Source organism: Ipomoea triloba, chromosome 9, assembly GCF_003576645.1.
Source record: "Ipomoea triloba cultivar NCNSP0323 chromosome 9, ASM357664v1".
Classification (NCBI taxonomy): domain Eukaryota; kingdom Viridiplantae; phylum Streptophyta; class Magnoliopsida; order Solanales; family Convolvulaceae; genus Ipomoea; species Ipomoea triloba.
The window spans coordinates 28,911,100-28,983,188 of record NC_044924.1 but is presented as its reverse complement, the minus strand read 5'-3'; the positions used below and the strand labels follow the sequence as shown (position 1 = coordinate 28,983,188).

General features: G+C 33.8%; 6 protein-coding genes and 1 pseudogene across 6 annotated transcripts; 5 read left to right on the top strand and 2 right to left on the bottom strand.

Moving 5' to 3' along the window:
* The first annotated feature begins 2,596 nt into the window (after positions 1–2,596).
* LOC116029882 (disease resistance protein RPM1-like) lies at positions 2,597–5,778 on the top strand. The gene is made up of 2 exons (XM_031271927.1): positions 2,597–3,504; positions 3,899–5,778. Exons 1-2 carry the CDS (start codon positions 2,697–2,699, stop codon positions 5,776–5,778), a joined length of 2,688 nt encoding a protein of 895 aa, XP_031127787.1. The 5' UTR covers positions 2,597–2,696.
* A 12,682-nt stretch (positions 5,779–18,460) lies between these two features.
* On the top strand, positions 18,461–32,664 carry LOC116030415 (disease resistance protein RPM1-like). Its single transcript, XM_031272660.1, has 3 exons — positions 18,461–18,584; positions 18,799–18,858; positions 29,625–32,664. Exon 3 carries the CDS (start codon positions 29,721–29,723, stop codon positions 32,421–32,423), a length of 2,703 nt encoding a protein of 900 aa, XP_031128520.1. The 5' UTR covers positions 18,461–18,584; positions 18,799–18,858; positions 29,625–29,720; the 3' UTR covers positions 32,424–32,664.
* Positions 32,665–39,163: 6,499 nt separating this feature from the next.
* LOC116029881 lies at positions 39,164–43,630 on the bottom strand. The gene is made up of 4 exons (XM_031271926.1): positions 43,576–43,630; positions 39,684–42,079; positions 39,465–39,611; positions 39,164–39,373 (listed from the first exon to the last, which is right to left on the bottom strand). Exons 1-4 carry the CDS (start codon positions 43,628–43,630, stop codon positions 39,164–39,166), a joined length of 2,808 nt encoding a protein of 935 aa, XP_031127786.1.
* Positions 43,114–48,181, top strand: LOC116029412 (pre-mRNA-splicing factor SYF1). Its single transcript, XM_031271406.1, has 6 exons — positions 43,114–43,399; positions 43,672–45,187; positions 45,768–45,952; positions 46,058–46,228; positions 46,790–47,242; positions 47,608–48,181. The coding sequence occupies exons 2-6, from the start codon at positions 43,699–43,701 to the stop codon at positions 48,049–48,051; spliced, it is 2,742 nt and encodes a 913-aa protein (XP_031127266.1). The 5' UTR covers positions 43,114–43,399; positions 43,672–43,698; the 3' UTR covers positions 48,052–48,181.
* A 400-nt stretch (positions 48,182–48,581) lies between these two features.
* Positions 48,582–52,018, bottom strand: LOC116028754 (protein arginine methyltransferase NDUFAF7, mitochondrial). The gene is made up of 10 exons (XM_031270569.1): positions 51,723–52,018; positions 51,553–51,614; positions 51,183–51,326; positions 50,951–51,061; positions 50,634–50,838; positions 50,342–50,400; positions 49,831–49,883; positions 49,515–49,737; positions 49,170–49,278; positions 48,582–49,050 (listed from the first exon to the last, which is right to left on the bottom strand). Exons 1-10 carry the CDS (start codon positions 51,925–51,927, stop codon positions 48,788–48,790), a joined length of 1,434 nt encoding a protein of 477 aa, XP_031126429.1. The 5' UTR covers positions 51,928–52,018; the 3' UTR covers positions 48,582–48,787.
* Positions 52,019–53,843: 1,825 nt separating this feature from the next.
* LOC116031020 lies at positions 53,844–54,346 on the top strand (annotated as a pseudogene).
* A 10,034-nt stretch (positions 54,347–64,380) lies between these two features.
* On the top strand, positions 64,381–67,052 carry LOC116029373. Its single transcript, XM_031271351.1, has one exon. It carries the CDS (start codon positions 65,298–65,300, stop codon positions 66,810–66,812), a length of 1,515 nt encoding a protein of 504 aa, XP_031127211.1. The 5' UTR covers positions 64,381–65,297; the 3' UTR covers positions 66,813–67,052.
* Positions 67,053–72,089: the final 5,037 nt, after the last annotated feature.

The window sequence follows — 72,089 nt, the reverse complement described above, 5'->3', positions numbered from 1 at the left end:
CTTCGTATCTCACCATCTTCGCACTCCGCCCTGCATGGCTACTCGGATTCAGACTGGGCGGGTTGTCCGATTGACAGAAAGTCTACCAGTGGATATGCAGTGTTTTTTGGATCAAATTTGATTTCATGGGTCTCTCGGAAGCAACGCACAGTTGCTCGCTCCTCGACAGAGGCCGAATACAAGGGTTTAGCAGATTTAGCAGCTGAAATCACGTGGGTTATATCCTTACTACAGGAGTTACGTTTGCACTCAAGTCACCCGGCTACGTTGTGGTGCGACAACTTGGGGGCCACTTACATGGCTGCTAATCCGGTTTTTCATGCTCGTACTAAACATATTGAGGTGGACTATCATTTTGTACCCGACAAGGTCGCTTCAGGCGAGTTCGCGGTGAGTTTTGTGTCTACTCAAGATCAGATAGCAGATATCTTCACCAAACCACTACCAGCTCAGCGTTTTGCATTTCTGCGCTCCAAGCTCAATGTTGTCATTTCCCAACCTTGTGCTTGAGGGTGCGTATTAACCATGTAACATGTTATAGCTTTTATATTATATGCTTTAGTCAGTAGTGGTTAGTTATAGTCAATAGTCAGTACCTATAGCCTCATATAGGTACTGCATAATTCATGTGATTAAGTTAATCAATCAACAACCTACGTTCATCTTCCCTATCAAGCATGGTTAAAATGGACAATTACATTGTTGAAAAAAAATCCTCTTTCAAACAAGAAAACATCAATCGTCATCTTCAACACGCTATTATTGCCGAAAAAAACTAATTCATTTCTAAAAAGCATGTGATCGCGTTAGCCTGAACTCTAAAATTATTTTGATTTTGGTAAACTAATTAAATTTAAAACTAATTCATTTCTAAAAAGATTAAATTGGCTACATATCTTTTTAGAAATGAATTAGTTTTAACTTTAATTAGTTTACCAAAATCAAAATAATTTTAGAGTCCAAGCTGACGTGGTCACATGCTTTTTAAAAAATGAATTAGTTGTTTTCGGCAATTGATGGCGTGTTGAAGATGACGATTGATGTTTTTTTGCTTGAAAGAGGATTTTTTTTTCAACAATGTAAATGTCCATTTTAACCATGCTTGAAAGGGAAGTTTTTTTTCAACCCCCTTCTAGTCCAATACGCAAACAACCACACCACCTTTCAAGGGGAAGCTCTGGTCCGGCAGTGAAGGATAGGAAGATGGTGCAACTGTTTTCTATTGAAGGATAGGAAGACGGTGCGCCTGTTTTCTATCTCAAGGATTGTTAGGCAATTAACGATAAGAAGATGGTACGGTGCAACTATCTTCTATCTCAAGGATTGTCAAAAACGGAAGAAGCATGGTGCTTCTGTCCAGACTTTGTATTGGTGAAAATACATAGTGAATTTGCTCTTTGAAATAAAAGGAGAACAACAGACGTAGGCTGGGTTCACTGAACCACTTAAAATTCCTCTCTGGCATTTTATTTTACTGCTATTATTATTACTGTGCAACTAACACCATAACTCTTATTCACACGAGCACACAATTTACAAAACGCTACAACTATTTATTTTAAGCAAGCTTGAGACTTCCGCCGCAAGAAAATTTATTTCCTTAACTCTTTTCTAGCTCACTTTGAGTTAGAATCGAAAATTTGTAATAGTCTATTCAACCCCTTCTAGATTTTTTCACTTGATCAGGACCAACACATATCAAAATCATTATGATGATAGAATGGATGTGGTAGAAACAATAGTACTACTCTTGGTGACAATTATTAAAAAAAAAAGGTTACATATATATGTTCATATTGTATTTTAAATATGTTATGTTTGAGAACAGATCAAAGTGCTAGTGCGGAGTATTAATGAAATTTGATATTTAAAAAAATAAAATAAAACGTTATTCCAAATAACATTTTGAGTCCAAAAGTTTGATCTTAAAACTATTTATCCAACAGTAAAATTGGTTCAAATAATCAAAAATTAACCCCAAAGAATTGTTTATCAGATAAGGCCAATTCTTACTAATTTTTTGTTAGTTTTTGTGAATTGTGAACCAGTCAATTACCAGGCCAGTTGGCAAAATGAAAGCGAAAGTTTTCAAGGAAATAATAATTCTGTCGGAAATCAAAGAAAACGCGCATTTACAAAGTGTGTCCCAAGGTTTTCAAAGAAATAATAATTCTTTTGTAAAAAGAAAAAAAGAAATAATAATTCTTTCGGAAATAATAATTAAAGTTGTGTTCATACGTAATTATCATGTACAAAGTCAGAAATGGTAGATAAATTTGTAATGAGTAGGTACACCAACAATGATATTTTTATAGATTTTTTTTTTAATACAACTCACCCTGTTACATTGTATATTTTTATAAATTTATTTGACTTGTATTGAGAAGAGATAAATTTACATGGGACTATGGAAGAAAAAGGAGAGATGAGAGAGATTAAAATGAATTTACAGTAATATAATTCTTCATGCCCCTTATAAATATGTCTACATCAAAATATTAAATGTGAGAGTAAAAGTTGAGAGTATGGAATAAGAGTACATATAGTATCTTAGTAGGTGTAAATAGGTGGGTAATAGTTGAGTTGACTCCTGGAAAAAAAAATCATTCCATTTTGCAGTCTAGCTAAAATCTTGTTTGATCTCCCATAAAACAACACCGCCAACGCTACCAATTCTTTGCCGGTGACGATTAGTAATGGCGGAAGCTGCTGTAGAATTTCTGTTGGACCAACTATCAGCGGTGATCAGTGAAGAGTGGTCACTCTTGGGAGGGATTAGAGAAGACGCACAATACATCATGAATGCCTTGAGTCGTCTAAAGGCAGCTTTGAGAGTTGCTGACGAGAGGGAAGAAATGGATCCTCAAGTTAAAGCTTGGGTGAAGATAGTCCGGGAGCTGGCTTATGACACCCAAGATGTTCTTGAAGAATTCTTGTTCCGCTTTGGAGGTTGCCACACTGGTGGAGGTTTCCACACTAAGATCAACAACATATACACTTCCGTCAAGAACTTGAGAGCTCGACGCAGGCTTGCTCTCGCACTGCGAAATATCAAGGACAAACTCAACCAAAACTCCCAATATCAGCCAATCTTGCCAACAACCACTGTTCACAACCACAACCAACAATTGCACGATGGCCGTGTGGGTGCCCATTTCCAAGAAGACTCGGATCTGGTAGGTTTTGAAAATTCCAAGCACTCTCTTATTAAACTCCTTCTTGGTGTTGTTGATGATGATTTGAGGGTTCACTCTGTGGTGGGCATGGGGGGATTGGGAAAGACCACTTTGGTTAAAAAGGCTTATGATGATGCACAAGTGACAAAGCACTTTCAGCGTCGTGTGTGGGCTACAGTTTCTGAAACTTTCAAGATTGAGGAGTTGCTGAAAGATGTAATTAAGCAACTAGGGAATGCCCCAAATGGGGACTCTGCTGATGAATTGATAAAATCTGTTAGGAACATTCTTTCAAAGCAAAGATACATCATCGTTTTAGATGATGTATGTGTTAGATAAATGTCACTTTCATTAGGAAAGTGGATCCACTAGCAGAAAACATGGATCCACTATCCCCTTAAAATCAGGGATTCATTATCTCATTATTAAGATATTGAATTCCACTATGATTTCTGAAAGGTCATTATAATGAAATGCCATTTTCCTGTTCATAAGTGGTGCAAACAGTTAAACAGTAGGAAATAATTGGAATAGTGCATTGATGGACTGCATCTATAAAAATGCTCTATAATCCTCTCACTGCACAACATTAAGACTCATACACCATCTAAGAGGGTTGTGAAAGTGAGAGACAAAAACTCTTCTGCAGCAGTTCAGGCATCAACAAACAATTAACTATGGCTGGAGGTTAGATCCTATATGCTTCCTATTTATTCTTACAGTATGGAGTTTTGATGTTTGGAGCGTTATCAAATATGCTTTTCCTGGACAAAAGTTTGGTAGCCGAATAGTTATCACAACAAGAAATAGTGAAATAGGCCGGGATGCCTGTCACGAAACCCAAGGTGATGTGTACGAGTTGAAGCTTTTGTCTGAGAAAGATTCATGGGAATTATTTTGCAAAAAAACATTTTTGATTGATTCATGTCCTCCATATTTGGTGAAAATTGCTGAAGATATTGTAAATAGATGTGGTGGTCTGCCTCTGGCGATTGTAGTAATTGCCGGTATATTGGCTACCAAGGGTACGGATATTGCAGAATGGACAAGTTTCCAGAATGGTCTTAAGCTTCAATTGGAAACCAATGACAGGATGAAAAATTTGAAAAATCTATTATCCTTGAGTTACTATGATCTTCCATATTATCTAAAGTATTGTTTCTTGTACTTTAGCATCTATCCTGAAGATGCCATCATTAATAAAAACAGACTCATTCGACTATGGATTGCTGAAGGCTTTGTCAAGGACAAGGGTCAACAAGTGAAAGAAGAAGTTGCTGAAGCTTATCTCAATGAGCTAATTCATCGAAACTTAATCCAAATTGCAAAGAAGTCTCTTGTGGGGAAGATTATTAGCTTAAAAGTTCATGATATTTTACGAGAAATAATCCTTTCAAAAGCACTAGAGCAAAACTTTGCAATCATAGTCACTGGACAGAACAAAGAATGGTCCGACGACAACTGTAGACGCCTAATAATCCATAGATTTGATGATGATGGCATTTTAAAAAGCACTTCCTCCAAAAGTCATATCCGTTCATTACAGTGCTATAATGATCCGGTACTGGTTTCATCTTCATTATTAAAACTGTTGTCCTTTGATTATTATATTCCTCTAAAGGTGTTAGATTTAAGAGGTACTCATCTAAACAAAATTCCAAAGGAAGTTTTCAAGTTGTTTCATTTGAAGTATTTGAGTTTGAGGAGGACACAGTTGAGAAATGTTCCTAAATCCATACAAGCTCTTCAAAACTTAGAGATACTTGACTTGAAGTACACTTGGGTGTCTAATTTGCCAATTGAGATTGGAAATCTTCATAAACTCCGGCATCTCATTGTGGGCTCTATTTGGGGTGGTGGTTTTTATGCTCCTCTTGAGATCGGGAGATTGTTGTGTTTACAAAAGTTGAGTTATGTACAAGCAAAGAAAATTAATGGCGTCAAAGTGGTGTCGGAGATAGGGAATCTAATACAACTGAGAAATCTTAAAGTTAAAGATTTGAGAGAGGAAGATGGAAAAGAATTATGTTCATCCATGGAAAAGTTGACAAACCTTATCTCTTTAAAGCTTGGGACTGTTAGAGAAAATGAGATCCTTGATATCCAACATTCTTTATCTACCGTTCCTCTTTGTCTTCGTACATTAATATTGAGTGGGCGTCTAGAGAGGATCCCTCAATGGTTATCTTCACTTGTAAGCCTAACTAAACTAGAGTTGTTTAGTAGTTGTGTTCTTGAAGATCCACTATTGCTTCTCCAAGATCTGCCCATGTTAGCATGCCTTCGACTTCATAAGTCTTATGAAGGGGATGGGTTGTGTTTTAAGGCTGGAAAGTTCCCAAAGCTCAAGTTTTTGGATATTTCTTGGTTGAGGGCACTGAAATGGATAACGGTGGAGGAAGGTGCAATGCCCCATCTTGAAGAGCTCCAATTGGATAAATGCGAATTGTTAGAACAGGTACCTTTTGGTATTCAACATTTGTCTAAACTCAACTCAATTGAATTCATTGATTTGAACCATAAATTGATGCTTAGTTTAGAATCAAATGGTGAAAACTACACAAAAATATCTCACATCCCTCACATTAAAATTGTTAAATAAATTTGTAAATGGTGAGATAATGCAGTTTCTTAGCTGGATGGCCAGGAAGTGTAATATGTGTAAATGTCCATGTATGCATGTATATATGTACACTTTGTTATTCATAAAGCAATAGTTTTCTAATTAAATTTGATTAAGTATTTAATTGTACTTTATTTTAATTTAAGTGTTTTTGAGTAAGTACTCAAAAAAAAAAACTGTTTTGAAGTAAATAGAAGTCTTGGATATCAGAGCTCTTTCAAATTTGTATATTAATTGATTGTAGATTACATATTTTATAATTTTATTTGATATTATACCACTTCATGGGAATCCATATAAGTAATACTAGTTTTAGGCGCACATTGCGCGAATGAGTTAATGCCCAATGTTTATATTTAAATAAATATTTGAAAGTATATCAATACAAGATTATATAAGAGAAATTTATACATAGGTAATTGAATGTCGAATTTGTTTATTTAAATATGTAACTCAAAGTATATGAATCCAAGATAATATAGGAAATTTATTATAATTGTCACTGAAATAAATGTTTGCAACTTTGTAAAATCGATAGTCTAAATACTTGGTCTAAAAACGATAGTCTAATTCTCAACAAAAAACAAAAAAACAAACAAACGATAGTCTAAATACTTGGTCTAAGTATTCTTAATTCTCTTTTGAGTAACATTATTGTCATTGTTTTCATCTTCACTATTTGTCATCTTCCTTTTTATTGGTAGTGTGTTATTTGCAATTGGGTTACTGTTGGTAGCATAGATGACAACATCATGCAATGATATTATGATGTAGGAAGCTATGAATTTTTTCCTTTAATTTAGGTGTTTTGCTCGAGATTTATTTGGTTTAACCATTATTGTTGAATGAGTTATTGTGGATAAAGAAATCCCTAGTTTAAGAAATAATATTAGATAAAGTAGTAAAAATTTGAACATTTAATTTTAAACATGATGTAATCCAAATTAAAGATATTATGAGATACTTCCCCGCTTCAATTTGTTGGTTATTTTATCTAAAAACAATCTGAACCATCCATTTGATTTAATAATTTGACCATCATTTTTTCTTCCCATTATAGACCTAACTTTTTTTTTTAACTGTTATCAGTATATGGTTTATATTCAGGTGTGAACTTACCTTTTTGTGAGAACTTGAGAATCAGTGCACACCGTTGATTTAACACCATCCTACGGCCTAATAATTGTTTTTTTTTTTTATAATGCTCTGTTATGTTTTAAGTAGTATTGGCGGGGTTGTTTTGGTAAATTATGACAACAGTTTCGGAATAGTCTGAACTTCACTTCTAACGTAAGCCGTCGTTGGTTTTGTGATTTGGGATGAATTCCAAGGTGTTAAAACAGACTCAGAGTACATCGGCAGTTCACCACTCCAGAGACGTCAACGTTCTTCGCCATACCGACGTGGGAACATGAAGGTGCGTAGTTCTTTACCTGTTGCGCTGGTCTTCTTGTTGCGTTTGGGTCGTAGATGGCGCTGCAGGAGTGTGGTGCGTTGGGGGGTTGTCATCAGTTTTGGCATGTTTGGGTTGGTTCTCGTATGGTGGTTAACGGGGGTGGTGTGTTGCAGCTATTTTGGCGTGTTTTGTTTCTTAAGATATAAATTAGGCTATGGTTTTTTCTTCCTTCATCTTATATATATTTTCAGGATATGAAAACACATCTCATCATCAGAACACTGTGTCTCAAAATCTTAATTGGAAAGACATGCAGTATTGATGGGTAATAACCCCAGGGACTACTGTAGAAATATAATGTATAGTCCGTGTATTATTGTATCCCTAAAAGGTCGAGTGTCCCTTAGAAAATAGTAAGGGTCAAGTGCCCTTTGGGGAATATTATATTCCTGAAGGGTCATGTCATATTTCTATATAAAGGACCTGACCCTCCACTGTAATGGCATTCTGAATCCTCTCATCCCAGATTCAACCCGGAATATTCACTCCTCTCTCTCTCTTGTTTTTCTCTCTTCTTCTCCAAGAAGGAAGCCATGGCTTCCCTCCCCCTTTTCCCTGCTTTCATGTATACACACTCCATACACTACATCATACACAATCAAACAACACACGTGGTGTAAATCCGTTCCCCACTCAACCCGGAATATTCACTCCTCTCTCTCTCTTGTTTTTCTCTCAACCCGGAATATTCACTCCTCTCTCTCTCTTGTTTTTCTCTCTTCTTCTCCAAGAAGGAAGCCATGGCTTCCCTCCCCCTTTTCCCTGCTTTCATGTATACACACTCCATACACTACATCATACACAATCAAACAACACACGTGGTGTAAATCCGTTCCCCACTCAACCCGGAATATTCACTCCTCTCTCTCTCTTGTTTTTCTCTCTTCTTCTCCAAGAAGGAAGCCATGGCTTCCCTCCCCCTTTTCCCTGCTTTCATGTATACACACTCCATACACTACATCATACACAATCAAACAACACACGTGGTGTAAATCCGTACCCCCGTCTGTGGGGAACGCGACGAAAAACCGTGTTCTCTTTCAAAAAAAAAAAAAATCAAACCCAAGCTGAAGATCGAACCCCTACCCTTTCAATCAAATCGTGAATTCATTTCCATCAGACTATCATCTAATTTGGTGACTTTCACCATCATAATGTGGTGATTATCATTATACAATCATCATCTCATCAATCATCAGGCCATCATGATACCATCATCCTCAATCATCAACAACAGCAGAATGGACGACAACCAGCTTCGTCGTTGACGCCGTTGGCCTCACCGTTTCCGATCACCGCCGACTTCACCATCGGCTGCAGCAGCAACCACCGCCGGGCGAAAGAAGAAGAAGCAAACATCATCGTTAACTTCACCATCGGCCACCACAGCAATAACCGCCGCAGCAACTACTGCCGACGTCACAGCCGCCGACGACCAACGGCGGCCAGACCCAGCCAATGTCGCCACCGCCAATGGGACCCTCAACCGCTGCTGTGACCTCCACCACGACCTGCCGCTGGCTCGGACGAAAATATGGATAGAAGACCACAGGCCACCGCCATTCGCCGACACCACAGCCACCTCCACGTCGCCGCCCGAGCCGATTAACGAACCACCACCAGATCAGTTCAGATCCGCCTAGTTCGACGGCTCTCCAGCGTCCGTCCGTGACTCCAGCTTCTACGCCTCCCACTGCCGCCGGAGCCGTCACTATCATCGGTCTCTCTCTCAAAAATGGCGAAACCGGTGAGGACGACGAAACAGTGGTAATGGCGTGGGTAAGATGAAGCTAATTTTGGCATATTATTATTGCAATTGTTAAAGATGGCAAGATGCTGATGCTTTCACGTGGTTCCCATTCCATTTACTATTTAATAATATTATTATAATAATTAGAGGTGGCAGAATTTATGGAATGGTTTGGCAGTATGTTAAGCTTGTTAGCTGGAAGGTGGAAAATGTATTGTCTTTAGCTTTTAGCTTTAGCAAAATGGGATTAACTATTTAGTCATGTATTTTTAATGCAAAGATGGTGGAGCCATGGTCCCATTTTAATGTAAAAGGAGTGCCGGATTCCTCATGTCCCTAAATGAGGGTGATAAACGCAGCTGGCCATGGTAAATAATGACACGACTGCCTCTCATCAACTCCACGGATGAATACTTGGCAATTGGCATGAAAAACAGATGAAAAAGGAAGTTCATCTTCTACACTATCACTTCGCCCCCATAACAGCAACGTCGACACCGGAGACGTCTGGTCGTCACCGTTGCTCATCATGCTATGGCCAACCATTGCCGGATCTCCATGATGCCGCCGCTCCGTCACCACGGCCCCCACCGCAGCCGCGACGTCTCTCTCCCTGGGAACCACCGTGACCTCCACCGCAACTGCCGTCGTCATAAAAGTACTCCACCGTGCCGCCGTGCCACTAGCTCCGACTCCAAGTTGTCCTATGAATACCGATCGCGAACACCACAGCGATCACCAACCAACCACCGCCGAAAACTCGCTGCGTTGGTGATCATCAAAACTGGAGAAAGAGAAAGGTCATTGCCGTTTCCAACCTCTCCGTCGTCCACCGCGTCACACACCTTCGCCAGCCGCCGTCTCCTCCCTCCTCCGGCGATCTCTTTCCCTCGCAGAGTCACGAACCAGAATGGAGAAATGTTGAAGATGATGAACAGGAGTTTTGTTTCTTCTTCATATTATTATAATTATAATACAATTATGTATTATTATTATTGTAAAAAACAGCCAAAAGCTGCTGCTACCTATGCATAAAGTGGGGGGTTTTGTCCCCCACATTACTTTGAGTAATAATAAAAAAAAAAAAAGTATTTTAATGGGGTAGAACGGCTACCCCATGTTCCCATGTGAAAAAAAAAAAAAAAAAAAAAGGGGAAAAAAAAAAAAAAAAAGGGGAAAAAAAAAAAAAAAAAGGGGAAAAAAAAAAAAAAAAAAAAAAAAAAAAAGTGGGAGAAGAAAAAGACAAAAATGGTGGGAGAAATAAAAGTGGAGAAAGTGAAAAGAAAAGAAAAGGAAAAAACAAAAATGTTGGGTTTGGTAGTAGACTGGCAGGAGGTGTTTTTGGGTTTGTGTTTGTTCACTGTTTAATCAAACTAACTGCCGCAAATAGGAATCGTACCCAAGCCATTCCACAGGAAACAACCTAACCCACTGAACTGCACTAACTTTTGTTCACCAAGTACACGATATTATATTAAAGTGTTACGGAGTGGGTAGAAAGAAGGAGCTGCCAACAGGAAAAATCATATGTATGCTGCCAGTAAGGGTCGACCTCACAACATCTCACAAGAAAGGAACAACCTAACCCACTAAACCACACCAGTTCTTGTTGACCATTTATGCGATATTATATTAAAGTGTGACCCTACCTCTGCTCCACACACTTTAAGATAATATTAGATAAGAGCATTTCTTTCCTATTTTCCCACTAAAATTATGGGAAGCCATGAAGATGAAGAATCAAAGACTTCAACAAAGATCAGAATTGTTGAAGACGAAGACTCCAAGTTGAAGATTGTAGTCTCTTATTAGAAATAATAGATTTTTGTATCCTGATTCTATGTAAGGAGACTCTTGTAAAACTCTCCGACTCTTTCGTTTGGGGTTTGATCGACCTGCACGGATTTGTCTGGTTGAGTATGCTGTATGTCCATGCTTTGTCATGGCATTTGTAAAAAAAAAAAAAAAAAAAAAAAACTCGTCCCTTCCGTTTGGGGTTTGGCCAACCTGCACGGATTTGTTCGTTTGAGTGTGTCCATGCCTCGCCATGACACTTAAAAAAAAATATGAATATAGTCTCCGGCTCTTCCGTTTGGGGTTTGATCAACCTGCACGGATTTTTCCGGTTGACCGTGCCCATGCATCGTCATGGCACTTGAATAAATAAAATCCCGCGCTCCCGCGATGAGACCAAAATGGTCGCCCAAATACCAGCTTGGTGAAAAAGATGCTATTGGCACAAAGAAAAAAAGGGCCATTGCGGTCGTAAAAAAATAATAAAAATCCCGCTTCTCAGCGATGAGACCCCTGTGGTCGTTAAAACACCAGCTCGGTAAAAAAGATGCCTATAGCACAAAAACTCTTGCGCAATATAGTGGCTTTGGGTGCCCGCACAGCCCCAAAGTGGTGCATTAAGTCGTTAGGTATCCCTCGGAGTGAGGGTTCATTTTTAGTTATAGAAGTGAAGTTAGGAACTAACTTAGGATTTGCATATCAGGATAGGCATGCATTACATGCATATTTGCATTTTTTGCAGAATGATATCCGCTCTATACCACCCACGGTGGAAATGAAGTCCAGAAAAGCTCGCTGAGCATGAAGAATCACTAAGAAGATTCAACCTGGAAAGGCTAATCAAGCTGCATAAACAACCAGACAAACCCTTAATAGTCTTTAAATGATTACACTTTTGGTTGTACTCTTTTTCCCTTAGCTAGGTTTTTTCCCACTGGGTTTTTCTTAGTCTAAGGTTTTTAACGAGGCAACCAGTGTAAATCACGCCCCTCATACTCAACTCAAACTTGAGGGGTTCATCACAGACTATTAAGGCATTCAAATCGGGGAGACTTTGCTTGCAACGAGTTGACCATCGGGAACACATTCTACTTCTCGAACCTGACGACTCTCGCAGATTCAAGAAGTGGGGGACTTGTGATGGGTAATAACCCTAGGGACTACTGTAGAAATATAATGTATAGTCCGTGTATTATTGTATCCCTAAAAGGTCGAGTGTCCCTTAGAAAATAGTAAGGGTCAAGTGCCCTTTGGGGAATATTATATTCCTGAAGGGTCATGTCCTATTTCTATATAAAGGACCTGACCCTCCACTGTAATGGCATTCTGAATCCTCTCATCCCAGATTCAACCCGGAATATTCACTCCTCTCTCTCTCTTGTTTTTCTCTCTTCTTTTCCAAGAAGGAAGTCATGGCTTCCCTCCCCCTTTTCCCTGCTTTCATGTATACACACTCCATACACTACATCATACACAATCAAACAACACACGTGGTGTAAATCCGTACCCCCGTTTACATTTACACCATCAAGTATTAAGTTATATATAGGGGTATAAACGAATCGAATCGAGTCAAATACCACAGTATTCGATTCGAATTCGATTATTTTGACTAGTATTCGAATTCGGATTCGTTTAGTATTCGAATCCTAAATTCGATTCGTATTCGATTCGATCAATGTATTCGAATATATTCGATTCGATTCGAATATTCGAATTCGAAATGACAGCCTTAATTTTTTTTTTTTTAAATTCTCCAATAAATTAAGATAAAATACAATAAAAAATTTAAATGTAAATAGCATAATATACTGTATGAATATACTAATCAAGAATTACAACATGATAACAACACAAAGTCTTTCATCAAATTCATATATCAAATATTAGAATAAAAATTTCAAGTTGGCATTAAGCTTGATCATCAACCCAAATACTCGCATTATGACATAACTGGTTCTTCTTCCTCCTACAAAAAACAATAAGTTAAAATTATTATCATTCAATTACTAAGATATACTAAATTACAAAAATAGAACTTACATGTGTCATAATAGGCTTATTGATTCCATGAAGTTGACGAACCCAATCTGCTCCACAAATCAAAACTTGCACCATATCAGAAGATAGTTTAGCACGATAAGGATCTAGAACTCGAGTACCTGCACTAAATGTAGCTTCCGATGCAACTGTGCTAATTGGAATAGATAAAACATCACGTGCTAATTTAGACAAAATACTGAACTTTAATTCATGAGATTTCCACCAAGCTAAAGCATCAAATATAGAAGCAACTTCACCATCTTGACACCTATAAACCCCTTCCTCCAAGTAATTTTTTTACCGGATTTCCGATGCAATTCCAGCGAGTAACACAATCAAGAATTAATTTTTTTACCGGATTTCCCAAATGATGCACAATCTCAGAAAACTTCAACAACCTAGACTCAGATTGATTAATAAATCGCACACTATTCCTAACATCATCAACAATTGTTTTAATTGAAGAAAGACCATCCTGAACAACAAGATTCAATATATGAGCAGTGCACCTCACATGAAATAGCTTACCACTCAAAGGTAGCTTATGACTCCGTGAGAAGGTTTCTTTGGCAATTCTAACTGCAACATCATTGTTTGAAGCGTTATCCACTGAAATTGTGAAGACTTTATGCTCTATCCCCCAATCTTTTGTGGATTTCATAACTCCATCAATGATATCAACACCTAATATATAATTACAGCCAATAAAGAGTAATTATTAATTAATTAATATAGAGATATAGTTAAAAACAAGTGACAAACAATGATGTAACTAAACATTACCAGTATGTGGAGGAGGAAGAGGCATGAAACTAAGCACACGCTTTTGAAGTTTCCAATTTGAATCAACAAAATGTCCAGTGACACACATGTATGAAATCTTTTGCACTTTAGACTTCCAAATATCAGTGGTCAATGATATTTTGTTGATGGTTTTTAAAAGCGATTGTAGCTTTTTCTTCTCTATGTCATAAACAGTAATGACATCATTCTTTGCCATGGCACGAGAGATTTTCTCAAATTGTGGAAGATTAACTTTGAACATGAAAGTAAAACCATAATTTTCCACAACATTTAATGGTTGCTCGTGCATCAGAATCCAGTGGGCAATAGCTTCTCTTTGCTTCATATGATCATATTTACCATTTGCCAAAGGAGGTGTTTCAAACTTGGATTTTGCATTTTGAAATTGTAAGATATTTTGATTTTTTGTATGAACTTTCTTTTGTAAACACCTTTTCAAATGATTCCAAAGATGACTTGTTGTCGAAGATGCAGACTTAGAAAGGAGTACTTTACAATGTATACATTGTAACTTTATACTTCCATCTTTTGCAATAACTTCATTAAACTCAGTATGAGCTTTTGATACTTTCTTTCTTTTCTTCCTTTGAAATTGGTCTTTTATCATTATTATTTTCACAATCTTTCTCATTCCCACCTTTTTCATCTCCAACATCTCCAACATCTAAATTTTCATTTCCTACACCATCACAATTAACATCCATCACAATTAACATCCAAGTTGTCTACATTTTCACATTCATCATTATCATCATTAAAATCAGCCTGCAAAAAGTTAACAATCACACACTAAAGATACCAACAAGATTCACTAAAGAAGACTTCAAGATTCATATGCAAAACTTCAAGATTCATATACAAGATTAGAATGGTTACCTCATCTAGGTCACATTCTCTAATATCGTGTACTTGTGTTTGCTCATTTGGATTTGAGGATTCCATAGCTACAAATAAGAATATGTTACTTGATGAATCTGTCCACCCATTTGCATATAAATAAGTAATATATAAATAAGTAATATATATATATAAATAATAACTAATAAATAAGAGGTGAGTAGACTCACCGTCGGAGGAGCCTCGAATCGGCCGTGAAGGACGTTGGTCAGACGAAGCCGCGGTGGTGCCGTGGTGGTCTCCTTGTTGCCTTCGCCGAGGTGACCAGACCTAGCCGGCTTGTGTGGAACGGACTTGCCGGAGTGCTGAAGCCTGGACAACTGAAGCGGCGAGGCGAAGCGGCTAGCCGGACTGTTGGTGCGGTGGTGAATCGATGAGGCTAAGCGACTGGCGGAGCAACGATCGCTGGACGGCGAGGCGAAGTGGCTGCGGAACTGCGGACTGCTGACGGGCGACGATCGCCGACGACTGCTGCGGAACTGCGGAACTGCGGACTGCTGACGGGCGACGGCTGCTGCTGCGGACTGCGGACTTGCGGAGTGCGGACTCGGAGTGCGGACTTGCGGACGGGAATGCGGACTGCGGAGGCGGACTACGGAAAGGCGAGGGGGCTTAGGGGTTTTTTTTAATATATATATATATATATATATATATATATATATACGAATATATTCGAATCGAATATATTATTATTTGTATTCGGATTCGATAAGCATTCGAATCGAAATGTGTATTCGAATTCGGATTCGAATTCGAACCGAATTCGAATCTCGAATCGAATAAAAAATGTTTGATTTGTTTACACCCCTACTCTCTCATACTTTTGAGGTCAGCCTTCTTAAAGTGAGCTTCCAAGGTGTTATCAGGCATTCCCTAGTGGGTGTTAATTTTTTATTACATAATGGTAAATTTGTAATTTGCTTAAAAATTGATGGCAATTAATAAAAATAAAATCCAAATGTTATATAAAAAAATTGCAGCCAGAGAAGAAAGACCCAAGAAGTGGAAGATGAATGAAGGAGAGGAAAATATTGGCACCTTCTTCCTTAATTTCCCTCAACTTTCGGTGAAATATTGTGTGAAGAAACAAAAGGTAGTGGAGGTCCCAAAAAGTTCGAAGAAGACAAAAGATAGTGGAAGACAAAAGGTAGTGGAGTCATGGTCGTCGTTGTTTTGGTCCGCATTAGCCTTCAATTATTGAGATGCCTAATTGTTGTTATTTTGAATCTCAATAATTTTGCTGCATACTAAAATCTTATTTGAACTCCCACTCAATAAACTACACCGCCAAGTAGCTACCAATTCTTCTCTGCCCACGGCAACAAGTCATTAACAACGGTTGGTAGGTGTAGAATAAGTTTTATATATAAACAAAGGGATTTAATTTAGAAAAATTAACCACAACTAAAATTTGGTACAAAACCAAAAGATTGAATTTATTTATACAAAAATAAATAAAAACTAAAAGAGGGTTTTTTTTATATATTTTTTATTATTATTTTATTATTATACTAGTTTTTCACGCACATTGTATGAATGAGATAATGTCCAATGATTTTTTTTAACTAAGTATTTCAAAGTATATCAATGCAAGATTATAAAGAGATGTTCATGCATATAGGTAATTCATTGTTGATTTTTTTTTATTTAAATCAATAATTCAAAGTATATGAATGCAAGATAATATAAGAGATATTGATTATAATTGTCACTAAAATAAATGTTTGCAACTTTGTAATAACGCTAGTCTAAAAGCGGTAGTCTAAATAAATACTACTTTTGGTTTAAATTTATCTAAGTCTTCTTAATTTTCTTTTGGTAGCATTGTCATTGGCTCTGTTTGGTAAAATAGTTAGCCTATCAGCCAATTTTGACTTATTTGACTACGATTAGTTGTTTGACTTGGTTAAACAATTAATATGATGTCTGATTAATTAATTAGTTTTTTGTAACAATTTTTTGCTCTAAAATGCTAAAATTCAAAAAGCTATGCAAAGTAACTTTTTCGATTAGCTTTTTTTGGGAAAGTCATTTGTATGTAATCAACTTATAGCTAACAACTACCAAACAATTTTCTACAATAAACTAATGCTATCAACTAATTAAATTCACTAACCAAATCAGCTAACAGTCATTACCAAACACTTCCAATTGTCTTCAACTTTAATACTTGTCCTTTTTTATTATTATTGATAGTGTATCATGTGCAACTGTGTTACTATTGGTAGCATATAAGACAACGTCATGCAATGAAATTATGGTGTAGGAAATTTTAGATTTGCCTTTTGTGTATATGATTGGATCTTAATTAGTTGTACTATGAACTCTTTATTTTGCAAGCGTCTGTTGATATTTGGTAGTGGTAGTTTTTTTCCCTACATGCATGATTCATGTGTTGTGAGATGTGTGTCGTAGATTTTCATATAAAAGTATTGAACAAAATATTAATATTTATTATATTTGTAGAATGTTGTTTACTTGGTAGTAACAACAATGACTTTGCAGGTAGTCTGAATACTAAGTATTGTTTTTGCCTTTAATCCAAAAATTTTAAGTCTAAAAAATGAAATGAATTTTGAATTAATATTAGTTCTAATATATTTAAAGGATACACAATAAGTATTTTACATACAAGATCAATGAATTTTGCAACGATGACTATTTTTGAAATTTCATTATTTTATGAATTCGCAAGCTTTATTGCAACATTGTTGTAGTCACGACATTTTTTTGATGCGTTAAGTGTGTCACGATGTCTTATTGCCCTACATTGGTATTTTTAATAATGATTTTAAAATGTTGTTGCGTAAGATAATGGTCTAATTACGTACTATTTACATATTATTATCAACATAAAAGCATACTAGTCTTTTAGGTGTTCTGCTCAAGGTACTTTTGGTTCAATCATTATTGTTGAATGAGTTTTTGTGGATAGAAAATTCATAGTTTATTTAAGGAATAAAATTAGGCAAGGTAGTAAAAATTAATACATTTTAAATCATCTTAATAAGGAAATATGATTTATCTTTAAAGTGAATAACTATGATATAATCCAAAGATATTACGGTGTACTTTCCTGCTTCAATTTCTTGGATTATTTGAATACCCTCTTTGTTAGCAAATCTTCCCCAAGTACGTAGTTAATATGATTGATTTCAAACTGTTTTTTATTTTTATTTTTTTCCTATGGTATTAATAAAATACTTGGTAAATAAATACATAACATATTTCGTATTATAACTTTGATATTTAATTACATAATAATTAGCATAATAAGTTTATTTTAAATATATTGTTGTTGCTTTTTTTAAAAAAGGTTTTAGTTCTCAATTGAAAATATAATAATTATTACTTCAAAAGTGTTACAATTTTAGGAAAATAAATCCCATAACCTCCGTTGATATGATATTTTCCACATATTTTAAGAAAAAAAAAAGATATAATATAAATTTTTATATTATTCTCATATATTTTTATGATGTGAGAGTATTTAAGTTTTTATATAAATTATTCTTAATAACTTATTTTCCACCAACCAAACAATAAAATTAAACCCAGTGTGGTAGCTCAAGTGGTAAGTGAACTTTTTTTGTGGGGAAGTTTTTCAGGAGAACCCGGGTTCGATTCCCGCAAGTGACGATTTCCCCTGGGCCAGCTTTCAGAGTAAATGTGCATATACCAAAAAAAACAATAAAATTAACATTCCAAGTAATTTTCTTTTCCTAGAATTTAAATTTAATTTCTTCTTAATTCTTTTGCGAAAAATCAAACCAGCCACAGCCCACAAGTACGTGTTTATGCATTAACGTCAAAGCCAACCTATTTTACTGAAGTGATGTTGGGTTTAAATTTACAATAATGCCCTTTCTTTGTCTTTTAAAGCCTACGCAACATTTTTGTTTTTGGAGCAAACCATTTCCATAGAAAGAAACAGAGACTTACAGGCAGTGGAAGAAAGTGCGAAAAAAATCAAAAAAAAAAAAAAAATCATCTCCCATTTTCTTCAAGCTTCGATCCTAGTTTTATTTGGGTATGAGTTAGGTGAGTATGACTGTATGAGCTCCATTTTCATTCTACTTCTCTTGGATATAATTTTTTTTTAGACTAATTAAATTGTTGAGACTTAGTCTATTGTTAATTTGTGTTGGCTTAGTCTTGTGGTTTTGGTGTAACTTGTTTATTTATTGATTGTTTTTGCACTGAATAAATCAGTTTAGTTCTAACTCTCACATAAACTTGGTGTTTGATAAATTAGGATTTTCGGCAATAATTACGTCGTGGGTCAGCTAAATATCTCAGATTTGAAAGATTTTTGGTAAGTTCCTTTATTCTTGTAAAATTATAGAGGTGAGAAGCATTTTCCAAAAGTTATTACTTACATTTGGAATCTCTATTATTTATTTATTTTGAATACCTATTTTGGTTAGAATTAATATTTCCAAAATATATATTTGAACTTTGTTTAGAATATGATTTGTAAATTATTTTAAAGATATTCTTGAGCATGCCTAAATTTGGATATTATGAGTATATGAAAATGCGTAATTCTACTATAGTCAAACTGTTAAAGTAACTTTAGTAGGTTTATTTGATTTTTTATTTTATTTTATTTTATTTTATTTTTGTTTACTACTGCGCGTTGCACATCTTTCTGGTAGATTTTTGTAAACGAGTAAGATTTGCATCGTAAAGAATTGAGGGGTCTACATACTAATGCTAATACATTTTGTTACCGTCATCAAAACCTATATATATATATAAACAATTATTCTTAACAAGTTTCCGTTTTTAATGATATCCGAAATACTATACGTATACCCAAAAGATAAAGAGTTTGCTACATCGCCATAAGTACTCACACACTCACAAACATATTACTTTATATATTGAGATAAACAGTTGAGTACAACAAATTAGTACATAATTTCAAGAATAAACATAAAATATACAGAGATAAACAGATAACCCTTCCTTATTTCTCCTGATGCGAAACCAGGGCCCATTTTTTGATTTGCGTGGCCATGTGCTGATAAATAAGTGAGGCTTTATCAAAGTATTAATAAACTGCGAATTAAAGAAAAATTGCAAAGAGAAAAATACAAAAAATTTAATTTTGAGCCAATATAATCACAAATACATATATTAATTATTAGGCCATGGTTGAACTAGGGACCCCAAAATTTTGGAGTCCTGTGTGGTCACACATCTTACACGCCCTAAAATCCGGCCTGATGCTCACTTCTTTTCCTTTAAAGTGTCAGCATCTAACCCTTATTGCTTCTTGAGTCATTTATATGATCTTCTATATATTTAAGCTCTCCTTCAACTCTTCCTTCTATCTTCTTAATTTCACCTTCTTCTGCTTGCTTCAACAGTGCAACTTGATAGCTAGGCAATCTCTTCTTTTTGCTTGATGTACTAGTCATGGGTCTTAATTTCCATCTTCAAATTCTTTTTCTGCTTAGAGGGCTGTCTAGGCACCAAAGTTAAGCTTGCTTCATACTCCACCCTTGATTGATGAATGATAGCCTCTAAGTTGTGCTGATAATGTCCATCGATCCCTATCAAATTCCTCTAGATTTTTTTTTTTAATGTAGGACAACACTTTTTCAAAGCCTCTAGGGAAAATGGCAAGTTTGGTCTCTGAGTTATAATGGTAGTGATGACTCAGTCCCTGAGTTACGACCTTATCCATTTTAAGTCTCTCAGTTATGAGCGATGTGGGCGCATTTGGCCTCCGACAATTAAAATTGACGGAAAAGTATAAAAAATTATTTAAAATTTGAGTGGTAAAGTAAGAAATTTACATTTTATTCACTTTCTTATATTGAAACCACTTTTGCAACATTATTTTCAACTTCCTAGCTTTCTATTTAAAGGTTGTTCAATTCCAAAAGTAATTCAATAATCCTTGTATGACTTGTTAGGAACATAAGTTTGTGACTCAGTACAAACAAGAGAACACTTGATCATCATTGTCTTCAAGCATGTAAAGCACACCATCAAAGTTTCTAATTTCCTTTACTAAACAACAAGGGAAATCAAACCATAACTTTTGAAATATAAGAAGATGCCAAATTTCTCAAGTTATTTTTAATACGAAAAATTCTTTCGTAAGCTCTGCAGTAAATCAAGAATATAATCGTCTATCCTGATAATATATCAAAATTATAATATATATATATATATATATATATATTTTCAAGGGATTCGAATTTTTAGAAAAATTAATCCCAACAAAAACGAAAGAAAAAAATAAGGAGAAGGAAAAATCCAAATTGTGTGTACCACACATTCTCCTTAAAACCAATTTGCTACCTCGTGAGGGTGCTAGAAGAATTATAGTGTCAATCTCCCAAGATAAAATGAATTACCGTAATATAGTTGAGCACTCAAGCTATATTACTCTCGGCAAACTAGAACAGATGGCGAGCACTTCGACTTTTTTATTGAAAGTGTGGTAGAATTTTCAAGAAGAAAATATTTTTGTAGAAGAGAGGAGAAAAAATCAACAAAAGTTTTGATTAGTTCAAAACCCAGAAGCCAAATAATCTGCTCAACACCAAGTCTTTATATAGAGAATTATGAAAATATTGACATTAACATGGCACAATAAATTTAATTTAATAATCGAATTATAACGTTTGAAACTGTCATACTAATTATCACAATAATATCAATGATTATAAAATTAAGTATAATTAATTTGTATCAACCATTAATAACATGTCTCAAAACACCTAAATAGTCGAGAAATACGTACTGAAAATCTAATTAACCTTTTAGAATTCACTGAAAAGTAATTAACTTTTCAGATTGTACCGAAAGTTACAACACTACTTTACGCACCGCAAGGTGCTAGATTAAGCACTAATTGGTGCATTAAAGCACCATTTGGTGCTTTGCTTTAATAAGCACCGGATAGTACATACTGAACATAACACCCAAAAATATAATGCTTTATCCAAAGAGCACCGCAAGGTGCTAATCAACCTCAAAGCACATAAATGTGCTTAACAAGTAACTTTTTTACTTCTCTCAGATTTACCTTGAGAATCAATTTCATATTCACCCATTAATCATTTTTAGTATACAATATATCAATTTCTTACTCTCATTACGAAAAATCCAAATTCACTTTTACCTGATCCAAATCGAAAAGTGGATCTCACATATATATTTGTACCATAACATGACCAAATGTCAGTTTTGCTAAAAAAATTCCAACAATCCCCCACATGAATGAATATTGATTTTTGGGACGTGAAAAATTGGTATGATTGTTCTCAAAAGGAGTCTTATCGAGTTTCTTGCGAGAAATCTTACTCAAAAGGCAATTGCTTGTCAAAACTATCTCACCCCATCCACTTTTTTTGGGTAGGCCCAAACTTATCAATATTGCATTCATAATCTCTTCCAATGTGTGATTTTTAATTACGTGCTGAAATAGCATTCGATTTAGGTGAATACGATGTCGTACTCTCGTGTACGATACCAACACTAGCATAGAACTCACCAATAGGTGTTTCATACTCATTACCCCTATCGCTTCTAACCTTTTTAATTTTCTAATTAAGTTGGTTTTCCACTCCATTCTTACATTCCATTCTTATAAAGAATGAATTTATCAACAGTTTCATCTTTGCTCTTGACCACATACATATAACAATATCATACATCGCTATGGATTAATTCAAGTGGAATGTAAACCGGGACACCGGGTGCCACTGCCACAAGGTCTTTGGCGAATTTTCGTTAATTTTGTCTCAACACAAATCTCGCATTTATGATTATAGTTAATTTGGAATGTGGTAATATGGTCTAAGTTAATTAATCTATGTATAGTGTTAAAATTAACATGATCGAGTCTATCATGCCACAAACATTAAGACTCAAGCAAGTAGGCTAAAGTAATAACACTTTTATTAATTACGATTATTACATCGAGCTTGAAAAATCCACCTAGTACATAACCATTGCCTACATACATTCCAGATTTAGACAAAACATCTTGTTTGACTCAAAAATCATTCAGAAGTCATTATTGTTCAACAGTGAACCAAAAACCATGTTTTTCTAGAGCTCGTGCACATACAAATCATTGTTTGAGTCACTCTTTCCTAGAGGTCATCTTAAGAACTTTTAATGACTTTTGTAAACTTTTAAAAATAAAAAAAATTTATAAAAGTCAATAAAAAATTATAACTGTTTGCAGGGACGTATCCATGAATTTGTTTCAGTGGGGGCGAAATATTAGAATAAAATAGATAGTAAAGGAAGAAATACTTAAAAGAAATATAATCACAAATATTATTGGATATAGGCGATAAATAAAACACATCAAAACTTTATAAAAATATTTATAACAAAATATGAAACATAATTAATTTGATAAATTAATTCAAATAGAAAACAAATTATAAATTACATATCTCACTATATATATCTACTATACTAATAAGAGCCAAAGAGAGTTAGACCTAAAATGGGTAGAAAAAATGACGGTCAATTTATTTAATCAAATGGACTGTTCAGATGAATTATTTAAACAAATAGATGGTTAAGATAATTCAGATTAATATTATTAATATAGATTACCTAATTTAACCTTACTTTTATGATTATCCGTTAAGTTTTCCGTTAAATATTATATTCTCCGTTAATATTCCGTTAACTTTTAACTTACCCATTAATTTATATAAGAAAGATTTTAGGTTCGAACCTCATCTCAATCAAATTTGACATAATTAAGTTTAATTTCTCACTCTATTTTACTCTTATTAAATTAAATTAAATAAATTAGTAGTTACAACAAAAAATGATACATATGTATTTCTTTAATTTAGAATTATGTGTCTACAATACCTTTATTTGAAAAAAAAATATTCATTATCAAAAAATTAAATTAAATAAGAGAAATAATTTCATTAGTTATATTGTCTTTATTTTCTCTCATGCAAAGATTCTTTACATTCAAATTTATCAATTGATATTCATTACATTGTCCATTATCTTATTTTTACAATATCTTGTAATTATATATCAAAGTTATAGTACAAAATAATGTTATATATATATTTACCTAGTATTTTATTAATATTATGAAAAAAAATTAAAATAATTTGAAACTAATTATATTAACTACTTGGGGATTGGTTGACAAAGAGAGTACTCAAATAATAACCCAACAAATTGAAGCGAAATCACTCTATTTTACTTTTATTGAATTAAATAAATAAATTAGTAGTTAACCAAAAAATATACATATGTATTTCTTTAATACCATGAAAAAAATAAAAAAGAATTGTTTGAAACCAATCATATTAACTACTTCGGGGATTTGTTGACAATGAAAGTACTCAAATAACTCATTACCCAGCAAATTGAAACGAGAAACTAACTTTTAATATCTTTAGAATACATAATATTTTAAATTGTCAAATTTTCATTAATTTATTTAATCTTTTTTCTTAAACTAGGAATTTTCTTTATCGACAATAACTCATTCAACAATAATGGTTGAACCAAATGAACCCCAAGCAGAACACCTAAAGGAAAGTCCATAGCTACTATATCATAATCTCATTGCATGACGTTGTCATCTATGCTACCAACAATAACCGAATTGCAAATAACACACTACCAATAAAAAGGAAGAGAACAAATAGTAAAGATGAAGACAATGACAATGTTACTCAAAAGAGAATTAAGAACACTTAGAAAAATTTAAATTAAAAGTAGTATTTATTTAGACTATCAGTTTTAGACCAAATATTTAGACTATCGATTTTACAAGGTTGCAAACATTTATTTTAGTAATGATTATAATGAATTCTCTATATTATCTTAGATTCATATATTTTGAGTTAGATATTTAAATAAAAAAATTCGACATTCAATTACCCATGTATAAATTTCTCCTATATAATCTTGCATTGATATACTTTCAAATATTTATTTAAATATAAACATTGGACATTAACCATTTATAACCATAAAAAAGTCATTAAAGAAGCTAAAAACACTTTTGCTTGCCATCTTGTCTAGGTAAATCTTTATTTATTAAATCTGTTTTTATATATTTATATCTAAAACATATATATATATATATATATACATATATATACATACAAGGCTATATAAGGGGGGGGGGGAGGGGGTGAGTGGGGGCAGCTGCCCTCACTGCCCCCATAGTGGCTCCGTCAGTGACTGTTTGTGACATAAAGAGTTAGTCATACAAAGTTTACAAAAGTTTAAAAAGATTTTATGAAAACTATTTAAAATCTATAAAAATTAATCATTTTAATTAAAAGTATTTTAAAATATAAAGAAGACATGATTGAAAACACCCCTGAAAGATTTTTACAAGAATCAATCTTTGGATAGGTCACACTATTGTGAGATCGTCTCACGGATCTTTATCATCTATAGTCATGACGGATGCTACTTAACATTTATATTATGGTTAACGGGTTTGGTTAACAAAAATAATATATGAATAATGAAATTTAAATTTTATGAAAAAGAATAAAGTTATAGTTTATATTATAACTAGTTTTACACTCGCATTGCGCGAATGAGTTAATGCCCATTGTTTATATTTAAATAAATATTTGAATGAAAATCAATGCAATATTATATAGGAGAAATTTATACATAGGTAATTGAATGCCGAATTTGTTTATTTAAATATGTAACTCAAAGATATGAATCCAAGATAATATAGGAAATTCATTATAATTGTCACTAAAATAAATGTTTGCAATATTGTAAAATCGATAGTCTAAATATTTGGTCTAAAAATAATAGTCTAAATAAATACTACTTTTGATTTGAATTTTTCTATGTATTCTTAATTCTCTTTTGAGTAACATTATCATTGTCTTCATCTTTACTATTTGTTCTCTTCCTTTTTGTTGGTAGTGTGTTATTTGCAATTGAGTTATTGTTGGTAGCATAGATGACAACGTCATGCAATAAGATTATGATATAGGAGCTATGGGCTCCTTTAGGTGTTCTGCTCGGGGTTCATTTGGTTCAACCATTATTGTTTAATGAGTTATCGTGGATAAAGAAATTCCTAGTTTAAGGAAAAAGATTAAATAAATTAGTAAAAAATTGAAAATTTTAAATATGATGTGTTCCAAAGATATTAAAAGGTGGTTTATCGTTTCAATTTGCTGGGTAATGAGTTATTTTAGTACTTTCATTGTCAACAAATCTCCCAAATAGTTAATATGATTGGTTTCAAACTATTCTTTTGTTATTTTTTTTCATGGTATTAATAAAATACTTGGTAAATTAAATAAATATATAACATTATTTTGTATTATAACTTTGATATTTAATTATAAGATAGTGTAAAAAGAACATAATGGACAATGTAATGAATATCAATTGATGAATTTGAATGTACAAAATCTTTGCATTAGAGAAAATAAAGACAATATAATGAAATTATTTTTCTTATTTAATTTATTGATAATGAATATATTTTTTTTTTTAAATAAAGACATTGTAGACACATAATTCTAAATTAAAGAAATGCACATGTATCATTTTTTGTTGTAACTACTAATTTATTTAATTCAATAAGAGTAAAATAAAGTGATCCCGCTTCAATTTGTTGGGTCATTGAGTACTCTCTTTGTCAACCAATCCCCAAGTAGTTAATATAATTAGTTTCAAATTATTTTAAATTTTTTTTTCATGGTATTAATAAAATACTCGGTAAATAAATATATAACATTATTTTGTATTATAACTTTGATATTTAATTACAAGATATTGTAAAAATAAGATAATGGACAATGTAATGAATATCTATCAATTGATAAATTTGAATATAAAGAATCTTTGCATGGGAAAAAATAAAGACAATATAACTAATAAAATTATTTCTCTTATTTAATTTAATTTAATTTTTTTTATAATGAATAATTTTTTCAAATAAACGTATTGTAGACACATAATTCTAAATTAAAGAAATACATATGTATCATTTTTTGTTATAGCTAGTAATTTATTTCTACATCTACAATCTTAATAAGAGCCAATAATGTTAAGGTTTTAACGGGAAGAAAAAAATGTTGGTGTAATTATTTACTTAAACAAATGGTTTATATTATTTTTATTTTAGTAATTTTTTTTATGATTTTCATTCTTTACCCTCTATTATTTTATTTTCTTCCCTTAAATAACCCACATTCCGTTAACTTTTAACTTTAGTAACGGAATATTCCGTTAACTTTTAACTTACACATTAATTTCTATAAGTAAGGTTCTAGGTTCGAATCATATTAACTACTTTTGTATAATGTTATATAATTATATTCATAGAAAAAAAATTAAACCAATCATATTAACTACTTAAGGAAGATTTGTTGGCACATAAAATATTCAAATAACCCAATAAATTGAAGCAAGAACTACCCCGTAATATTTTTTGGATTACATCATAGTTGTTCACTTTAAAGGTAAATCATATTTATTTATTAATTTGATTTAAAATGTATAAATTTTTATTACCAAAAGTAATATTTATTTATACTATCATTTTTAGACCAAGTATTCTGACTATCGGTTTTACAAAATTGTAAACATTTATTTTAGTAACAATTATAATCAATCTCTCATATATTATCTTGCATTCATATACTTTGAATTACCGATTTAAATAAACAAATTCAACATTCAATTACATATGCATGAACATCTCCTATATAATCTTGTATTAATATACTTTGAAGTACTTATTTAAAAATAAATATTGGACATTATCCTATTCGCGCAACGCGCGTGAAAAAAACTAGTAATTTAATAAGAGTAAAATAGAGTGAGGACTTAATTATGTCAAATTTGATTGGGATGGGTTTGAACTTAAGACCTTTCTTATAAAAATTAATGGGTAAGTTAAAAGTTAACGAAATATTAACGGAGAAGAGAATATTTAACGGAAAACTTAACAGATAATCATATAATTAATGATAAATTAGGAAATTGCAAGGAAAATAAAATAGAAATCTAAACAATCTGAACAATCCATTTGATTAAATAATTTGACCGTCGTTTTTCTACACATTTTAGGCCTAACTTTCTTTGACTCTTGTTAGTATAGTAGATATAGATATTTAGTTAGTAAAAATGAAATTATTGAGTTGAGAATATTCATTTTATTGTTTGGGATGTTAGAAAATATTTTTGTCAATTGTGATATTATCAACATTAACAATTTATATTAAAATAAAACTGATTTCTTTATCTGCTTTTCATTGTGATTATTTTAAGAGCAAATTGCCATTTTGGTCCACTGACTATAGGGGTCATGTTAATTTCAATCCACGACTTTCAAAAGTGTTAATTGCATACCATGACTTTTCAATTTGTATCAATTTTGATCACTCCGGCCAAATTGGCCGCCAAATTTCGCCGGAAAATTTTAAAAGTTAAAATAAAGAGGGTATTTTAGTCATTTCACATTTCTTTTATTCTTCTCCGGCGAATTATTCTTTTTTTCCGGCGAATTCTTCTTCTTCTCCGGCCAAGAGATGCAAACCTAGATTTTTTTTAATTGTCTATTCGTAGTTCAGGACAAAGGATTTAAAGTCTTAAACCCCATTTCTAAAATTATGTTTTTAGTTAGTAATGGCTGAAACTCATATACAAGTGGTAAAATCAGAGCCTGAAAATGAAGCCACTCCTTTGCTTCTCACAGAGCAAATCGAAATACATGCAAATACAGAAGACAAAGCAGCAAATTGCACCTATCCTGATGGCACCCATCTAGCCAAAGCCCTTCAAAGACTGGAATTTTTTTTTTTGGGTTTTCTTTTCTGTGCTTGCTTTGGCGCTGCCGCTGCTGATTCTTCAGCTTTTCCGATTGCCCAGTCTGTGAGGCTGTTCAAATCAAGAGCTTTGAGATTGGTATCTCTGATTGCCCAAACCTAGGTTTTTTTGCATTGCTTGGCCGGAGCAAACGAAGAATTCGCCGGGAAGAAGAAATGTGAAATGACTAAAATACCCTCGTTATTTTAACTTTTAAAATTTTCCGGCGACATTTGGCCGCCAATTTGGCCGGAGTGACCAAAATTGATACAAATTAAAAAGTCATGGTATGCAATTAACACTTTTAAAAGTCGTGGATTGAAATTAACAGGACCCCTATAGTCAGTGGACCAAAATGACAATTTGCTCTTATTTTAATGTCACCTTGAAAATGTATAATTAAAAAAAAAACTTCAAGTTTGCAAATTGCAAAATATGCATTGGATGGAACATGCAAATAATCATAAGACTTGAACTTTATTTTTATTTTTATTTTTTATAGGTGGTAGATTGAAATAAATATGGCATTTGGCATAGCTAGATTAAATATAAAAGGAATAAGGTTCAAATTCGCCACTTAACGTAACCTGAAAGTGCAATTAGGCCACTGAATAAAAAAAATGTGTAATTAGGCCACTGAAGACTCCAAATGCATACAATTTCACCTGATAGCAGGTTACCTTCCTTTTAATCAGGTTGTCTGCTTACATGGATGGTGAGAGTTGATATTTTATAATTTTTATTAATAATAAACTTTAAAATTAAAAATTAAATTAAAAAATAATATTTAAAAAATAATATTTTTAAATTTTTATTTTTATTTTAATATTTATTAATAATAAACTTAAAAAATAATTAAAATATTAAAATATTAAAAAATTAAAAAAGTAATATTAAAAATTACTCCGTATTAAAAATATTAACAAATAATATTTAAAAATTAATTAATATTTTTTATTTTTTATTTTTTTATATTTATAAATTATTTTAAAATGTCATATCACCATCCAGGTAAGCAGGCAACCTGATGAAATGGAAGATAACCTGCTATCAGGTGAAATTGTATGCATTTGGATGGTTCAGTGACTTAATTGCACATTTTTTTCGTTCAATGGCCTAATTGCACTTACATGTTACGTTCAGTGGCCAATTTGAAACTTATTCCAATATAAAATAAATATATTTGGATATTAACATTGGTAATGAAATAAGAAATAAAGAAATCTTGGTTGAGCTCCATATCATTTCATTTTGCAGTCTAAAATCTTGTTTGAGGTCCCATAAAACAACACTGCCAAGTAGCGACCAATTCTTTGCCGGTGAGGAATACAAGTGATTTAAGTTTCTGTACTAATGGCGGAAGCTGCTGTAGAGTTTCTGTTGGACAAACTATCAGCGGTGATCAGGGAAGAGTGGTCACTCTTGGGAGGGATTAGAGAAGACGCACAATACATCATGAATGCCTTGAATCGTCTAAAGGCAGCTTTGAGAGTTGCTGACGAGAGGGAAGAAATGGATCCTCAAGTTAAAGCTTGGGTGAAGATAGTCCGGGAGCTGGCTTATGACACCGAAGATGTTCTTGACGAATTCCTGTTCCGCTTTGGAGGTCGCAACACTGGTGGAGGATTGTTCACTAAGATGAAGAACAAATACAATTCTGCCAAGAACTTGAGAGCTCAGCACAGGCTTGCACTTGCACTGCAAAAGATCAAGGCCAGAATCAGCGAAAACTCCCAATATCAGCCAATCTTGCCAACAACAACTGTTCACAACCAACAATTGCATGGCCGATGGGATACCGGTATTCCAGAAGAGTCGGATCTGGTAGGTTTTGAAAATTCCAAGCAGTCTCTTATTCAACTCCTTCTTGGCGCTGTTGATGATGATTTGAGGGTTCACTCTGTGGTGGGCATGGGGGGATTGGGGAAGACCACTTTGGTTAAAAAGGCTTATGATGATGCAAAAGTGAAAAAACACTTTCAGTATCGTGTGTGGGTTACTGTTTCTGAAACATTCAAGATTGGGGAGTTGCTGAAAGATGCAATTAAGCAACTAGTGAAGCAAACAAATAAAGAACTCCCACCAGATTTTGAAACCATGGGCTTTACTCAATTGAAAGATTTTGTTATAAACATTCTTTCAGAGCAAAGGTACATCATTGTTTTAGATGACGTATGGAGTTTTGATGTTTGGGACGCTATCAAATATGCTTTTCCTAGACAAAAGTTTGGTAGCCGAATAGTTATCACTACAAGGAATAGTGAAATAGGGCGGGATGCATGTCACCAAACCCAAGGTGATGTGTACGAGTTGAAGCTTTTGTCTGAGAAAGATTCATGGGGATTGTTTTGCAAAAAAACATTTTTGAGTGATTCATGTCCTCCACATTTGGTGAACATTGCTGAAGATATTGTAAATAAATGTGGTGGTCTGCCTCTAGCGATTGTGGTAATTGCCGGTAGTTTGGCTACCAAGGATAAGGATATTGCAGTATGGAAAAGTTTCCAGAATGGTTTGAACTTCCAATTGAAAACCAATGACAGGATGAAAAACTTGAAAAATCTATTATCCTTGAGTTACTATGATCTACCATATTATCTAAAGTATTGTTTCTTGTACTTTAGCATCTTCCTTGAGGATGCCATCATTAAAAAAAACAGAGTCATTCAACTATGGATTGCAGAAGGCTTTGTCAAGGAGGATGATCAACAAGTGAAAGAAGAAGTTGCTGAAGCTTATCTCAATGAGCTAATTCATCGAAATTTAATTCAAATTGCAAAGAAGTCTCATGCGGGAAAGATTATTGGCTTACGAATCCATGATATTTTACGAGAAATAATCCTTTCAAAGGCATTAGAGCAAAACTTTGCAGTCATCCTCACTGGACAGAACAAAGAATGGTTCGACAACAAGTGTCGACGCCTAATAATCCACAGATTTGATGATGACATTCTAAAGAGCACTTCCTCCAAAAGTCATATCCGTTCTTTACAGCTCTGTAATGATGAGGTACCACTGGTTTCATTATCAAAGCTGTTGTCTTTTGATTATTATATTCCTCTGAAGGTGTTAGATTTAAGAGGTACTCGTAATCTAAACAGAATTCCAAAGGAAGTTTTCAAGTTGTTTCATTTGAAGTATTTGAGTTTGAGGAACACAGGGTTAAGAAATGTTTCTAAATCCATAGGACGTCTTCAAAACTTAGAAATTCTTGACCTGAAGTACATAGATGTGTTTGAGTTGCCAGTTGAGATTGGAAAACTTCATAAACTCTGGCATCTCACTGTGGGCTCTATTCATAATGGTGCTGTTTGTGCTCCTCTTGAGATCGGGAGATTGTTGTTTTTACAGAGGTTGAGTTATGTACAAGCAAAGGAAACTAATGGCGTCAAAATGGTGTCTGAGATAGGTAATCTAACACAACTGAGAAAGCTTGAAGTTACAAATCTGAGACAAGAAGATGGAAAAGAATTATGTTCATCCATGGAAAAGTTGACAAACCTTATCTCTTTAAGCCTTGTGACTGCTCAAGAAAATGAAAATGAGATCCTTGATATCCAACATTCGTTATCTGCAGTTCCTCTTTGTCTTCGTACATTAAAATTGGGTGGGCGTCTAGAGAGGATCCCTCAATGGTTATCTTCACTTGTAAGCCTAACTAAACTACGGTTGTGGCGTAGTTGTGTTCTTGAAGATCCACTACTGCTTCTCCAAGATCTACCCTTGTTAGCACATCTTGAACTCTGGGACTCTTATGAAGGGGAAGGGTTGTGTTTCAAAGCTGGAAAGTTCCCAAAGCTCAAGTTTTTGGGTATTGGTGTTTTGAGGGCACTGAAATGGATAATGGTGGAGGAAGGTGCAATGCCCCATCTTGAAGAGCTCTGGTTGCGTGATTGCAAATTGCTTGAACAGGTACCTTTTGGTATTCAACATTTGTCTAAACTCAATTCATTTGTATTCATGGGTATGAACGATACATTGAAGCTTAGTTTAAAACCAAATGGGGAAAACTACACAAAAATATCTCACATTCCTCACATTAAAATTTATAAATGATGAGATATATAATGCATTTTCTGAATGACCAGAAAGTGTAGTATGTGCAAATGTCCATGTCTGTATATATATACACTTTGTTATTCATAAAAAAATAGTGTTCTAGTCGAATTTGATTTTGTATTTAATTGTACTTTATTTTAATTCAAGTGTTTAGGGAGTAAATAGAAGTCTTGAACATCAGAGCTCTTTTAAATATGTATATTAATTGATTGTAGATTATCATATGTTTATAATTTTATTTATTTTATTTGATATTATCCGACATTGTGGGAATCCATATGAGTAATATTTATTTTATTTGATATTATCCCACTCTGTGGGAATCCATATGAGTAATATATGGTCATGGAGGAGTTTATGCAATGGCAAACAGCTCAGGTGTGCTCTGCTGTGTAACTAAACTCCTACGTTGGTGAAACAAAAATACTAGATGCACTCCCAAAATCATACTCCCAACTTTTACTCCCAATTGTGTTTAAATTTGATTGGATGATGAAGAAAAGGGAATGAACAAACACCATGGCCCCCTATTAAATTGATCAATCAAAGCATGTCAACTCATATGGAGTAAAAAATGGGAGTGTGAATTGGGAGTACATGTAGAATTGCTCTTGGTGAAAATACCAGATGTTGAGATAATTTGTGATTGAAGGGGGTCTGTTTAAAATTTAAAAAAAAAATCACCTGTTTTAGTTTTCTAATTTTTCTTCAAATGAACTTTAGAGACAACTGGAACTTAAAATTTATAGCTCCTTTAACAATTAAAGGACCAAAATTGTAAAATTGAAATAGAATGACTAAATCTAAACTCTAAGATGCCAACTAGCTTGTAGCTCAATGATATCTGTGTAGCTCTATCAAATGAACAAATACCAATTTTGGTCCCACGACTATTAGCAAAATGACAATTTTGGTCCACATGTTTCATTTCTACTAATTTTGGTCCCACGACTATTGTTTTAGTACCAATTTTCATCCACGACTATTATTTTAGTGCCAAAATTTATCGCGCCGGTCACCCATCCGTTTAAAACGTGCAAAAATCTAAAATTGTTAGGCGTATTTTATCATTTTCAACTTAATATCTTAATTTGAGTATGAATAAATGGATTTAAGTCCTAAAATCAATCAAAATTCACAATTTTCCTCCTCATTTTACCTTTATTTGAGGAGGAGAATTGTGAATTGTGATCGATCTTAGGGCTTAAATCTTTTTATTCATGCTCAAATTTGGATATTGAGTTGAAAATGACGAAAATACATTTAAAAATTTTAGATTTTGGCACATTTTAAATAGATGGGTGACCGGCGCGATAAATTTTGACACTAAAACAGTAGTCGTGGGACCAAAATTGGTACTAAAACAATAGTTGTAGGACCAAAATTGGTAGAAATTAAACATGTAGACCAAAATTGACATTTTACTAATAGTCGTAAGACCAAAATTAGTATTTGCTCAAAACAACATCATAATTAAAATTGAAGCAGCATATATTTTCCTCCTGTTTTGACAACATAAAAGGAACATCACTAAAACCAAACACTTTACGTTGATTTCCAAAATATCACCATATAAACACCTTATTATAATTTATTTTTTAAAAATGCAAGAACATACAAGCAGTTTTTTATAAAATTAAAAAAAAAAAAAACAATTGTATAGACTGAATTTATATATAAAAAAAAAAAAATTAGAAGTATCTACTAAGGTTTTCTAGCAAACTACCACGGATAGTCTATAAGATTTCTATAATACTAGTTTTATACGCGCATTGCGCGAATGTGTTAATGCCCAGTGTTTATATTTAAATAAATATTTGAAAGTATATCAATGCAAGATTATATGGGAGAAGTTTATACATGGGTAATTGAATGTCGAATTTTTTTTAATTTAAATATCTAACTCAAAGTATATGAATCCAAGATAATATAGAAAATTCATTATAATTATTACTAAAATAAATGTTTGCAACCTTGTAAAATCGATAGTCTAAATATTTGGTCTAAAAATGTAGTCTAAATAAATACTACTTTATTTTCATTTGAATTTTTCTAAGTGTTCTTAATTCTCTTTTGAGTAACATTGTCATTGTCTTCATCTTTACTATTTGTTCTCTTCCTTTTTGTTGGTAGTGTGTTATTTGCAATTCGGTTATTGTTGGTAGCATAGATGACAATGTCATGCAATGAGATTATGATATAGGAGTTATGAACTTTCCTTTAGGTGTTCTGCTTGGGGTTCATTTGGTTCAACCATTATTGTTGAATGAGTTATTGTGGATAAAGAAATCCCTAGTTTAAGAAAAAGAGATTAAATAAATTAATAAAAATTTGAAAATTTAAAATATTATATATTCCAAAAATATTAAAAGGTAGTTTCTCGCTTCAATTTGCTGGGTAATGGGTTATTTGAATACTTTCATCGTCAACAAATCCCCCAAGTAGTTAATATGATTGGTTTCAAACTATTCTTTTTTTTTTTTTTATTTTTTTCATGGTATTAAAGAAATACATATGTATCATTTTTTTGGTGTAACTACTAATTTATTTAATTTAATAAGAGTAATATAGAGCGATTCCGCTTCAATTTGTTGGGTTATTTGAGTACTCTCTTTGTCAACCAATCCCCAAGTAGTTAATATAATTAGTTTCAAATTATTTTAAATTTTTTTTCATAGTATTAATAAAATACTTGGTAAATAAATATATAACATTATTTTGTACTATAACTTTGATATTTAATTACAAGATATTGTAAAAATAAGATAATGGACAATGTAATGAATATTCAATTGATAAATTTGAATGTAAAGAATCTTTGCATGAGAGAAAATAAAGACAATATAACTAATGAAATTATTTCTTTTATTTAATTTAATTTTTTGATAATGAATAATTTTTTCAAATAAAGGTATTGTAGACATATAATTCTAAATTAAAGAAATACATATGTATCATTTTTTGTTATAGCTACTAATTTATTTAATTTAATAAGAGTAAATAGAGTGAAAAACTTAATTATGTCAAATTTGATTGAGATGAAGTTCGGACCTATGATCTTTCTTATAGAAATTAATGGGTAAGTTAAAAGTTAACGGAATATTAACGGAGAAGAGAATATTTAACGGAAAACTTAACGGATAATCATAAAAATAAGGTTAAATTAGGTAATCTCTATTAATAATATTAATCTGAATTATCTTAACCGTCTATTTGATTAAATAATTCATCTGAACCATCCATTTGATTAAATAATTTGACCGCCATTTTTTCTATCCATTTTAGGCCTAACTCTCTTTGGCTCTTGGCTCTTATTAATATAGTAGATAGTAGATATATGTGCACGCGCACGAGAGGCATATTCAAGTATTAATTAACGCTCATGAATCATGAGAGAATTAAGAGTTAATCTTATCAATCAATCTAGGGAAACTAACAACTTTGAATCATCTAAAAAAAACAAAAAAACAAAAAAAAAAACAAAAAAAAAAACAACAACAACAACAACAACAACAACTCTGAATCATGGGAAAACGCAATGATATTTTGATAATTTTCTCAAATTTTGAGTGCATCCCACAATATTATCGTGCGCAATTTTTTTATATCTACAAGTGCAATATCTTGAGTGCAATTTAAATATCATCAATAAATAAATATATATATAGTCATCATCAGGTGTGGCCTGGTCATTAGGTGTGACCGTGCGGCCTATTTTCAGCCATTAGATCAGATCAAGTCATTAAATCAACACGCAATATATATATGTTACAAACCACACCATTCTACGTACTAAAGCGCACCAGAGGACTGATAAAACACGCCATTTCACACTATAACTAAATGCACATATTCACTTAAAATTCATCAATATACGTGATAAAATACATCATTCTGCGTATTAAAATGTACCACAACGAGCCTCATGTCAGATTATAAGCATACACTATTTACACATATTAGAAAACATGTGCTAAAATATGCATCATTCTACGTATTAAAATGCACCACAACGTGTGTTAAAATGCACAATTCCACTCGTTGAAAATCCTCACCCCAGATTATAAACATGCACTATTACACTTATTAGAAAACATGTGTTAAAATACACACCATTCAACGTATTAAATGCACCAGAGAACGGATTAAAACACATCATTCCACAACACTTATTAGAAACACAAGTGTTAAAATACACACCATTCTACGTATTAAAATGCACCAGATGACGTATTAAAACACATCATTCCACAACACAGTTACACATCATTCTACATATGAAAATGCACCAGTAGATAGATTAAAATACACCATTCCACAACACAGTTAATGCACCAGCAGATAGATTAAAACACACCATTCCACAACACAGTTAATGCACCAGCAGATAGATTAAAACGCACCATTCCACAACACAGTTAATGCACCAGCAGATAGATTAAAACACACCATACCACAACACAGTTAATATAATGCACCAACATACGTAATAAAACAAACCACAACATGTATTCAAATGCACCACACTATGTACTAAAATGCACCATTCCAATTCACGTAATATAGATACTAAAATTACCATAATACCCCCACTTAAACATACGCGAATTTTAGTTGGATTAATGAAATCGGACGACGCAGATTAGGCCGCACAACCGCACCGGAGCAACAGACCGCATATAAATAAAAATCTATATATATATATATGCATGCATGTATTGGATCATATGAGAACAAGTCCGTAAGATAAAATTAAGAACTAATCACAACCTGGGAATGTTAGAATCATGTGTTTGGTTAAAACTGAGATATGTAATATAAAGATGTTTGGTTGAAGGGTTGTTCTTTATGTTATAATAGTTATTTTACTTTAATACCCTCAACATTTATCATGCATTTCAATATATGAAGTTCAAAAATTTTGTATTAACTTTTACTGCAAAAGAACCAAATCCTATATTAACTTTCATTGCAAAAAAAAATAAAATTATATTAACTTTCACTGCAATACTAAGTATGTGTGATGCACTTCAATTTTGTATTAACTTTCACTGCAAAAGAACCAATTCTTGTATTAGGTAGAATTGGAATTAGTAAGAATGCAAAAATAATTGCTCTTTAAAAGATAATCTTACAATTACTTAAAAGTGAATGGTAGAGTAGGTAAAAAAAACAAGGGGAAAATTGCACTTTTGGTCCCTCAATTGTGGCCCCCGAAGTCAATTTTGGTTAATTGGGTCCCTAATTGTCCTTAATCGTAGTCAATGTTGCCCTTCGGTCAATTTTGGCTCTAACCAGGGTTAACACCATGGACATTTAGGTAATTTCGCAGCCCTTTTGTTTTTTTACCTTAAATCTGACCGTAGTTCACCCCAACACATTGCTTAGCTCATTTCACCCCCTTTCACCCGTTCATCGCATTTCAGCCCTAAACCGCCATTGCCCATTCATCCGACTGCTACAAATCTCTTGGTTCGAAGAGGGCGACGCGATTTGCAAGAGGATGTCTTCAAACTACTCCGGTTCAAGAGAATGGATTCCTGAAGTGCGTTGTTGGTGCGGCGAAATAGCTCCGGTAAGGATGTCGTGGAGTTATGCCAACCCTGGAAAGCGATTTAGAGCATGCCCACGCTATGGAGTACGTGTAAGCATAGTAAACCGTTTACTGCTTTGTTTTTAGGGTCTAAAATACTGAATTTGGCTTGGTCCATTTCCATTTGAATGTTAGGGGAATGAGAACTGTAGGTATTTTCAATGGTTGGACTCCGATGTCTCTGACCGTGTGGCCAAAGTGATTCGAGGTCTATTGAAGCGGTTAGATAAGCAAGACAGTGAGATGCAAAGGATTCAAGCAGTGATTGAAGAAAAAAATGTCAAGCTGAAGAAGAATAGTTTAGACAATAAATTTCATTTTTTTATGGTTTTGGATTTGGAATTGTTGTGGGTTTTTTTAGTTTTATGCATTGGATGGCAAATGTAGAACCAAGTTAAAATCTTGACTAGTTGAAGTAGGATGTTAATGGATTTGCCTGGTTTGTGAAATGCCATAGTGTGTAATGAAATGAGGTTTTTGGTACTTTGTATTGGTAAACAATGGCTTAATTTAAGTGTTTGGTTAATTGCCATTAAGAATATATGTCCTGGAATGGAATTGTGCAATGGTGCTTGTGTAGCAGTGTTGTAATACTACTATGGGAATGCAAAATAAAGTGGCAATATGAAATGGCAAATTGAAAAAAAAAATGCAAAAGGAGCAAATGAGCCCCAAAAAACTGACCAAATAAGCACCAAAAGGAGCAAATGAGCACCAAAAAACTGACCAAAAAAAAACTGCAAAAGGAGCAAATGAGCACCAAAAAACTGACCAAACAAAAAACTGCAAAAGGAGCAAATGAGCACCAAAAAACTGACCAAATAAGCACCAAAAAAGACTACAAACATCTATTTCATTGTACCAAAAGAACATACACAATCTGTGTCCAAGAACATACATTAAGTTCATTGCCAATTGAGCTTACATCAAGACAGTAGGCATTGTACCAAAAAACCATACATCAAGTTCATTTTGCTCATAATAGTTGCCAAGAACAGGCATCATTGCCAATTGAGCACAGAAACTGACCAAATGAGCACAAAAATAGCTTTAAAACATCATTGTTTACCAAGACAGTAGGCATTTTACCAAAAAAAAAAAACATCAACATCATTAACAACATAACAGTCTCCAAGAACAGAAATCATTTCTTCCTTTTGAGCAGCACCAAATTCCCAGGCCTGGCTAGTGTCTGAATTACACTTATAGTTCTGCTTGAAAGGCCAAGTCTATGCATCTCTTCAGCAGTAGTTGGAGTTAAAGTTGTTCTTTCTGTAGAAATATAACTTGATTCCTGTGGAATATGGTTGTGCAATGGTTGTGATGACTGAGACCCCAATACCTCCTGAGATCCCTTTACAAAGAAGTAGTAAATAAGTAATGTGTTAGCTTAACCCTAAAGAATATAATTAAATGCACAGCCTAAATGTTGAATACCCAGTTACCATTTCATCAAGTACAAAAGCCGGGACTTGTGTTTCAACTGCTATGTCTTCAAACTGCCCTTCAACCTCAACCTCATTCTGCCCTTCAACCTCAGCCTTAGCTTCACTTTCAACATTCTGATTTTCCATTCTACCCTGTTCAGACACCTACATGATTAAAGGATTAAATACAGAATTGAAGTAATTGCATTAAAAGGAAGAATCATGTAGTAGCATTACCTGTGGATTTTTAGCCTTGCAAGTTGTCTTATTATGTCTTGTCAGTCCACATACTCTGCACCTCTTGACTTCCCCTAGTTTCTTTGTTCTAACTTGACTACTTTGCTGTCCTTTCTCTTGAAGTGGGTCAATCTTTCTCTTTTTCTTAGGCCTACCAGGTTGTGCCTTATATTTGGGGGGAATTGGTGCTGGAAGATCAACTTTTTCCCATAAATTTGCTGATTGAATAGGCAGTATTGCAGGCTCATAAGCTTTCAGATAAGTGTCCAATGTGTAGCATTGGTGTACATAATCTTCAGGGCTTCCTCTTTGTTTTCTAATAGCTGCCACAGCATGACTGCATGGAATGCCAGTAAGATCCCATCCTCTACAACTGCACTGTTTGAGGGCTAAATCCACCTTGAAGGCCTTAAAGTTGTGATCATCCACTTGGTATAAATTATCATGTGACTTGTATGTACTATACCTAGCAGACCTATCCTTGGCCTCTTCAAGCAACTTTGATATTTTGGGACAAAGTTTATGTGGATATGTCTTCATTTTGTCTCTATTCTTTTGCATTCTACCCATTAGATATAGCCTAATCTTATCACACATTGTTAGAAGAGGCTTGTCCCTCAAGCTCAAAATAGTGTCATTCCAAGACTCACACAAATTATTCAAAAGCATATATGACTTGGGAAATGTGCTAAAAAAAGCCCTACAGTAGTGTTTAGGATCCCTGGCAGCCAACCACTCATAAGCCTTTGCATTTTCTTCCTTTAACTCTTCCATAATCCTTTTAAATTCTGGCTCTGTTGTTGCTTTACACACAGCCCACAACTTCTGCTTCAGAACATTTCCTGTAAATCCATCCTTCACAAAGTTAGCATGCATATGCCTAACACAGAATCTGTGTTCAACACCAGCAAACAACTCCTCAACAGCAGGTACCAAGCCCTTTTGTTTATCTGAAATTATAGTCCATGCAAGAGGATTACTTGATATGTTCAAGTCACTGTCCAGCAACTGTAAAAACCATTTCCAACTCTCCTTCAATTCTCCCTCTACAACTGCAAAGGCTATAGGAAACATGCAGTTATCTCCATCAACACCAACAGCAGTTAAAAGTTGCCCTCCCTTCTGACAACCCTTCAGATGACAGCCATCTAACCCAAAAAAAGGTCTACAGCCACTAAGAAAACCTTCTTTGCAAGCTCCAAAGCAAATATATAACCTAAGAAACCTAGGTCTGCCATTAACACTGAATTCAGTATCAAGCTTCATCTTGACAGTACTCCCAGGATTGCTTCTCCTTAATTCCTGACAATAATCATTGAGCATATTGAATTGCTCAGAATCTTGCCCTTCCAGCTCCTTTCTAGCCTTATGCTTAGCCCTATAAGCCTGATGTTTTGTTACCTGACAATGTAATTTTTGCTGCACATGCTCTTGAAACTGTCTCCTTCCCCAATCCATATTCAATCTAAAGTCCTCTTTGTACAATCTTGCTAGAAAGCCTGAGTTAACTGTCTTGTTATCATCTTGGTCTCCACATGTGTGTTCATGGTTGTATGTCTTAATTTGAAATGGACATCTAGGATTGCTTCTTGACCCAAAAATTGTCCATTTGCAAATATCATTGTGTCTACAACAGGCCCTAACCCTTCTGCCCTCATTCTTTACAAATTTCACATCTTTTCTTCTCATTGCCTCATGATATGTTACAGCCCACTTAAATTCTTTGGCAGATTGAAAAATCATTCCCAAAACAAACTTGAAGCCTTCCTTTTTCAGGTTTCTTTCTTGGAACACAGTGGCAGTACCATTAAAATCCCTCTCATCATCTGAATCATCTAAACTCCTAAAAATTCCTTCAGAATGTACACAATCAACTTCATTAAGATCTACCTCAGCCTCATTTCCCACCCTCTTAGCAGTAGGACCATTCACCTCTACCTCAACTTCTTCAAACACAGTATCTGGACCATCAACTTCCCTTTCAGACTCTTGTTCACTACCCTCATCAGTAAGTAGTGCATCATCACCCAAAGACCTAGAGATCTCTACTTCATAATCCCATTGATCATCATAGAGATGTTCAACATAAATGTCCAACTCTTTGTTTCTAGGAACCTCTAAATTCAGCACTAAAATATCAGCATCATTGGTCACTTTCCTCAAATCAGTTTTTCTGCTTTTTGGCTTACCTTTAACCTTAACCCAGAACTGGACCTTCTTGTCACAAAACCTTAATTGTTTCACCATCCTTCTTAAGTCCAGTAAACTTCCCTCATCACAGTTGAAATAATCAAAGTACTCAACAAACCCATCCCTATAGTCAACTTTTGGCTTCCAAACTAAAATACCCCCAATATGTAGTTTAATTGTAAACACAGAGGAATCCTCACCATCATCTATAAAGCATTAAAGCATTAAATTAAAGGTCAAAACTTTACAGTTGTGCAGGGAAAAAAAAATACAAAGTCCATTCACAGTCAATACACAGTGTTGCAGCAAAATTAAAGCTTCATTCACAGTGCTTTTAAATACATTGAGAATGTAAGCTGCCTATGGTCCCCATGTGGGTACCACTTGCTTCATTTTCCACATGCTTCAGTACACAACAATAAAGAAACATACAACTACAGCTGGTCCCCACTGTAGGAATAACCACATAACCCAAATAGACATTGCACATGCGAAAAAGAAACATATAAACACCAATTTCAAGTTCAAATTTCTACTGTCCCTAAACCCTAAACTGCTACCCATTAACCAATATTCCCATAACCCAAGACATTGCACATGCTAGATACTCATTTTCGCAACACAAACAAGACAAAAATCAGCTTTTCAACTGCAAAAAATAAAGTCATAAAAGTTCAGCTACTTACACGTAGGAGTCGTATTGGAGCCATTAATCCTCCTACTAGTCATTTAGTTGCAAACCAAACTCGTCGTCCACTTCGTAGCAGTCGGATGAATGGGCAATGGCGGTTTAAGGCTGAAATGCGATGAACGGGTGAAAGGGGGTGAAATGAGCTAAGCAATGTGTTGGGGTGAACTACGGTCAGAGTTAAGGTAAAAAAAAAATAAAAGGGCTGCGAAATTACCTAAATGTCCATGGTGTTAACACTGGTTAGAGCCAAAATTGACCGAAGGGCAACATTGACTACGATTAAGGACAATTAGGGACCCAATTAACCAAAATTGACTTCGGGGGACAACATTGCAGATCGGGCCACAATTGGGGGACCAAAAGTGCGATTTTCCCAAAAACAAGTAATCTTACATTACTTAAGAAAATCAAGGGAATTCCCTTCAAAAAAAGGAAAAAACTTATATGGAGGTTAAATCTTATTCCAAGGAGAATGTTAGATAACTTCAAACAAACACAGAAATGCAGAAATGCAGCTAAAATAACCCACCGAACCAAAGTGAAACCCTAAATAACACTTTTCAAATACTCATCCCACCGGAAACCAAATCGCGCAGAATCCGACAGAGGCGCAGCCTCGCTGACCTGCCTTCCTTCCTTCCTCCACGCTTCTCACTCTCACCGCGGCAAGCCGGCACCACCTACTTATAAACCATTCAACCCTAATCCCCAATTTGGCAAATCAAAAATCTCTTGCTTCGGTGTTCCTGCGGGCTGCGGCTGCTCCCTGCGACTTGCGAGACTGCGACGGCCGACGAGCGGTTCGACTGGCGGCGAGTGACCGGCGAGGAGGCAGGTTAGTGGTTCTTACTCTTCTAGTCTAGCACACTAGCAGTGGCGTAGTGATGTAGATAGGTGGTTGTAATTAGTTGAAGATTTATGAGATTTATAGGTTGAAGTTGAAATGCCAGAATAGTATAAATGTTTAATAGTATATAAGATGAATACATGAATAGAGTATTACCTACTTACCTTGTTTATAGAATGCTAATTTTCTAAATCCTTGCTCGGCTCGCCCTATTTCCATCCCTACCACCTAGTGAGTATTTGTTATTTTCTGTCTGGTAGGTGCATTGGAGCAACAAATCTTAAAGAATGGCTATTCCTAAAGAATTGTATCCATCGGAGAATGACCTCCCCTATGAGGAAGAGCTCCTCAGGAACCCATTCGGCTTAAAATTGTGGTGGCGATACTTGGTGGCTCGAGCAGATGCCCCTTTCAAGAAGCGTGCTATCATCTACGAGCGTGCCCTGAAAGCTCTCCCTGGCAGCTACAAGCTCTGGCATGCTTATCTCAGGGAGCGCCTTGAGCTTGTCCGCAACCTCCCTGTCACCAACTCTCAATACCAAACCCTAAACAACACCTTTGAGAGAGCCCTTGTCACTATGCACAAGATGCCCCGCATTTGGATCATGTACTTGCAAACCCTAACGGAGCAGAAGCTGCTGACCCGCACCCGCCGCACGTTTGACCGTGCATTGTGTGCGCTGCCGGTGACTCAACATGATCGGATTTGGGCGCCCTATTTGTATTTTGTCAGTCAGAGGGGGGTCCCAATTGAGACATCGCTCCGGGTTTACAGACGGTACTTGAAGTATGACCCCTCCCACATTGAGGACTTCATTGAGTTCTTGGTGAATTCAGAGTTATGGCAGGAGGCTGCAGAAAGGTTGGCTGGAGTATTGAATGATGACCAGTTCTATTCAATTAAGGGAAAGACGAAGCATCGGCTGTGGTTGGAGCTGTGTGATTTGTTGACTCAGCATGCTACTGAAATTTCGGGGTTGAATGTGGATGCAATTATTAGGGGAGGGATTCGCAAGTTCACGGATGAGGTTGGAAGGCTATGGACCTCCTTGGCTGATTATTACATCCGAAGAAAACTAGTTGAGAAGGCAAGGGACATTTTTGAGGAGGGAATGACCACAGTTGTGACTGTTCGAGATTTTAGTGTAATTTTTGATGCATATTCGCAGTTTGAGGAGAGTATGCTAGCTCTAAAGATGGAGGAGATGAGCGAGAGTGACGTGGAGGATGAGGAGGGTAATGGTGAGAAAGGGGTAGCGGAGGAAGATGAGGAGGATGATAGATTAAATGTAGCAAAACTAGAGAAAAAACTTAAGAATTTTTGGTTGAATGATGATAAGGATGTTGATTTGAGATTAGCGAGGCTAGAGTATCTTATGGATAGGAGGCCGGAGCTTGCTAACAGTGTGCTTCTCAGACAAAATCCACACAATGTAGAGCAATGGCATAGAAGGGTGAAGCTTTTTGAAGGGAATCCCACACGGCAAATACTGACTTTTACCGAGGCAGTGAGGACAATAGACCCAATGAAGGCTGTAGGGAAGCCGCATACACTGTGGGTTGCATTTGCAAAGCTCTATGAGAAACATAAGGATGTTGCAAATGCTAGGGTGATATTTGACAAGGCAGTGCAGGTCAACTACAAGACTGTGGATCACCTTGCTGCTGTCTGGTGTGAATGGGCTGAGATGGAACTTAGGCACAAAAATTTTAAACATGCACTTGAACTGATGAGGCGTGCTACTGCAGAACCATCTGTTGAGGTCAAAAGGAGAGGTAATTCTAGTCCTTCCTGTGAATTTGACTTTTTCTTACCATCATTACCTTTAATTTGGCACTGCTAGAATATTTAACAATTGCAATTGAAAGCCTGCTTCCCGCTTATTCAAGCTTAATTACATGATAGGTGCATGAAGTTACACAAAGCAGATATGAATTCATTGTCTTGCTTATTTAAAAGTTCAAACATAATGGTCTCTTGCTGAGTAGGGCTTCGTTTTATGGTTGACACTGGGATGCACTTGTGTGACTAAAATTCCAAAGCTTTTTTGTATACTAGAGTTTGTTACTGATTGTCATTGTGAGTACTGTTTTTATATGAATTGCTCAGTTTTAACTTTTAAGTCGATAGTCACAAAGAGGAAATGCACTGTCCCTGCTAATTCAGCACTTAACAATTCATTTTCAACATAGTAATAAATGCTGCTAAAAGATTTTGGGAAATATGTTGGAAATGCATAATTGTAGAATCAAATATGTTTTTTATGAGACACTTTGTGTATATGCATTACAAAACATTCTGTGAGGCTGCAATGGATCTAACCATTGGGTGTATGTTCAATTTTGTTTTTGGCAGTTGCTGCTGATGGCAATGAACCAGTTCAGATGAGACTTCATAAATCCCTTAGGCTTTGGACGTTCTATGTGGATTTGGAGGAGAGCCTGGGTACATTAGAGTCAACTAAGGCAGTCTATGAGAGGATTTTGGATCTTAAGATTGCCACACCCCAAATCATTATTAATTATGCAATGCTTTTGGAGGTACGTACTGCTTTATATCTCATTTCCCATGGAAGATTGAGATAAGGAAATTTTGCACAATCCTTTAGAATGAGATTAATATTCTATATTTAACTTCTTCTCCAGGATCATAAATTCTTTGAGGATGCATTTAAAGTTTATGAGAGAGGCGTCAAGATTTTTAAATACCCACATGTGAAGGACATATGGACTACCTATCTTTCCAAGTTTGTCAAAAGATATGGGAAGTCAAAATTAGAACGAGCTCGAGAATTATTTGAGCATGCTGTTGAAGTGGTATGTGAACTGTCATTTGTATTCTGTTGTACAGTTCTTTTGTGGTGTGTCATTTCTATTTCCTTTTATTTTCAATTCTTATGCTTCAAGTTATTTCTTGATTTTTTAGTATTTATATTTTTAAAATGTTTGCTCCAAAGTCCAAATTGCATATCTGAATATCTGATCAATGATTATGATGGTTTCATACAATAATCAAACTAAGTTTTAACTCAATTTATTAACTTGCCAATATTCATAATTTGTTTTTTAAATCAGGCCATAGCTTAGCAACTGATAATTAAGACATCAGTATTTGCTCAAATACTTTTTCTTTGGTCATCTTATATCTATCTCTGTTTCCCGGACATATATTTAATACTGCAGTGTTAAACAATTATCATATGCGTCTCCCCTTTCATGTCACTGATTACTGAGTATTTTCTTGGAAATCGAGAAATAAACTACTAGCATGCCCAAGTTCTGAACTGTTATCACGGTACCATATCATCTGTGATTGACTTATTATTTTGATATCAAATGTTAAGGTGTTGACTTTTTTATGCTTTCAACTTTTATTAGGCCCCTGCTGATGCGGTCAAGCCATTGTTTTTGCAATATGCTAAACTAGAGGAAGACTATGGTCTTGCCAAGAGGGCCATGAGGGTTTATGATCTAGCTACCAAAGCTGTTCCAGCTAATGAGAAATTAAGCATGTATGAGATTTACATAGCTCGCGCTGCTGAGATCTTTGGGGTTCCTAAAACAAGAGAAATATATGAGCAGGCAATTAATTCAGGACTTCCGGACAAGGATGTGAAAACCATGTGCCTAAAGTATGCTGAACTTGAGAAGAGTCTGGGAGAGATTGATCGTGCCCGTGTATTATACAAGTATGCATCTAACTATGCAGACCCGCGATCTGACCCTGGCTTCTGGGATAAATGGAATGAATTTGAGGTGCAACATGGAAATGAGGACACCTTCCGTGAGATGCTCCGTGTAAAGAGAAGTGTATCTGCCAGCTATAGTCAGGTAATATTTTATTTTCTGACCCCGTTAGGAACTTCTACTAAGGGATGGAATCTTTCACTTTGTTATTGATATAATCTCCTGTGGATAAGATGAGATGCCAAACTGTTTCTGTTGTAGTGTTTATACTTAAACCTGCAGCATACCTTTTTACAGAATATGACTGATTTGATCATACGTATCAACCAATTACTTTCTATTTGTAAAGTTTCCTGCAAGGAATGAGAACCCCCCAAACCCAAAAAAAAAAAAAAAAGCAAAGCTTGGTTCTATGTAACAGAGATTGAGTGTTTTGCTGTTCTTTTTTTTTTTTTTCCCCCACCCTAATGTGGGCTACATTCCTCATCACATTCTTTCATGTTGTGCAGACACACAACATTCTTCCCGAACTCCTCATGCAGAAGGATCAGATGCAGACACTTGAGGAAGCGAAGGATGTGTTGAAACAGGCAGGAGTCGATGATGACCAAATGGCAGCCATAGAAAGGCAGTTAGAGCCCAATGTAGATGAAACAGCCACAAGAGACAAGAGTAGGGTAGTTGGATTTGTGAGTGCAGGTGTTGTAGAATCCGGTGCACAGAAGACTACTGCAAACAACGAGGACATCGAGCTCCCTGAAGAAAGTGATTCTGAAGGAGAAGAAGATGATGATGGGAAAGTTGAGATTGCACAAAAAGATGTACCCGATGCTGTGTTTGGAGGCTTAGTCCGAAAGAGGGAAGAATCTGAGAAAGACGACGGTGGTGATGGTTCAGACAGTCATCTTGGTGCACTTGAGAGGATAAAGCGACGGAGACAAGCCGCCTCCTAGACACTTTGGTTGTTTGACTTCATTTGTAGCAATTTTGAACTTTTTTACCAAAAAAAACACAAAAGATCACTGTTCTAAATGTAAATGATGATTTTCTTTAACATGGATGGCTTAACCCTTTTACTCCGTATTTACTTTGTTTAACATTGTTAAATTTACATAATTTAATAGTTATGTTAAAGCAATTTTCAGGTCACTATGGCAATAGCCATTGAAATGGGAAAATGGAAATGTGTAAATATTAATTACTCTGTATCTTTTAGTTTCATGATTAAAAATATACTACTCATGTGCTAAATAGCTATCACATAAATATTAAATATCAATTATTCATATAATTTTGATTATAGTACTATAAAAAGAATTGGAGAAGACTCAAGAAAGCAATAGAACTCTATCTTTTTGGAGTGCCAAAAAAGCGTTTCAAAATTTTGATTAATTAATAATATGGTTCAACATTTTAAAAAAAAAACTTTTTAATTAATTAAGAAATGACAAAAAAAAAATTCTAGAAAATTCAGAAGAGAATGTTTTCAAAATAGGAAAACTGTTATTAATAGAGCTAAAGTTTTCCAACACTGGTGGAACATTGGATAACCATTTTTAAAAAAAACTAGACTGAAATAACCAACTCTATACTATGTTCTACAACAAACAAGATACATTTAAGAAAACAGAAAACGTTTAGTTTACAAAAAATGCTCTATTGAAATGTAAGAGAATCGTTCAAAAAAGTTCATTGAAATGGAATAGGAACACCTTGGTTCTTGTTAACAATCGCCATTGCCAAATACCGAGTTCCCATTCCAATGGGCACTTGGTCTTCTGGACCCTCCCAAAACGGGGCTTCACCATCACCCACCAGCCGCCAGTACCCGGTCCTTAGGGATTCAGCCTGCTCATCGGTACAGTTCTCCATCAATGCTTCAACTCGGAAGTTTATTCCAAGAGAGCCAAGGAGTTGAGACTGAGTGATTGGCCCGTGTACACACACATTTTCTGTAATCACATTTTCTTTTCAGTTCTCAGTACTTCAATTTCCTTTTAGGAGCACCGATCATAGACATGAGAACAAAAAGAGGATACGTAGTTTAAATATTGAGAAAATGTGAGTGTACCTGAAGCCTCCTCGGCAGAATGCCTAATTGCAGGAAAATCAACATAAGCACTTAGATCCGCTGTTCCAGGGTTATCCAGTATGTCAACAAACTTATGTTTTCGAATTGCCTGCATGGAATTTGGAATACTGCTGCATAGTTACGTAGAAATGGCACAAATAATCTCCTCGAGCAATATTATATAGCAAAAAAATTTCAACTGAGCAATAGACAAGTTGCGTAAAATGCTTATAAAATAAGACTGTACACAGCTTTAATATTTCAATATGTTCTAAAATTAAATGCTAATAGGTGCAGGAGATTTAAGAGAGAGAGAGAGAGAGAGAGAAGGTGCAGGAGACGGACCTGAAGACTATCTGAGACTATTCCATTCAGGCCATAATCAATTATAAGAGCTCCGCCACCATCTGAACCTATTCTGTCAGCAATTGCCCGAGTCAGATCCATTGCTTTAGGGCATACCTCAATCTGTTCAAGCTTCGCTATTTCTTCATTTTCAGCCCACTTGCAGCGCTTCATGAGATAGAGAGTTGAAGGGGTAGGATGCGGAGATAATACAAAACGGAACCTATTGAATAGAATACAAAAACAGAAGAGGTGACTAGGGGGTTCAAATTTTCATACAAGGCAGTAGAAGTCCAACTGATTAATTACAACTTACATGGAATTCTCAGTAATGTCTACCATTTTCTCACACCAGCCATGAGATGCTCTCTGTACACAGATTTGAAAATACAGGCAAATGTGAAGAAATAAACGAGGTATTATGTATTCAGAAAATCAGGTGGCCATTTCCTACAAATATCAAGTAATTTAAGAAACACATTTAAGATCTAATACATCATTTTCTCTCAAAAAAAAAGATCTAATACATCATAATTCTTCTAGATCTCATGACCACATTTCCTGAATGTAGATGTAATTCTAAGTGAAGGATATCCAATGAGGATTTGAAAGTCAGGCATAAATTGAGTCCAAATATGGGGCACCAGAGCAATGCAAAATGTGAACATTCAATTCCTAGAATGTGAAATTGTGAATATTCAGTTTCAGTACAAAGTTCAAAAATTGAAAGTTGACAATCAGTTCACTAACAGTAATATTAGTGCACCATGCTTTTTGCCAAAAAAATATATTAACCAACAGCTGCAGAAAGAGATGACTATACAAACCTGAAATTGGTGCACTGGTAAGGCATCATAAAACTCGTGTGCTATGATGATAGTGGGAGCTGAAATTTTTAAAACAAATAGAAATTTTTAAAAAATAATTTCTGCAAAGTTTCAATCATATGATAGATTGAAGGGGTACATAAATACCTAGATTAAGTAATGCCAGAAAAAGACTAGAAATGCATATTTACGTCCACAGGAATATATTAGTTGTGAAGCAAGAGACAGCATTGAATTGTTTTATAATTCATAGAATACATATCAATGTAATGAAGCTCTTATAATTTCTTACATCCAGTTGGAACCTGTTCCAATGTAGCATGCCATGATACAGGAGTTCCTGCTATTGTGCTAACAATATTTTCCGCTGCATTTCCACCTGTATCATTCTTATTTTGGCACTTCAAGGCCTGGTATTGAAGCTTCTGCAGGGTTGGACTACATTCAACCATGTGCACATGCAGTGATCCTGTGAAGTGTTTAAACTTTGATGTGCCCTGCAAGGTGCAATACACACAAGTCATATAACAATTACCAAACACAGTATAAAGCTATCAAAGTATGCAATACCCTTGAAGAATTATCAGGGAGACTATATATCCATTATACCCGTAGAAGATCAGCCACGAGAGTTCCTCTGCCCGGTCCTAGCTCAACCAAATTTACTCTACTTGGTTGTCCCATTTGCTCCCAGAGACACATTGCCCAAACGCCCATCATCTATAAAGATAAGGAGTAATCAGAGCAACTCTTATTGGAACAAGTTTGGAACTTTATGCTTTTCCAGCACAACAACCAAAGGTTCCAATGTGTATGTAATATCCATTAGAAGCCAAATTACCTCTCCAAACATCTGGCTTACTTCAGGAGAGGTAATAAAATCACCTTCTGCTCCAAACACATCACGATTAATATAGAACCCTGCCTTTGGGTTTGTCAAGACTTCTTCCATATACTCTGCAACTGAGATAGGACCCCCTCTGAACTGAAAAGCTCACCAGCCCAAGATACACAGATACAAAAATTAACAAAGGGAACAAGATAGAGTTTTGGCTGTAAAAGTTATCTAATTCATTATGGCAGTGCATTTCACCACCATATATCATTTCAAAAATTCAACATTATTCACAGAAAACCAAAAATTAGTGCTTGCAAAACACTTAATCACTTATAGTCACATATACAAATGAAAATTGAAAAGAATGTAAAACCTTGATAATGCTCTTTAGATGCTTAACAAGCTCAGAATCGGACGACGGTTCATGCGAATGCTCTGCAATTTACAAGCAATCAAGCACAGCCAAACTCCACAAAGATCGCAGTACTCGTACGATTAAAACCAAGAAATCAAAAATTGAAAATGAGGGGATGAAGCAATTACCAGAAACATTGTATAAGCCGGAGCGGTCGACGGAGATTTTGGCGGACGGCGGTGGAGCGGCATTTGCATCCTCCAACTGTTCGACGAAAGTACCGTTTGCAAATCCTGAAGGACGGGAAGAACAACGACGAAGTGAGAGCGATGGAGGAATCGCGAGCGAGAAACGGCGTCGCGTTGAAGCGCGGAGAAGTAAACTTCTCAACATTTCCAAAGCTTTTTCAGCGTCCTGAAACTGATACACTCACAAACTGCTGCTGTAAAATTCACCGAAGTTGGAAAGTTGGAAACCAAACAAACCAAAAAAAAAAAAAAGTAATTTAAGAGTAATCAATATATCAATATATGATACAAAAATCAATCAATTAATAATGGGAAAAATGGTAATTTATGTTCCTCTTTTATAGACTAATTATAAAAAGCACTCATTAATTCTAAGTAATATAAATGTTACTCTTAAACCGTTTGAAAGGGTGTATATATTGAGTTATTGACTATCAACGTTATAAATGTTGTTTCTGAATTTTGAATTATTTAAACGGGAATCAGGAGTACAGTGTTAGCGAGCAAAATTTTCGGTAAACTACTCATATTCGTGTTTGGTAAATATTCGTTTATTAAGATAAGCGAACATAAATGAACAAATTTTAGAGGTCGGTTCATAAACGAACAAAATCTGAACAGTTGTAGGCTTGTTTGCTAAAAGCTCATGAGTGCCAACGACTTTGTGGTCCAGTGGCATCAAACCCTTCCTTTTATACGGGAGGTGGTGAGTTCGAGCCTCAGTGGAGTCAATATTGACTCTTGTGCTTCAATAGGTTGAGTTTTAATAATGATTACGGACATGCATGTTCATAAACAAGCAGTTAAGCATATATATAAAAATAACATGTGTTTGGTTAACCCTTTCGTGAATTTGTTCACGTATTCGCATATATATAAATAACATGTGTTTGGTTAACCCTTTCGTGAATTTGTTCACGAACGTATTCGCAAACACTAATGAACACTTAACAAACGGACGCGAACATGATTTTTAAATATCTTAACAAACGAATACGTATTCGCAAACATTAATGAACACTTAACAAACGGACGCGAACATGATTTTTAAATATCTTAACAAACGAACATGAATACAGACACTCAAAAAATATTAACAAACGAATACGGACAATCTCCGTTCATTCATGTTCGGTTTGTTAACAACCCTAACAGGAATGGTCATTACTCATTATATACACACGCTCAAACAATTCAAATCGTTAACCACCCTAACGGGAATGGTCATTATATGCAACACGCTCAAATAATTCATGAACAATATTTATACAACTTAAAATTAAGGGGTGACATTTATAATTAGCATATAAGAGATGAGTATACGTTACAATTCCCCATCAATAAATAAATTAATTAAAAAAATTAATAAGATTTAAAATTTTGAATCTATATATATATATATATTCTCTTTGTGCTTACAATATAATACTCCTTGTCAATTTTACTTCTCATATTTACTATGGTGAAACTAACTCTTTCTTTACTTATTTTCTTTAATATTTTTTTAATTTATTTTTGTGTTTTATAGTACTTTTCTATAGTCCCACTGGAGTCTAGAATTGGTAGTTAATTTTTCACTGAAATGGTCCATTGACTATAGTAAATTTACCAATTTGGTCCCTTGACTATAGCAAAATTACCAATTTGGTCCCGGTTTTAACGGCAAAATAAACAGAGGACCAAATTGGTTAAAATTTTCAAAGTCGAGGGACTTAATTGGGCACGAAAAATTATCGAGGACCAAATTGGTAATTTCACAATAGTCGAGGGACCATTTCGGTAAGAGTTAATACCTAAAATTGTCCTCGACTATAGTGATTTTTCTCAATTTTGTCCTAAACGACTTTGGTCTCATAAAGTGGTCCCAGACTTTAGTGTTATCACTCAAATTTGTCCTCCGTTAGTGAAGCTGTCAAACTGGTGTTAAGTTCAGGGGCAATTTTGTCAATTCATGTTGAAGTCTTCTCCTTCCTCTGTGTACACCGGTCTTCCATATGAAGGCCCTTATTTATGCTTTGAACTGAGGAAACAACGAAAGCTAGGGTTTGTCTCTGCGTATCCAATGGGAACTGAAGTTTGCAGAGTTCCGCCACCTCCGCCACCATGGGCCGCATGCACAGTCGCGGTAAGTGTATTTCATCTTCAGCTCTTCCATACAAGCGAACCCCTCCCAGCTGGCTCAAGATCTCTTCCGGAGATGTCGAAGTAACATCTGTATGTTCGCCAAGAGGGGTATGACTCCTCAGATTGGTGTTATTTTCTGGGATTCACACGGAATTGCTCAGGTGAAGAGTGTCTATGGAAGCAAGATTCTCCGTATCCTCAAAGCTCATGGGCTTGCTCCTGAGATTCCAGAGGATCTGTTACCCCTTATTAAGAAGGTTGTTGCCATCAGGAAGCACTTGGAGAAGAATAGAAAAGACAAGGACTCCAAGTTCCGCTGATTCTAGTGGAGAGTAGGATTCATCCTCTTGCTCGCTACTACAAGAAGACCAAGAAGCTCCCTCCTTTCTGGAAATACGAGTCCACCACTGCCAACACTCTTGTGGCTTAGGCTAGGTTAGAGTGGAGTAGTTTCGAATTATGGAGAGCTTAATAAAAGTTTTCTTCTTTATGGGGAAATGTTTGTTAAACCAAATTTTGTTATTTGATACAATTATGTTGTTCGACAATTCATAATATCTGTTTTGTTGTGGTTGCAGTAAAGTTGGTTTCTTTTTCATTGTTTGCAATGTGTTTCTAAATGCCTGAATCATGAAACTATGTGTTGCAAATGCCATGAATGGAATTGACAGGGATAATGGGAAAGAAAGGGAGCTGGATTTCTGCCTTGAAAAGAGCTTAGTTCTGAGAGCAAGAAGAAAAATAAGGTCTGCAGGGGATTCCAGTTCCTTTGATTTCTTTAATAATATAATGTTTCTGAATCTTTTAATGAAGTTTTGAGTTTATGTTGCTAGGTTGCACATAAATCTAAATGGTTTGGGAAGGAGAAGACTACAAGTTTGGGGTGTTCAAGAGCAGAAGCTATGGCAGCAATGCACCAACTGAGCAGGAGAAATTGATGGAAGCTGAGAGTGAGCAGAACAAGCATGCCTACTCGATGGCCACAAGGAGAAGACTTCAACATGAATTGGCTATTTTGCCCTTGAAATTAACACCAATTTGACAGCTTCACTAATGGAGGACAAATTTGAGTAATAACACTAAAGTCTGGGACCACTTTATGAGACCAAAGTCGTTTAGGACAAAATTGAGAAAAACCACTATAGTCGAGAATAATTTTGGGTATTAACTCATTTCGGTAATAAACTCTAAATTTTATATACTACTACTAAACTTAATATAAAGAAATTTTAAATTCAAAATAACTCCAGTCAAACTTCGTTAACCAAACCAGACATATAAAATGGGACGGAGTGAGTACTATAACATGTGTATACATGCAGGGAGGCAGAGATTTCGGATGTGAAGTACATAATAATAAAGATTAGGGGCAGCAGTAGCGAGCAGATGGTGGTGGCCCTCTGTTGCCCGCAGTAGCTCTTTTTTTTGTGTATGTAAACCTACGAGGTGTACTATTTTGAGATTCTCTCCGTCTTTTAATGGTTCAGGTCCATCTGATTAATCCTCGCTCGCTCAGAGAGGTACAAGAGTTTACACAGTTTTTCCCAAAAAAAAAAAAACTCTTTTACCACTTGAGTTACCCATTTTGTCCCTAGTAGCTCTAATCCTTGCCAAAATATTCTTGTGTGAGGGTTGAACATAACTACTTACACAACCACACAACACACCAAAGCAAGTTGCGCAAATGTCAAACCACAATTCCTTGGATGCATATCACCTACCCAATGTGGTTAATAATTCACTCACTGGATGGATAACATATTATTATATATATAGTGGGTATTGTATTTATACATCCATGCTTCCCACTTTACTATATAATAAGCTCTTACAACTACGATATGGATATATAATATAGTCTTCATCTTTTCGTATCTATAAAAACATATTTTCATCTTTTTCATAGTTTGTAATAATTATAACATATTTAAAATACGTTAACATGTGAAATTAATTTACTCAATAAGTATCAAACTATATATCAATCTCAAATCTAATTGCAAGCATACAAAGTGATTCGAGAATTATTGTGTTATTAGATCATCCCGAATAGCATAATGTATAAACTTTGATTATATACTCTTAGCGCTCTAATACATAAAATATTAGATTGTAAATGTTTCACTTTTTTAGTGTTCTCTGATGTACCAAAAAATATTTATATTTAACTCTAAATTTCAAGATGTTTTGATTACTTGAAGATGCAAATCAATCATCACATATAACCTTAATTACATATTATTTTTCTAATGTAATCATCATCTTATTCTAATCTTTCTTGCTCGTTGAATAATTCTTCGATATCTTTCGGTCTTTGAACCAAACAACTCTTTCAATTGTACTACATTACTTTTATGTTGTATAGCAAAGCTTTCAATCTATGTCAATGATTAAGATGCGTTACATATAGAATAAAGATTCATGAAATGTCCCAAACATGCCCTTAAAAGGAATAAAGGACATTAACCACCAACCCCACCAAGCATAGAAGTATAGAACCACGAAAAAAAGTGATGTTTGGTTAGTAATAAACTAATGACCAATGAGTGACACTATGTGTTTTAAAATTATATTACTTTCATCTAAAAAAAAATATTGTCTCCTTTGATCCAACATACAAATTTAAGAAAAAACAAACACATATTAACAAGAGAATGGCATAAAATAAAGAAAATAAGACTTAAGTCATAAAGCATTATCTTCTAGATGCATAACGTAATTAATCTAGGGATTATTGGGGAAAAATCACACAACCAAGGAATTGAGGGGTTACATTGCATGTAGGAATCCGAGTCTATAAGTTACTCTCGTGATCACTAAGCTAAGCAATCATTAGAACAAGGAAGTGCCACACTCTCGTGATTCATCAACTCTAAATTCTTCAAGCACACAAGTCACAAAGCATCAAAATCTCCCAATTCTCCCGGGCCTATTTTCATATAGAGAAATCAGGTTTAGGTAAGAAGTGATTTGAAATCTTGGCACAACTCTCATTGTAGCCAAGAATTTTTCTAGCACACAAATCACAATTTGAGCATCAAGATAGATTATACAATGTTAACCTAAGTCCATAAACTAATTAATTACTCACACATACTAAGTATAACCGTTATAAAAAGCATAAGAATAAAGCACAAATAGCATAAAAGAAAGAGATAGAAAGAAAAGAAAAACTTATATATTAATGGATGATAAATCTTGGAATTCAAGCATTACATCTATGATTACAAGCTTCCAAAATGTAAATAAATATAAATCTAAGCTTAATATAACCTAAAAATATGAAAGGGGATAAAGTAAAATGGCCAGGGTACGTTTGTCCATGGGTTGAAACTTGAAACCCTGAAAAATGACTTAAAATGCACTTATATATATATAGAGAGGACATAGTACTTAAGAACGGTGGCCTATGGAATGGTCATTCCTCAACCATTCATTAATTACCAGGCAGAATGCAATTTAACTTGAAGAAATGTAGTAGAGAACACCCTAATGAACGGTCGTTCAGCATATGGATCTTCATGGACATAACATGTTCCTTGTTGTTTTTTATATTTTTAACATTATTATAATTGGGCATGATGATATTCATGAAAGTTGTAGTCCTTTAATTTGAGCTGAATTTCCAATGGTGCAAGAATTACTTAATTTGAACATTTCTACTGTGAGATATGATCAATCAATGGTCATGTTGTGCGAGAATTTTAACTTCTTATTTTTTGCTCCACTTTTGTATTGGTTTGCTCATATCATCAAGACCATTGAAAACACTACTTTTTGGCTCTCTGAAAAGTATTTTAACTATCTTCTTAGCTTCACTTTGCCTTCCTTTGACTCTAAATGCATCCAAAGTCCTCTAAAAATCATCCAATTCATCTCAATTATCAATGACTACACGGCTACACCTAAACATACAAATGAACCAAATAAGGAACATTTTGGACAAATTTATAATAAATTACAAGAAAAATAAATTTAAATGCAATGTGAAAATATGAACAATTAGATACTTATCTCATATTTGAGTTCTTTGTATTTCCTAACATAATGACCAACCATTGATCCTTAAGGAGGGCCAGCATTTTTGTTACTGTTTATTTCTTTTCTATTATCCCTTTAGTACATGAGAGAAATAATATAAGGAAAATTATTGTATTGGCGATGGTCCACATTACTAAGTGGATCAATAATAAATGTTTATTTTTAACATACTAAATATTTATTTTAATGTATTGAATGTTTATTTTTTAGATATTATATTAAAAATGAACATGTAGTACACTAAAAATGAACCTATAACATGACAATACACTAAAAATAAATATTCATTGTACTAAAAATAAACATATATGAGAGTGGTTCACCTTGTAATATGGATCAGGATATAGTATAATGATTGGGAATATAATTTTCATTATTTTCCATATTGAATACATATATACTACAATTTCCTGCATTCTAAGTTCCATTTGACCCTTGGGGGATAGGAGAAGTTGTTATTCACAACCTCTCTTATATTAAAAAATTCTCATTATGCAAGTTATCTAGCTAGGTGGAACGTTATCTCTATATATATTATACTGCAATGATGACATTTGAATTATTAAAACATTGTTTTGTTATGGAAGTTGAAAGCATGGGAACGCTTCGGACATGCGAGTCCTATAAGGAACTGACCTGTCAGTGGTAGCACAGTTGGGTGGACTCTAATGGACAATGGTGCCCTATTGAATCCAAGTGAGGGAAAGGACACAAGAACTTTTATGTATAAATTTGAAAGACACATTTTATTTGTAGGGCATTTATCAATATACTTAGCTTATATACGTTGAGAGAGCCCCTTGAGGAGTTTTTTTTTTTTTTTTTTTTTTAGCCAAGACAATGACAATGGGGCATTGGGCAATATGGTTTCTTTGAATTTTTATTTTACTAATATTGACATTCTTGATGTAATTAGTTATGATCTTCCTCATAAATAATCACTAATCGGGCAATATGTTTTTTTTCTTCTCCCAAAAAGTTGAATCTCCAACTGAGCACACGACTCGATCCCTGGTCTCTTCTCCCAAACTTCACCCCTGTAACCAGTTGAGCTGCCCATGCGGGCATGTTTTTTTTTTTTCTAAGGTGATGAGTCGGAAGTTTTGGGTTGTCTTTTTGAAGATATCTTTCACTACTACAAAAATAACATTCAGCGTTGAACATATAACGTCAGTTTTTACCAAAATCGACGTCAAAACAATGAAGTAATTTATAATTTTTTTAAAAACACTTTAAATGTCGATTTTTTAATAATAATCAATGTCGTAAACTAATTATTAAAAATAATAAATAAATATAATATAATATAATATAATATAATATACGACATTTGTTTTTTTACAGAATCAGCATCGTATATTATAACTAATTTTTAATTTTTTTTTTATAATTAGTATACGACGTAGGTTAGTAATAAAACCGACATTGTAAGGTAATGAATTTTTTATTTTTTTAAAAAATAACTATACGACGTTAGTTATTTATAAAATCGACATCGTATAGTTAAATTAATTTTATTTTTTAATAACTATACCCGACTTCATATAGCTTGAATTTAAAAAATTATTAAATACCTACGACGCCAGTTTTAAATAGAAAACCACCATTATAGGTATTAAAAGTTAAAAAAAAAAATACAAGATGCAACGTCGATTTTAAGAAAAATCGACCTCGTATCATCCTCCCATTTCAAATTTTGCCCGTTATTTTCTTCTTCTCTTCTCCCTACTCCTATTTTCTTCTTCATTTCTTGTGGTCGTCGCTGCCCTACAGCCACCACCTAAAACTTATATATATATATATATATATATATATATNTATATATATATATATATATATATATATATATATATATATATATATATATATATATATATATATGATCACAACCTAAAACTTAAGCATGTGTTGTGTGCAACACAGGGAGACATGCTTAATATGCACACATCATAATGCCTGAAATGTATACGGACGTTTTTAATCCCTCCGAATTAATTTCATCCATAGATCTATTTTTTTAATGGATGAGATTGGTTCTCATGGACTTATGGAGAGGTTGATTCTCAAATGATCTCTAATATGTATGTATATATATATATATATATATATATATATATATATATATATATATATATATATATATATATATATATATCTTACTTCTCTTATTTATATAAATAAATAAATGTAAATATATATAAATATAATAAAAAAAAATTAACAAGGTCGACTCGCTCGAGTTAACTCGGCCGAATTCGGTAGAGTCAGCCGTCAACTCGGCCCAGTTGGCCGAGTTAGGCGCTAGGAGGCCACCTAGGAAGTAATTCGCCTCGGCCTAGGGGCGCCTAGCGCTTAGGTGACCGATTTTTGTAACAGTGCCAGGTGATAGTATTAGCTTGTTATAAAAAGGTATTTGATAAATTAGGTATTTATTCTTAGTTGATTACATGTAAAATGACCTCTAAGGGCATAAGTATATTATGATATTTACTTAATTATTAAAGTACTTTTACAATTTATAGTTATTGTTGCGTTATTATTTACTAATATTTTCGCCCGTGCGTTGCACGGAATGGATTTTTAATAATATTTTAAGAATATTTGGATCGATATACAATTATATAANCTCTAAGGGCATAAGTATATTATGATATTTACTTAATTATTAAAGTACTTTTACAATTTATAGTTATTGTTGCGTTATTATTTACTAATATTTTCGCCCGTGCGTTGCACGGAATGGATTTTTAATAATATTTTAAGAATATTTGGATCGATATACAATTATATAAATTATAACATCGAATATTATATAGCGCAATTGATGAAATTGGTTGGATTGATTATATTTTTTGATGTTTTCCTTGCTTGAATTAGAGCAAATAATTGTCCAATTACCTATGCAATGCATGGATACATTTTTTATTATATATTTAAATAATAAAAATATTAAAAAAATTTAATATTGAACGTGTACATTGATTTGATTATAAGATTAGTGCAAAAGTATTACTCAATTAATTGAATAATATATGGCTTGTTTGTCTACAATTATCTTTAAAAGATCGAATACTCACATAGTGGTTCTTTCATAGGAGCATATATTTGTGTGTAGTAGTTTTGTTTCTATATGAATTATAAACCACCAAAAATCTACGAATTCGATTTCTTGAACCACTTCTGAACAAACATTTTAGAAATATGCATGTGTAGAAAAGTTCCCTGAATTTGTAGAGTCAAAATAAAATGTTGTAAAAAACCACATATATGCATAAATATTAATATTAATATTATAGTAAAAAAAATACCTCTAAATCATGGACTACACACTTTATGAAGTTTATTTTTTCAGAACCTCTTGTTTATGGAAAACGAACGACACGAAACACTCTAAACTTGATGCTATTCCATATGAGCCTAGGATGAAGTTAACGACTAACAATCTCAGAGTGATCTATTTTACAAAGACAAGAATACGTTGGAAGCTTCAATTTTAGTTTTAGCAAAATGATCTATTTAAATAAAAAAAAATGTTATGCTATTACATTACTATATATATGGTAGATAATGCAATATTACCAATTATAATAATTATTATTCTATCATAATAAATAAATAAATCCTATCATAATAATAATTACCATATTACTAAGGAATAAGGTTCAAATTGGCCACTAGCGTAACTTGAAAGTGCAATTAGACCACTGAACACTCCAAATACATGAAATTTCACCAGATAGCAGGTTAACTTTAATTTTGCCTGCTTATGTGGATGGTAAATTGACATTTTAAAATAATTTTTTAATAATAATAATTAAAAATAAAAAATAAAAAATTAAATGCCTGCTTCCTTTGAAAAAAAATAATTAAAAAAATAAAAATACAATGCCTGCTTGTTTGTTTTTTTTTTTTTAAATTATTTGTTTTATTTTTATTTTTAAAGTTTAGTATTAAAAAATATTTTAAAATGCCAACTTACCATCAATGTAAGCAGGCAACCTGATGAAATAGAATGTAACCTACTATCGGGTAAAATTGCATGCATTTAGAGTGTTGAGTGGCCTAATTGTACTTTTTTTTTTTTTCGTTCAGTGGCCTAGTTGCACTTTGAGTTTACGTTCAATGGCTAATTTAAACCTTATTCCTATTACTAATAATGAATTATAACCAATTATAATTAATATTATTCTATTATTCTATCATAATAATAATTATTCTATAATAATAATTACCATTACCATATTACTAATAACTAATTATAACCAATTATATTTAATATTATTCTATCAATTATAATTATTATTATTCTATTATAATAAATAAATTCTATCATAATAATAATTACAATTACTAACGATTTATTAGCAATTATAATTAATATTATTCTTATTCTATCATTCTATCATAATAATTACCATAATTACTAATAACGAAATATAACAAATTATAATTAATATTATTGTTATTCTATCATTCTATCATAATAATAATAAATTCTATCATAATAATTACCATAATTACTAATAACGAATTACAACTAATTGTCCAATTATAATTAATATTATTCTATCATAATAATTGCCATATTACTAAAATGCTCCTATGTTTGGGCAGGAAAAATTTGGAGGAGGATAGATAGTATAGATTATATTTTATTATTAATAATATTATAATCATAAAAAAATACTTCGTAGTTAATAATAATTCACCATAACGATTAAAACAATTATATATATAAATATAAATAAATAAATAAATAAGTATGTGTGTGTGTGTGTGTATATATATATATATATATATATATATATATATATATATAACTTTGTGCGGTGATATTATATTTATATAAACACTACAATAACCAAGAATTGTTTAGGGTAAATTCGACTTTTAAAAAAGGAATCGAACTCGAGTTCTCCCAGAATTCTTCCCCACAAATAGAGCTCATTTGCCACTTTAGCTACCCCATTGGATTTTGCCGCTTACTGATATCAATAAACTAAACTAAAAAGTTGTTTACAAACACTCCTATTAGTTATTTGACTAGTCAAATAAGTTAGACTTTGGTTAATAAAACATTTTTCAAACACACCTTACTTTAGTATTTATGTACATTAATTAATTATGGTGTGTGTTTGTAAATATATAGAACAAATATTATGAACATAGTATATGATAATGAGTTGTTATACCATGGACCAAGGTCCACCTTGGTTCTAAACTATGTATTTTTAGTATTGGAATTGTGAACTTCTAGAATATAAAATGTGTTTCTAAGTCAAAACACATAAATTGTGTATGTTAACATTGTGTGTTCGTAGTATACAAATTGTGAATTTTTAAAAGGTAAATTATGAACATTCACAATGTGTATTCGTAGTATACAAACTGTGAATTTTTAAAATATAAATTATAAACATTTAGTATATAAATTGTGAACATTCAAAATCTGAATTCATCTTGCAAGGTGAACCTGGGTCCACAGAATAATTTTCCCAGTGCAGGCAATATTGACTCTTGTGCTTCAATAGGTTGAGAAAGTAGTTATGAACAGATTTGGATCAGATCCCACCATTTTTGGTCCTACTGTTATTGGCGCATTACCAATTTTAGTCCACTTCATTAATTTTTGCCACAATGCGGCCAACCTTATTTAGTCATTGCCACTTTTAATCAATCGTTAAAATTTTCGTCAAATGGTCGTTCAAACACATGGGTATTTTTGGTCTTTTCATGTTTTGGTCATCTCCTTGACCCTTTTGCAGTGATTTTCTTTACACATTTTCATCCAATGAAGAGATCCGTCGAAAACCATGTGAGCCACATTACAAAGCCATGACTTTCGCTGGACCTTTTCATTGGATGAAAATGTGTAAGGAAAACCATTGCAAAGGGTAAATGAGATGATCAAAGCATGAAAATGTCAAAATACCCTTGTTTTAGTCAGTTATTTGACAAAAAATTTAACGGTGGGCTAAAAGTGACAATGACTAAATAAGACTGGTCGCAATGTGGTAAAAATTAATAAAGTGGACTAAAATTGGTAATGCCCCACTAACAATAGGACCAAAAATGGAAATGACTCTAATTAGTAGGGATCGGTATGTTAGGTTTTAGTTTTTCCATTCATGCATCATTTAGTACTTCTTTTTTTTTTTTACTTTTAGTTTAACCATTTTTAGTATCTATTTTATAGATTTAAAGTCATAATATTGTGTCTTTTTTTTTTTTTAGAAAAGTCAAAATATTGGTGAATACTAGTATTATTGTATACAAACACACGTGTCTGTATTTAATATTTACGTTTCTTAAATACTGTTAAGCAAATGCAATACGATTCTTCTTTATTAGATCCGGTGTTATCCAGTGCAGGTTTTTCTGCTATCCCACCATTCTTTTCTATATATACTCACCTCAGACTATATACACATTTTACTGAAACCTAAATCTATAGATAAAAAAGTGTTCTTTTGCGTCCCCTTTCTTCTCACATTCTTGACTCCCTCTCTCCCCAATCTCCTATTCTTTCTTCTATTGTTTTGTTTGATTCCCAGTTCAGCTCATCTCAGCTGGATGTGTTTGACACTCTTTGAGTTGAACTCTTGAGATTCTCTATTTTAGTTGCAGGGGAAAACGAGGGTGAGAAGATGAGGGTGTTGAGTGCCATTGATTGCTCGGATTGCCCAAGTCTTTGTGGGTTCTTGGTTGTTAAATCTTATCCCAAGAGGTATTCTTCCAAGATCCCCTCTGATTTGGTCCTTTTCTTGGGTCTGGGCTTCATAGATTGGTAATATTTGTGTTTACTTTTGGCAAAATAACAGTTTACCCATCATTTACAGATATAAAGATACAGTTTTTATTGATTATACCTAGATGGACTTTGCAAGAGAATGGGTTTAATTCAGTGTTTTATACCTGTCATTAAAGGGTCTAAGGAGATTCTTGGATTAGGACTGGATTGGATTGTCCATCTAGCTTTTTTGTTTTTAATACATTTTTATTGATATGGGTTGGGATTAGATTTGTTTCTCTGCTGTTTTTTTCTTGTCTTTTTCTATTGATTTCTGTTTTTAGTGGATGTCTCATTCTTCTTTGGGGAAAAGAGTTGGGATTCAATCTCCAGGTAACCCTCAAATTGTGTTTGTCTTCTGAACTGGAATTAGGAATTTCTGGTAACCCTAAAAAACAGGATCACTGGTTTTTGTTGGGGGGTGGGGGTTCATATAGGTGTGATTAGTATGGTGGGTGAATGTGTAAAGATGGATTAACCACTTGTGAGAATGATCTTTGGATTGATACTTTTGAGGACATCATCTGATAGTGTCCCAGATTCAAGGAAGAATTTGTGAGATGGGAGATACTGTTCTAACAGTTCTGTCATTGGAGAATCATTACCCCTTTTCCATGGATTCTAGCACCTCCTCTTCACAAGATGATTTAGATTTTGAGATGAATAGACAAGTAATCTTAGCCCGTCCACCCGACATCAATTTACCGTTATCTGCAGAGCGTAGCCCGACTCCTCAGTTGTCGAATTCGGAGCATAGTGATAGTCTTGATGTTAGGGTAAGAGCCCAAGTTCATGAAACCGAGAATTTCTTCAGTGCGCCTAAGGTCAGTAGGAAATGTGCGAAAAGGGGGGACAGCATCTGGGGCGCTTGGCTCTTCTTTAGCTTTTATTTTAGGCCGGTCTTTGTTGAGAAATCGAAGGCGAAAGTTGTGCGGGACTGTAATGGAGCTTCAGGGTTCGATAAATCTGATCTTCAGCTTGATGTTTTCATGGTTCAGCATGATTTGGAGAACATGTACATGTGGGTTTTCAAGGAGAGGCCTGAAAATGCTTTGGGCAAGATGCAACTAAGAAGCTATATGAATGGGCATTCCCGCCAAGGGGAGCGTCCCTTTCCTTTTAGTGCTGACAAGGGTTTTGTTCGATCTCATAGAATGCAACGGAAGCATTATAGGGGCCTCTCGAATCCTCAGTGTGTTCATGGGATCGAGGTTGTCCCCTTACCCAATCTAATGGCTTTAGGCGAAGATGAACGAAGAAGGTGGGTTGAACTTACGGGAAGGGAACTGAATTTCACTATCCCACCCGAAGCAAGTGATTATGGTTCGTGGAGAAACCTGCAAAGCACTGAATTTGAGCTCGAGAAGCAACCTCCATGTGCCAAGGGCAATAACCATTCCCCAACTAAGAAATTGCTTAACGGATCCGGGCTTAATTTGTCCACTCTAACATCGAACCACAGCAATGGCGATGCCATGGATTTAACGCCTGTCAGCTGCAAAAGGAAGCAGGACTTCTTCTCTAACGGGAATGGAGATGAGTGTCATTTGCAAGCAAATCCTCACTATAGGATCCCAGATTTCGAAATGCACCCGAATGAGCCACACTGGTTGAATGAATTTAGCGGGATTATAAGGAATGTTTACGGGCCTGTTACAGCTGCAAAGAGTATCTATGAAGACGAGAAAGGGTATTTGATCATAATCAGTTTGCCCTTCGTTGATCTCCGGACAGTGAAAGTCTCTTGGCGGAACACACTCACATACGGGATAATCAAGGTTTCTTGCTTGAGCACATCTCGCATCCCATTCATCAAGAGACAGAAACGGACTTTCAAGCTTGTAGATTCATCATCCGAACACTGCCCTCAAGGAGAATTTGTTAGGGAAATCCCGCTCTCAACCCGAATTCCCGAGGGTGCAAACATCGAAGCCTACTTCGACGAATCAGGGACAGCGCTAGAGATTCTGGTGCCTAAACTGCCGGAGGGGCCGGAAGAACATGAAGTACACATTCGACTTCGCCCCGACCTCAGTGCCAATGACTTCATGGCTTTTATGGACCTGGAAGCATAGCTATACAAATGCTAGTAGGGTTGGTGCTTCATTGTTTCACCAACATAAAATATGTTTTATTGAGCTAAATATGCAAAAATCTTCTGTTTGTGTTGTCTTCTCACATAAATGGTTTGTCTTTCTTCATCTGTATAGCCTTGGTTGTAACCAGGTCTAGCTTATAAAATCTTTGTTCTTGGTTTAGTAACATATTTATGTTCTTGTTTGCAGACAAATATTTGTATTAAAATCTTTCAGCCCTTTGTACTACCAATACATTAGAAGCCACCAAAGAGATGAAAAGGTTTGAATCTTTTAAGTCACAGGTAACGATAAATTCGTATCTCACGAGATGAAACTAAAATAAAATTGCAATTATCCTGCGGGGCTAGCTCAAGTGGTAGAACACCTTATCTAAAGCCACCACTCGGGTCGAACGGGATTCGACTGGCAAATTTTTATGTTGACTATAGTCCAGACAGTGTTGTGTAGACCATAAAAAAATACATTTTAATATAGTAAAAGTGTAGTATTTGTATACTAAATGTACATTATACAAAATAATGTACTTCCCCTAAATACAAGGTACATTTTTAATATACTAAATAAAAAAATACATTTTAATATAGTAAAAGTGTAGTATTTGTATACTAAATGTACATTATACAAAATAATGTATTTTCCCTAAATACAAGGTACGCTTTTAATATACTAAAAGTACATTATTTGTATATTGGATGTACATTATTTGATAGTCTACAAAATAATGTACTTTTAATACTCAAATAACACAAATAATATATTTTTTATTTATGGTCTACACAGATGTGTGAACCATGATCCATGATGCAATAATGATTAGGTTCGATTTTCACCAACATCTTGGGGCTAGGGTTGCTCAAGCGAGAATTTGGGCCTTTGGGCTCCCTAGATTGGATATTGGGCTCTCTAAGTTGCGGAAGTGTGGAGATGGATCCTTTGTACACAAAGTCAACAACGGGGAGTCTACTTGGGCAACTCACAATTTATCTCATTGGGCTTAAGATTAATCTACCGTATGTCGGGAAACCAAATATATCAACAGAAAATGCAATTTATACAAATTAAAATATACGGAGTAAATAAATTTTTTGTGTGTAATACATTAGTATCTGGATCTTGCGGGATGAAACTAAATCACTCGGCTCTCAATTGAATTTCATTTTCCCATTGCATACAACTCAAATTAGTTGACACCTTTACATGCCATCAATCATCATCTTGCATTTCACTTGGTGTTGTGTTGGACTAATATTAATTGTACAGATTCTCAAAAGTGGGTTGTTTCTACTTTTCTACTTTCATGATTGTGATAAAGAGAAAAGAAATTCCAAAGGCAGCCACCTCTAGTGGTGTTTATTTCATTGATGAAAGAAAAATATACAATTCCTAGTTTGGACAGGCATAGAATAATATCTATTGATCATAGTTAATTCATAGCCTACTCTAGCCTATAGGTTAATGTATATAATTAACTCAAATGTATTGTACAAATAAAAATCTATAAAGAATAGAGCAATTTTGGCTCTTCAACAGAAAAGAAAGCTTATGGCTCTGTTTGGCAGAGCTTATTTAGGAGCTTATAGCTTATTTTAAGTTACTAATAAGCTATAAGCTCTGTTTGGTGATGTTCCTAAAATAAGCTAGTAGCTTAAAATAAGAGCTTATTTTTGAACGCTACTTAAGGTAGCGTTTCAAAATAAGCTAGTAGCTTCCTAACTTTTTTTCCATTTTTAACCTTATTATTTTAAAGAAATGACATCCTTTACCCTTTCCAATTAAAACCTTTTTGGCTAAACCTTTTTGGCTTTTTCTCTTCAATATGTTTGGTTGTAATTTCAATTTGACATTTGTGTTTGAACATTAATTTTTGTATGAACTAATCTTATGAATTATAAACATTTTGTTTTACTTTATATGTTTTCAAATATATGTTCTTACTTTATATTTTATTAAATATATTGATTTCACTATTTTATATTTTAATATATAAACAAACCTATTTAAATTTAAAGTTATTTAAATTGTATGAATATGCCCTTTTTAGTCTTTTTACATTTATCAGCTTATCAAAAAGCTAATTTTACCAAACACTTTTAAGCATAACAGCTAGTTTAACAACTCTTCAGATTTCAGCTTCGAGCTTATAGCTTTTCAGTTTTCAGCTACTTTTCAGCTTTCAGCTACCTTTTCAGCTAGGTTTGCCAAACATAGCCTATAACAACCCAGAAAAATAACTTCATTTTCCGTCCAACATTAACACAACCTACATTCGTCTCGTGATCCCTAATTGAATAATCATCTGAAATATCACAAGTAGTCTCCAAGTGGCTCAAACTAATAATGTATCTATACTCTAACCACTCACCACTTGCAAAATTTGCACAAGCCTTATCCCTAACCATAACATTGGTCACTTGGAGACCAGTGAAACTATTTAAAGGAATGATATTATCACCAAATGATAGGACAATGATCAGAATATTTTCATCACTATCTTGGTGGCCTGGGGTCATGGTCAGCTTAGAGCTACTATCCTTCCTAATCAATTTACCATCAACTGGGGGCTTTAGACATTTTTTAGTCTTAAAAATAAACACTTGGCCCACCCAAGACCCAACATAACTACCCATGTGTGGAGTGTCAATGTGGGTCAATCCGTCCCACCCTGAGTATTTTTTTTTTCTTTTGCGGACCTTCGCAAGCCGACTCACAAAGTTCGAGGGCTAGGATTTTGCAACCCTAGCCCACCTCATGCGGGTTCGCGGGACCCACGAGTCAACTTCAAAAATTTTATTAAAAATTATTATAGTATTAAATTATATTTTAATAATTTAACCTAAATAATATTATATTTTTCCATGGTTAGAAATTACAAAATTTTAATTTTTAATGTTTAGTGTGTGTGTGTGTATTTATTTATTTATTTTATGGAAGCCCTTGACCTGCGCAGGCCAAAAATTTTAGGCCCTAACCCGTCCTACTGCATGTGGTTTAGGGTTGGCTCGTGGACTTCATCCCACTTTGACACCCCTACCCATGTGTAGCTTAAAAATAAATACCATGCCCCCTATCACGATATAGTTATCCATTTCACAAGCTTAGGAAACTAATTTAGTATATATAAATTCAATATATAGCAATAAAAATGTTATTTGATCATATAAAATTATTGTGTTTTCACCAAAAATTTGTACCTTAAAAAGGTTTATTCGTCAAAAGAAATTTAAACTTTTATGATTTGTAATAATTTTAGTAAAACGTTTTAAATATAACAATTTCATACCAAGTTTGAAACATTTGGTGCAATTTTAGCTAATTTTATGATTCAGCTCAAAAAAAGACATAATACGACCTCCATCTTGTTAACATGAATATTAGTTAACATTCAAATTATTTTTAAAAAATATACTTTAATGTTCACAACTCTTGATACAAAAACCAAAGGTTTTCTAATTAAATAAATAAATAAAAATAAAACCTTTACATGATAAGTATAGTTAATTAAGTTATTTTAAATAATTTGATGATTTCAACATTAATTTTTTTATTAGAATAATGAACCTTGGATCAAAAATGTGTTACAAGAAAAGTTTGATTACAATGCATTTAAGAAAATAATTTTTCTGTTTTCAAAAAAAAAATCTTATTATTATTCATATTTTAAAACCATAGCATTTATATATAGGCACACTCACATGCGAACATCTTCCTAAGAAAAACTAAGAACTAATATAAACCTTCTATCTAGAAAAATTTAATGGATCTTATGCAATTAGAAAAAATATATATATGTTATGTCATTCTGGTAATTTCTCTCAAATTTAAAAGTGCAATATTTAACAATATAAATTACATTCTTGGATAATCCCTACAACATAACCACACACACACACAAACACATACACTTAACCTAAACTGTAAATACTAAACTCTAAACAATAAAAAGTGAACCATTAAACAAAACTAGAAAGTGAAAAACTAAACTAAAATAAAAGCTACTCCGTATAAACTAAAATATAAACTCTAAAATGTAAACTCTAAGTGCAATGCACTTTCAAACGAATCGAAATATACGTCGTGGTGTTGCAAAGTGCATTGTATGGTGTTGGAAAGTACACTTTTAAAATTAGAGAAACTTACTTGATGATATATTAGAAATGGATTCGGGGTGGACGAACCCAAAGAGGAAACGAGTACAACACGGATGTCAAACTTGCCCTCGGCCTTGGGCGCCCAACATGCCTAAGGTTGGCCTCGACCTCATTCACCCAGCCTCGGCCTCACTGCCTCAGTCATGGACTCGGGGGGTTCCAACTACCCGTCATATTCTCGTGAAGTTAGTTAGAGAGTGATTTAATATAAATACAATCATCATTGTCTTGTTAAGACATTACTTGTCATCTTGTAATAGTATCGCACAAGTATTAATACAGATGTTTTTGTCTTTTCCATCTCATTGTCATGTCTTTATCCATTTATTCATTCTTTAATTATTGGGTTAATTAATTCGTACTATCTGGGTCAATTCGGACTAAAAAGTCATTGTATTTTTTCTCTTCATTGCTCTAAAATTTGGGCTCGTAGAGCTTATTTAGGAACTTATATCTTATTTTAAGCTACTTATAAGCTATAAGCTCTGTTTGGTAATGTTCTCAAAATAAGCTAGTAGTTTTTTAACTTTTTTCTATCTTTATCCTTATTATTTTAAATAAATGACATTCTTTACCTCTCCCAATTAAAACAATTTTGGCATTTTCTCTCCAATATGTTTGGTTGTAATTTCAATTTGACATTTGTGTTTGAATATTAATTTTTGTATGAACTAATCTTATGAATTATAAACATTTTGATTTACTATATATATTTTCAAATATATGTTCTTGCTTTAAATTTTATTACAATATATTGATTTCATTATGTTATATTTTAATACATAAACAAACCTATTTAAATTGTATGAAGATGTCCTTTTTAATTTTTTTTTACATTTATCAGTTTATCAAAAGCTAATTTTACCAAACACTTTTAAGAATAACAGCTAGCTTAACAGCTTTTCAAATTTCATATTGGAGCTTATAGCTTTTTAGTTTTCAACTACTTTTCAGCTTTCAGCTACCTTTTCAGTTATGTTTGCCAAACATAACTCAAATAAAGCTTATAGTTTATTAGTAACTTAAAATAAGTTATAAACTTTTAAATAAGTTCTGCCAAACAGAGTTTAGATATAACTAATTAAATAGAAATCATAGATTAATT

Excerpts from the sequence above, each read along its gene's own strand:
- LOC116029882 (XM_031271927.1), top strand. The coding sequence starts at position 2,697 with ATGGCGGAAGCTGCTGTAGAATTTCTGTTGGACCAACTATCAGCGGTG. Across the intron at positions 3,505-3,898 it reads CATCGTTTTAGATGATGTAT|TATGGAGTTTTGATGTTTGG; the intron begins GTGTTAGATAAA and ends TTATTCTTACAG.
- LOC116030415 (XM_031272660.1), top strand. The coding sequence starts at position 29,721 with ATGGCGGAAGCTGCTGTAGAGTTTCTGTTGGACAAACTATCAGCGGTG.
- LOC116029881 (XM_031271926.1), bottom strand. The coding sequence starts at position 43,630 with ATGGAAATAGGGCGAGCCGAGCAAGGATTTAGAAAATTAGCATTCTAT. Across the intron at positions 42,080-43,575 it reads ATTAGCATTCTATAAACAAG|ATGATGGTGAGGATTCCTCT; the intron begins GTAAGTAGGTAA and ends AATGCTTTATAG. Across the intron at positions 39,612-39,683 it reads GCAAGGCTAAAAATCCACAG|GTGTCTGAACAGGGTAGAAT; the intron begins GTAATGCTACTA and ends TTAATCATGTAG.
- LOC116029412 (XM_031271406.1), top strand. The coding sequence starts at position 43,699 with ATGGCTATTCCTAAAGAATTGTATCCATCGGAGAATGACCTCCCCTAT. Across the intron at positions 45,188-45,767 it reads TGTTGAGGTCAAAAGGAGAG|TTGCTGCTGATGGCAATGAA; the intron begins GTAATTCTAGTC and ends TGTTTTTGGCAG. Across the intron at positions 47,243-47,607 it reads TATCTGCCAGCTATAGTCAG|ACACACAACATTCTTCCCGA; the intron begins GTAATATTTTAT and ends CATGTTGTGCAG.
- LOC116028754 (XM_031270569.1), bottom strand. The coding sequence starts at position 51,927 with ATGTTGAGAAGTTTACTTCTCCGCGCTTCAACGCGACGCCGTTTCTCG. Across the intron at positions 51,615-51,722 it reads CGGCTTATACAATGTTTCTG|AGCATTCGCATGAACCGTCG; the intron begins GTAATTGCTTCA and ends TGTAAATTGCAG. Across the intron at positions 49,884-50,341 it reads TACCAGTGCACCAATTTCAG|AGAGCATCTCATGGCTGGTG; the intron begins GTTTGTATAGTC and ends ATCTGTGTACAG.
- LOC116029373 (XM_031271351.1), top strand. The coding sequence starts at position 65,298 with ATGGGAGATACTGTTCTAACAGTTCTGTCATTGGAGAATCATTACCCC.